Genomic DNA, 72,089 nt, shown 5'->3' with positions numbered 1-72,089 from the left:
AGTTGCACCAAATCCAACAATAGCCACATTCCATCCAATACTTACCTTATCCATAACCTTAATCCCTATTTGAGAGAAAACACCTTCCTTTTCCTCATAAAATAGCAGCTTCTTGCTATTGAAAAACTGTGACCAGGTTCGGTCTTCATAATGACATGTAATTGTGTTTTTATGTAAAGATATGAAAAGAAGAAAAATAAAATTATTGCAATGCTTGCATCATGGGTTTCATGAGCAAGAGATTTTAGTTTTGAGTCAAGGCTCCCATTAACATCATTTAGGAATTTTTTCATCTAGTCATAAAACAATAAAAGAATCAATGTCATGTAATGAGGTCATGTTACACATTGTAAAGAGACAAACTTATTTATGGAAAGTTATCCTCCAAGCCTTTGTCAGTAGCCCTCATGATGTCAGCCTACAACAAAGAGATGTATCTAGAAGAATAAGTTGGCATCCCTCCAAGAGATCATGTTGTTCTAGAGTTCATGATCAAACTTGTAGATATACCCTTACTCACCCTCATTTGGAGATAATGAATTTGGTGAAGCAAGTCAAGAAAAAAGTGTGAAATATACACCATAAGAAGTGTCCATATCAGCGAAGCAAAGAGGAAGGATTGATAAGATAGTCAAGCATTGTTTTTAGGTTAGTTTATCCTCCCACATGCAAAGATAGAAAAAGCAAAGGTATCCAGAATAATTCGAAGAAGATGCTGTCACTTTGAGGTCATTAATGTTTGGGTATAGAGCCTCAATAGGAGAAGCCAAGTCAAGGTGAAAGAGGTCTCTCTCTTTTAGAGAATACAAAGGAAGTGATGATATTATATGGTTTATGTGGTAGGATGACAAGCCTATAAGAAGAGACCGAGAATAAAAGGAAGTCGAGATCAAGAAGGGAAGGAGCTGAGATTGAGAATAGAAAGGAAGTCGAGAACAAGAAGAGGAAAAGCATCGTTGAAGAAGAAGGTAGTGACTTTGTCTTGGGAGGATACTAGATTCAAGGGTCTTTTTCATGGTCTTGGTATTATTCAATTGAAGATCTATAGGAATAATTTATGATTGGGTTTTCCTCTCCAAGAATGAGAGGTTTTGGCCCCTGACTGACTAGCCTACATACAATGTCTCTTGTCTTATATTGTTTATTCAGTAATTGTCTTGATGAAAATAACACAATCATAACATAATGAAGAGGAGATCATAATCCAAGTAGTAAAATTATATCACAAGAAATTAACAAGAAGAGAAATCTCCTAACTTTTGTGCCCTAGATTTCTCAACCTGGTATCATAACTTAGGTGTTAAAGTCACGAAGGGGTATCTAATCAAGTAGACACAGGAGAATCAAGCTTCAAAGAAGGATCAAATAAAGTCAAAGGACACCAAGCAAGATATAAATATATTCATCATACCCAAACCATAGATCGAAGAAACATACTCTAGCAAGAGTCTTGAAATCATCTTCAAGAAGGAAGTAGGAAGAAAGACCAAAACCCTATAAGTATTTCTAAGATCATCATTTGAGGAAGCTCTTCAAGGTCGAAGGTAGACTAGAACATTCAAGAAGGATCGTGAAGCAAGCTCTCTCTCATCAATCCTTCAAGGAGTATTCCTTTATCAACATCAAGATTAAGGAGGAAGAAAGCAAAAAATACTCAAGTAAGTTTATGACTTCATCTGATACTATCAAAATTTATTTTTGCAACGAAAGCAACAAATTGGTTGGGGCTACAAACTTCCTTGCATGGAAGAAAAAAAAAGACCTAAATCTCATTGAGAATGAAGTCATGGACCATATCATAGGGTCAATAACTAAAACTCCCAAATAAGATACTCAAACACATGCTAGATTCATGAAGGGAGAAGTGAGAGCCTAGAGGATTCTCATAGAATCCATCAAAGACTCTCTCATCCCATATGTATCAAAATTAGATATTGCAAAAGATATATACGACAAATTGGTACAGTTGTTTTCCGTAAGTATTGTTAGAGAAATAATATCTCTAAGGCAAGGACTCTACAAATTAAATATCTCAAGGGAATAAGGAATAGCCTCATATTTTATGAGGATTTCTGAAATAAGAGATCAACTTCAAGATCTGGGAGATATAATGTCTAACAAATAAATGGCCATTGTAGTACTAAATGCACTACCGGAGGATTGGGTAAAATTCACTTCAAGTATATATGGTAAGAAAGAAGCCACTCCTTTTCAATATCTGTGGTCATTGTATAAAATCAAAGAAACTAGGCTAAATGAAAAATTGGATGTAGGAACAAACGAGCAAAATCAAGCATATGCTGCTATGTCAAGAAGAAAAGGAAAGTTTGGAAAATTTTGTCCTCAAAGCAAGAAGAAGAACATGGCCAAATTACAACGCTATGGATGTTAATAATATGGGCATTATCGAAAAGATTTTCCTAAACTTAAAAGGGACAATAACAAGAAGAATAAGGAAGAAGTCCATATTACCAAAGAAGTAGAAGAGCCTGAGACAAATAAGCATAAGGAGGAAGTGAAATATCTCTACTATGACTAAGATAATCTCCCTCATGAAAAGGTACTCTCCTATTGTGTAAAAAATAGACAGGAAGCATTGAAAATAAGATAGGATGCATCATATTAGAGAATGGCATCATGGTGGAAGCATTAGAAGTAAGATCTTGTGACATATGTAATATGATGGATGTCTCGAATGAAACCTACGAAATTCAACTATGTAGGATATAGCTCTTGGAAACCCTCATTAAAGCTCAAGTGATACTTATGAAAAAGGAAGAATTCATATAGAAAAAGTATTATCATACATGTGTCAAAAGGTAACATTTGTAGGATAGGATATGCAAGATCCTCAAGATTCTCTGATGGAATCTTCATTGAAAGATTCACCGATCAAGAGGAAAAGAAAATGTTTCTTCAAGAATTCCAATCTTATGGAATTCATAGGTTGATGGTATGATAACATAACAGTGAAGCGGGTCAAGGGGTGAAATTCCTTCACTCAAAGGAAGCTGCTACAGGAAGTCTAGATGACCCAAAAGGAAAGATGAGGTATGTATGCTCACATTCAATATCATAGAAGTCATGTCATATGGTTGCAGGCAACATCAATCACTGCTCTATCTTAAGAAGCATGATCAAAGAAGAAATTTCCTCCCTTAAAATAGATGCAAGAATGCATGGGTCACATATTTATTAGATGAAATCAACATAATATGTCCTCATATGGAATATGAGGTGGTTGACTACAACTAAGGAACTCTGAAGCTCCTAGGAATGAAATGTGTGAAGAAAGGAATTAAGAGATCATATGAAACAATGGTAAAGGAATTCAAAATCCAAAAAACCAAGAATATTTGAATTTGATACCTTCGAGAAAGATATGGAGAGTCTGATGGAAGTTGGAAAAAGATGGAGACACTTGACAATGCATATCTTTAGGAGATGTGTCAACATATATGTAGGATGTTGATGGCTACAGGAAGATGCCATTAGGTAATTATGATTTAAGTATTCATTATTTATGAACTAGTATCTAGATGGGCTTGTGCAAGGCTACCAAAGGGAAGAACTATGGATGTCTTCCAAGAGAACCATGAAGAAGGATGCAAGAACCTTCCGAAGAAGAAATCATGATGAACGTAGCATAACATGAAGCAATGCTAGATGTAGACTAATAGATCACTTTATCACAAGAGTAATGATGACATAACTCACTCATGGATAAAACTGATGGATGGTTTGTTCCCTATGAAGAAGTCCCAAAAGATGAAGACTCCATGACAAAGGAAATTCATGACATAGAAGGAAGGAGCTCTTCAAGCAGCTAGTTATCCCATCATCTCGACTTCAGGAGCTATTGTATGTCCCTATTTAAGAGAGAGCTTGGAAACAAGTTTCTTACTTGGAAAAGACTTGAAAATTCCCAAGCCAAGAGGGAGCTTAGGTACATTCTATGTGTAGGAATGAGTAAATTCCTTTATTGGAATAGATTTGTCCTCCCTAATTAAGAGGGAGAGATAGACACATCATTATAGCCTTCACTTTGGAAGATAGAATGAGAGGATTGGGTAACCATTTGGCATGCGATACTCTATGAGGATGAGATTGGGCATCCAAGATAAGAGTAGTCGTGGAGCACCAATATTATTTGAGGATTGGGAATCCAAGATAAGAATAGACCTAATCGAACACACCTTGAGAACCCGGGTGGGGTATGTTCTAAGAGAGACAATGATGAGAGTTCCTATAAATCATTGTTGTCGCCAGCCTTGAGCTCAGATCTTGTGGAGAGATAGAGTTATTACTCAAGGCCTTGCTATGTGACAATGCTAGTTGATATGATGCTAAACAAATGGGTTACAAATCTGGTTCTTCTTATGAGAAATTATTCAGATTGAGAATGACCAAGTACTATTATGAATACCTCCCTAGTTAAGAGGGAGTGATGATGTAATATTCCTAATGGAATATTTGTAGTGATAACAAAGACATGAAATAATTTTGAAACACAAATTTGCTCAGTAAACACACATATAACAAAAATTCTACCTCAAACACCAAATTGGCCAATTTTTATTAAGTATAATGGCTAGAATACAATAGAATATGGAAGAAGTGCACCTGGGCTTGCACAAGGCAAGCTAGAAGCCTCAGGTTATCAGTACAAAAATTCCCAACTACTGTAGAAGTGCTTCTCTCTAGAAAAATGCATTGGCCCTATGTTTCTACATTGCTATATGACTTCAGGCCATGCTTTTCCCGCTCAAAACTACCCATAAAATTATGTAAAATTAGGGGTGTACTCCTTGCCAGAAACCCAAAAAAACCCATAAATAGTTTTCCCTTGTTTTGACCCTCCAAATTCAGCCTCCCATAGCTTGGCCCTCCTCCAAAACCAGAAATTTGCACCTATAGTTGAGATTGCTATTTCATGCTCCCATAATGCTAGAAAACCCCTCATGGTAAGCCTCCAATCAAAACCCCAGTAACCCAACTCCTCAATCCTCCAGCCAAGGCTCCCTCTAAACAACCCACACCAAAGACTGCACTATCCTGTAGGAGATGACACAACCTATTAAGCCCAGAAATCGATCTGACTCTTAGGCTCCCTTTCCTATTGAAGATTCACTCCTCTAGGCTGGAATTTGTTCAAGGATTACTCTGGAAACACTTCACACCCAATTCCTGACAACTATGCTCCTCGAAGACATCGTGGCTTCCTCTACTGCGTCCTTGTTGAACCAAGGTAGCATAATTCCTTGTGGAATATGTCTCTCTCTGTCTCCAAATAAAAAGGAAGACCTTCCTAGGGTGGCACTCAAGGTCCACCGAGGAAAGGGTGAGCTTCACTCCTTGGGAATCTCTTATACTAAGCAGCATGTTGTAACTCAGCTAAACAACCAAAGCAACAATGAATTCTCAATTATCAAGAGGCCCCAAATGTTTCTCCTCTCCTGCTATTTATGCATGTTAGCCTTCAGTCTTGTGTGGGTCCCATCTCCTAATTTCGACTAACATAGGAAAATTAAATTGCCTTCTATAGGGTGCATATTATTTGTGGGTGAGTGGCCCCAACATTCCACTAAGATTCACATCAATCCACTTTTCCTAACATCTTCACCAAAATTTTCATTAAGCCAAAAATGTCAAAATTGACAAAATTGTTCCCCTCACCTTAAGGAAATTAATTAGGAAGGGAAATTACAGTCCTCCCCTCCCAGTTGTTTCTTGACCTCAAGAAACTGCAAAGCTGGATGCTGCAATATCTGTTCACTCTCCCATGTAGCATCCTCCTCCAGAAAATCCTTCCATTTGACCAAGTGCTCCCTGATCACACTGTTCCTCAATCTCCTCTCTTTGATCTCCAATATGAACTCAATTGTCAAAACCAAGTGCCCCTCATCATCCAAGGGAGGGAACTTAGTTTCCGCTGTAACCTGCTCCCTCGACACATTTTCAGGCATGAGACATGGAACACGTTGTGGATCTGGCTCTTCGAAGGTAGCTCCAACTCGTAAGCCACCTCTCCAACCCTTCTGACTACCTTCTACGGCCCATAAAACCAAGGTCGAAGTTTTTCTACCCCCTTCTACTTAAGTAAAGACTGTCTATATGGCTGCAGGTGTAGGTAGACCATGCCCCCTACCTCAAACTGTCTCTCCACTCTGTGCTTATCAACATACATCTTTTGTTGATTTTGAGCCACTTGTAATTTGTTCTTGAGAGCTCGGAGAATCTCCTTGCTCTTTTTGAACCTAATCCTTTTCCCCTACGGCCCTGCTATCTCCAAACATCACGTCAGAAAAAAGGAGTTCATCATATCCATAAAATGCTCAGAAAGGAGACATATCGATCGACATATGGTAAGTGGTATTGTAGTATAACTCTCCTAGATGAAGCCACTTGACCCACGCTCTCTGTTGACCCATCACATAGTTGCGTAGGTATCCATCCAACCACTTGTTCACGATCATGGTTTTCCCATATGTTTGGGGGTGATAGCTAGTGCTGGGTGTAACCTCTGTCCCCACCAACTAGAACAACTCCTACTAGAAATCCCCCATATATCTGTTGTCCTTGTTGCTAATAATGGTCTTGGGTAGACCATGTAGTCGAAAGACATCCCAAAAGAATAACTCAACCACCTGAGAGGTTGAATACCTCGATGATATGCCAAAGAAATGGGTAAACTTGGTCAATTTGTCAGTCACCACATAAATGGCATCTCGCCCCCGCGTAGCTGGGAGCCCTGTGATAAAGTCCTTGGACACACTCTCCCACTTCGTCTCTAGAATGGGAAGTGATTGTAATAAACTGGTGGGATGTGACAACTCCACCTTATTCCTTTGATAGTCTACGCAATCTTGCACATGCCTTAACACATCTCCCTTGAGCCCCCGCCATGAAAACCTCTCTCTAATAGCACGATATGTCTTGAGGAAGCCCAAGTGTCCTGCTAGGGGGGAATTGTTAGCTTCCTGCATAATCCTCTCCTTAAAATGAGATTCTGGCACCAAATATATCCTGTCTTTGTAGTAGATAATGTCATCCATCACGTAGAATATATCATCCCTATGGGTGTCATCCAAAATATCGCAAGCCTGCCTGTCTTTAGAGATCTCAACCAAGAGTTGAGCCTTCCAGTCATGCGTAAGGTCCATCAGAGATAGTATTGTGGGCCTCCTAGAGAGGGCATATGCCACCATGTTATGCTTTCCTTTCACATACTTAATCTAAAAATCGTAAGCTTGGAGCTTACTCACCCATTTATGTTGTCTCTCCTCTAATGGCTACTGCTCCAAGAAAAATTGGAGACTGTTATGACCAATCTTTTCCTTGAAACATAGTTACTGATCAAACGAGAAAATTACCGAGTACATATTTTTTTGAGGTAACAAAAAATCACATGATTTTGAAAAGTGATGATGTAGAATACACTTTTTTTTTTGGAGCATATTTTTTGAACTTTAAATTTTCTCAAGCATATTTTAACATTTTAAATTTTTCTGTAGCATATTTTGAACACTTCAATTTTTTTTATATATCAAGTATGAACATTTTTTTTAAATGTTAGTGACTTTCATACTGATTTTGAAAAGTGTTGATGCAACATCAACCCCGTTTTTTAGAGGGCTTATTTTTTACACTTTAAATTTTCTAATGTATTGAATGTGAATAATTTTTTTAAGTGTTTGTGATTTTGATGCGAATTTTGACAATAATCTTTTTTTTTAAGACATATTTTTTACAATTAAAGTTTTCTGATGTTCTAAGTATGCACAATATATATATATTTTTAAATGTTGATTATTTAACAATTGTTCAAGTTATCTTATTCCTCTTCTCTTTTTCATTCTAAGATGTTCGTTTTTTTTAAGGGATTTCCAAATATGTGTTTTTTTTTTTTTTTTGCAATGTTTTTTATAATAAAATTTTTAATTATTTTTGCAAAATTAAAAAAAATGACATTAATATTTTGAGGTTAAGATTTTCTTTTTCATAAATTTATATATAATTGATTAATATTTTAATACACAATGGTTACTAAAATTTACTAATTTTAAAAAACACAATATATATATACATATAAATAAATAAATAAAAAAAACAAAAAAAAACAAAAAGCAATAAATACTATTAAAAAAAAACACTCAAAAAAGAAAATTCTAAAAGAAAAACCAGAAAAAGCAAAAAAAAAAAAAAAAATTTAAAAATATAGAGATTAGTGAAAATATTTAATTAAACACAAACCAAAAAACATTTTTTAAATAAATAAAAAAAATTTAAAAATATATTTAAAAACATTAAAAAAAAACTTCAATAAAATAAAACATAAAAAAATAATTATATATATCTATATCTATATAGATATAGATATGAGATAAAAAAAAATATAATATATAAACTTTATAAAAAAAATAATTAAAAAATAGAAATAAATTAAAATTAAAAAAAAAAATACAAATTAGTATATTTTTTTTAAGTTGAAATATTTAAACAAAATTAAACTATATATATATATATATATTTGAAATATCACCCGTTGTAATGAGTGCTAAGTGGACTATTCAAGTATCAGGAGAAATTAGTCAATTACGATTATCTCTCACGGAAATGGTCATAGATGAATGACTTAGCTAATGCACATGAATCCAAAAAAACGATATCTAATATTTAAACAAAAATAAATTGAAAAAAAAAATAAAATATTTTTTTTTGTTAAATAAATTTAAATAAATAAATTAAAATTTATTTTTAAAAGTTATTTAAATAAAATAATATAAATTAAATTAAAAAATATATATTTAAAATTTTTATAAAATTGATATTTTAAAAAATTATAATTTATAAATTTATATATTAAAAATTTATATTTTTAAAACATTGTAATTTAAAAGTTATTTTTTTTATTTTACTTTATTAAAATTTGAAAAAGATTTGGCACCTAGCCCCTTCCTAGCCGAGGGCTGATACTCGTAATTGGCCCTCATACAGGCGGGTGCCTAAGGGTTGCCCACGGCCAGCCAAGTCTGCTTTGAGGTCGCTTGGCCGACCCTGGGGCAGCCCTAAGGCCCCCACCTGTTCGAAGGCCGATTTCAACAATCAACCCTCGGCTAGGTGAAGGTCGGGTCCAATTTTGTTTTTAGTTTTTAATAAATTTTTTTTTTTAAAGATTAATTAATAATTATAATTTTTTGAAATATAAAATTATATATAATATTTTATAATTTTAATTTTATATAACTATATTAAATATATTTTAAAATAATTTTTAATAATAAAATTTCAATTATTTAATTTAGTTTATTTATTTTTTAAATTTATTTTTTTTAAATTTAATTTTGCTTAAAGATTTCAACTTAATTTTTTTATTAATTTTGTTATATTTTTTAAAATTTTAACTTATTTTTATTTTTGGATTGTTTTATTCTTTTATAAAGTTTATATTTTATAATTTTTATATCATGTCTTTTATTTTTATTTTTATTTTTAATATTTTTTATTTTTTAAGTTTTCATATCTTTGAAATTTGAAAAAACAAAAAATTAAATAATCTTTTTAATGTTTCTATTTTATATTTTTTTACATTGTTTCTTTAAATATATGTATTTTTAATTTTTTTCTTGATTGATTTTCTTTTCAAAAAATTCTTAATGGTTTTGTAATTTTTTAAATCTCCTTTAATATATTTTTAAATTTTTCTTTGTTTATTACAAAAAAAAATATAGTTTGTTTTTTTTTTCCTTTTTTTCTTTTTTTTTATATCTAATTCAGTTTATTTATTTGTATTTTTTATATTTTATTAGTTATTTTAATTAATTTTTTAAATATTTTCCTTAATTTATATTTTAACATTTTTCTTTTCTCTCTTTTTTGCTTTTTTTTTTAAAGAATTTTTGTCTTTATTGGAATCAATTTTAATAATTTTTTTATATAATTTTTAATTATAAAATTTTAATTAATTTTAATTGTTTTATTTTATATTTATTTTAAATTTTAATCCTTTTTACTATGTGTGTATTTTTTTATTTTTTTTAATAATTTTTATTTAAATTTTAAATTTTATTTTTGATTTTTTATTTTAACTTTTGTTCTTTCTAAATGTTATTTTAATATTATTTCTTAATTTTTATTTATTTATTTTTAACTTTATTTAAATATTTTTTTATTTTTTATTTTTCAAATTGTTTTTAGTTTGTATTTTTTTTATCTAATTCATTTTTATTTATTCGTTTTTTTGGTATTAAATTTTAATTTTTTTCCTTAAATTATTAATTTTTTTCCTTTTATTTTTTATTTTTTATATTTCTAACTTCATTTTGTTTTGTGTTGAAATTTTATGTTTGATATTTTTGTGTTATATATATATATATATATATATATATATATGGTTTATTATTTTTGTTCTGATGATGAATCATAGTAAGTGGTTCGAAGCATGTGGACTCTAAAACCTACTTTATGATTACTCTGAAAAATATTTTATATTTACTTTTTTATATTTGATTTTTTTCATTTTTTATCTTTTTAATTTTTATCTTTTTATGTTTAATATATTGTTTTATTTATTAGTTGTTATTTTTTTAAAACTTTTCGTTTTTTTTTGTTTTACTTTTAATTTTTTCTTTGTTTTGTATTTTCATTTTTATTTATTTATCTACTTATTTATTATTTTGTTTTATTTTATTTTATTTGTAGGGTTCATGTTGATCATCGACTAGAAACCCGACCTCGTTATGTGTCAATTTGATAGTTTATTTTAAATTTATGGTTATTATGGACAACTCTACCCCACAACGTATCAATTTCATGGTTGTGTTTTAGAATTTCATTGCAATAGGTTGAGTTTGCCTACACCACATGTCAATTTGATTGTTGATTTTTAAATTTTTGTTGCAATGTGTCAAGTTTTCTTAGGCTAAGATTTTAAAATAACTATACTTTTAACTTTTAAAAAAGAAATTACTCTTGGTATAATGAATCTTTTATTCAGGTGTTCATTTTTAAAGATCTTTTAGTCATATAATTTTTCGATAATGCCATGGTTGAAATATATTCAAAACTTAAGGTTTTTTGCAACCGTGATATTTGGTTTTAATTTCATGGTTCAAGAATTTTCCAAATTTTAAGGTTTTTCTAAGTCACGATATTTTATCTTTAATGCTATGGTTGAAAACAATTATAAGTGTTTTATGTTTAATGTCATGACTAAAAATTGTTTGAATTTTAAGGCTTTTCAAAAATATTATATTTTATCTTTAATGTCATTCTTGAAAATTGTTGTAATTTTAAGGTTTTTAAGAGTCTTGATATTTTATCTTTAACACCATTGCTAAAAAAATTAAAAATTTACCCAAAAAAAAAAAATGTTATTCCAGCATCAACACTTTTCGATTTCAAGGTGTTCTTTGCACCAAAAAAATGGCTTTTATTGTTTTTTACTTTTATTTTTAAAAAAATATTGAAAATTTACTCCAAAAAAAAGCAGTGATTCAGAATCAACACCTTTTGTTTTCAGTTTGTTTTTTCATGTTTTTTTGGGGTTTTTTTGCTAGAGTTCTTGTTTTGAGGTAACAGTTCTCATTTGATAAGTAACTATGTTTGAACCGATTGCCCACCAAAAACTACTTGAATTGGGTTAGAACATGCATCACAAATAACATCTCCTTGTCATACACCTATTACAACCGCTCATGTGGTAGCAACTTCCTAATCTTGAATATAATAGGATGGCCTCCCTGTGTCACCACTACACCAAATCCTTCACCTGAAGCATAACACTCCATCACAAAGGACTTCGTGAAGTTCAGTAAAGCTAAGACAGGACAACTTCTCATAACCCTCTTGAGGTGCTCAAAGGCCTCCTGCACCACCTGTGTTGAATCAAAAGGTCCCCCTTTTGTCAATTCGGTGACGGGTGCTGCAAGCTATCAGAATCCCCTCACGAATCTCCTATAGTATGTGCAAATGCCTAGGAACCCCCTCAACTCTATCACATTCCTAGGTGTAGGCCAAACCAGTATGGCTCTGATCTTCTCCTGGTGTACCTTTACTCTATCCTCCCCAATCCCATGCGCAAGGTACAACATCTCTGTTAGCCAAAATTCACATTTGGACATCTTCGCATACAACTACTGCTCCTCAAATATGTGAAGTACTACCTCCAAGTGTTGAAGGTGCTCCTCCCACGTCCGACTGTAAATGAGTATGTCATCAAAGAAAACAATGAAAAAACACCTCAACTACCCATGAAACATGTTGTTCATGTGGGACTAGAATGTAGTCAGAGCATTGGTTATCCCAAAGGGAATTACCAAGAACTTGAAAGTTCCACAGTGGCAATGGAAGATAGACTTTGGGATGTCCTTCTCCATTACATGGATCTGATGATATCTCAAATGCAGATCTATCATAGAGAAGTATTTTTCCCCTCTAAGTTCATCCGTCAACTCGTCAATGCATGGAATGGGATATCTATTTTTCAATGTTTTCTTGTTGAGGGCCCTGTAGTCAATACACATGCGTAGTGTCCCATCCTTCTTTTTCACGAGCATCATGGAAGAAGAGAAGGGACTTGAGCTAGGCCTAACGTGACCCAACCTCAACAAATCCTAGATTACCCTCTCTATCTTGTCCTTATAGGCCTTTGGGTGGCTATACAGGGTGGCGATGACTGCATTCACTCCATCCTCCAACTTAGTGGTGTACTCAAACCCACAGTCTGGTTGTTTGCCCAGTGGGATCTCCCCAAAAATCCCTTGGTGCCTCTCCAACAAGGCCAATATGTCGGGATGCACAGGTTGTTTTGGAGCCAATGTGTCTGAGATCCTGAACTCAAATGCCCACTCCATATCTCCATGCCATAGATTTGACTCCATCCTATGAGTTGAAACTGCCTGCGGTGGATAAGGTTGCATTCCCCTCAATAAAACCAACCTCCTATCTGGCCCCATAAACTCCATCTCTAGCTTCTTCCAATCAGTGGTGACCCTCCCTAATGAGTATAACCATTGGACACCGAACACCACATTGGTGTCTGGGACATCAACTACATAAAAGTGATCAGTAAGTGAGTAGTTCCCCATATTCACAATCAGCCTGGGAACATACTTCATGCACTGCATGGTTCGGTCTCTTGGCAATAGCATGGAGAACCCCTCAAATGTCTCTGTCTAGATGCCCCTGTGCTCCACCATCTAAGTGTTAATAAAATTGTGGGTGGATCCACTGTCCACTAGGATTGATGCTGACTTTCCCTGTACTCTCCCCCTTATCCTAAGTGTCAAGTACTTTGGAACTCCCTAAAGTGAAGAGAGGACTCCCCCAGATGAGGCAAACTGTCCTCTTCTAGGTGGTGGCAGTGGTGGCCATCCTGATGTCTATCCTTCCTCATCTCCCTGCTTGGCTCCCATCTCACACTCCTCACCTAGATCATTGTCTGAATAAACATCGATGAAATGGGCATTGCCCTTCGTGCACTTGTGCCGAGGTTCCCAAGGTTCTTGGCATGTGAAGCACAACCTCCTCCTCCTAAGGTCTCTCTAGGTCTCATCATCCAGTTGGCCATGTCCTTCATCCCTCTATGGTGGCCTAGTGTCTTAGTTCCCTTGTGGGGATGTGGGCCTAGTAGGAATGAAATCTTGGGTCTTGGGAAGTACGTCAATCATATCCTAAGTCCTAAATATATCATCCAGAAGTGATGTGGGTTTGTAAGCCCTCACCCAACCATGCAAAGGCTCAACAAGCCCCTCCTCAAATAACATGATCAACCAGGACTCTAAGATGTTTGTCACTGTCACTGCAAGTCTCTAGAGCTATGTAATGTAAGCCTCTACACTGTCAGTCTGCCTCAAATGGGCTAACTCCCTAAAATACAACTCCGGGTGTTTCCCCTCAAACCTCTCTAGCAGCCTCAGCATGAAATTTTTGTAAGTGGTGATATGAATGTGTCCCAATGTGATTATCCCATGATACCACCACTCCTAGGCATCCCCCTCCAAGTGAAGAGTATAAAATCTCATAGCATCGACTTCCCGCATGGGGTTCAGGTGGAAATATGTGTCTAGATTTTGGATCCATGCCCTGGTCAAACTCTTTGCCGACCCATCAAAGTTTGGAAGTGTAACCTTCCCTGCTAACTTTTTCACATCCTGTTTGGATGTTCCCCCTCTATAGTGGGCTCCAGCCCTTGTAGTGAACCTCGCCTTGAGGTGAATGTACTCCCCAAAAGACATCACCCACTTAATTTTGGCAACCAACCCTTCATACTCATCAATACCATACACAACTGAGTGGACCAAATCTGCAACTAGGTCTGGCTCCCTCTTTGGCTCGACCTCCTCCACAAAATGAGGTAAAATAGGATGGGAAACCTGCCCATGCTGGGGAGTATGTGGGGACTGATAAGTACAACTTCCCCCTCCTGCTCTAGAACCCTCTTCATCTTGAGGCTCTCTCTCTGGCTTTCCACCCATCTACAACCCCATCACCTACTGCATCATGTCCATCATGAGTTGCCCTTGCCTCAACATCTACTGATTATTCCTTAGTAGCTCCTCCAATACTTGTTTTTGACCCATTGGTCCGGGCTGCTCATTGTCGTCTTGATTTTTCATCCCTCTATGGTTCTACACCTCGATGTTTGAAAACAGGTCTGCAGCTTTGTCTCTACCTCGACCCCTACCTCTGCCTCTACGACGACCTCTCTAGAAGACTACCCCTTGGTATCTAGGTGGCATCACCTACTCCTGTTCCCCACCTTGGCCAAGAACATGCTCTAATACCACTGTAATATTCTTAATGGAAAATTTGCAGTGATAACAAAGACATGCAATAATTACAAAACACAAATTTGCTTAGTAAACACACATATAACAAAAAAATTGCCTCAAACACAAAATTGGCCTATTTTTATTAAGTATAATGGCTGGAGTACAGTAGAAGATGGAAGGAGTGCACCTGGGCTTGCACAAGGCAAGATACAAGCCTTAGGTGATTAGTAGAAAAATTCCCAACTGTTGTAGAAGTGTTGTTCTCTAGAAAATTGCGCTGGCCCTATGTTTCTACACTCCTAGCTAACTTCAAGCCTTGGTTCTCCCCCTCAAAACTATCCAAAAAATTCTTTAAATTTAGCGGTGTACTCCTTTCCAAAAACCTAGAAAAACCTAGAAATGGTTTTCCCTAGTTTTGACCCTCCACATTCGGCCTGCCACAGCTTGGCCCTCCTCCAAAACTAAAAATATACACATGTAGCTGAGATTGTTGTTTCTCACTCCAAAAATGCTATAAAACTCCTGTAAGTAAGCCTCCAATCAAAATACTAGCAACCCAACTCCTCAATCCTCTAGCCAAGGCTCCCTCTAAACAACCCACACCAAGGAGTGTGCAATCCTGTAGGAGATGATAGAGTCCCTTGAGCCCAGAAATTGATTTCAGTGTTAGACTCCCTTTCCTACTGAATATTCACTCCTCTGGGCTGGAAATTGGTCAAGGATTACTCTCACAATGCTTCACACCCAATTCCCAACACCTATGATCCACCAAGACAACGTGGCTTCCTCTACTACATCCCTGTTAAACCAAGGCATTGTAATTCCATGTGGAATATGTCTCTCATTGTCTCCAAGTGAAAAGGAAGACCTTCCTAGGGTGGCCCTTAAAGTCCACCAAAGAAAGGGTGAGCTTCACTCGGGAATTTCTTGTGCTAATAAAAACATTGTAGCTTAGCTGAACAACCAAAGAAACAATGAGTTCTCAAATTATCAAAAGGCCCCAAAGGCTGCTCCTCTCTGTTGGCATTATGATACAGGTGTTGTCCTTGATGGCAACTCACTTAGATGAAAGATCACAATATAGCAGGTAAATAGCAAAGAATTACAGTTCAGACTACAAAGAATGAAGAAAGAGAGGTATACGTAGGTTCACCTTGACCAAGCTGCATGTACACGGAGGTTAACAGAATAAAAGGAGTGTATAACATACACACACACTTTCATACAAGGAAAAGCATGTATACCTTGGAAAACTAAGTTTTTGGTCCATGGTATCTGGTATGAGGTGTTGACCCTAAGTATTTGGTCTAAGGTATTGGTCCTAAGTGGTTTTGGTTCACGGTATTGAGAAAGGCCTAAAACTATAGAAGGAGGAGAAGATCATTAGGCCAAGGTGTACAAGTATTGAATATCTGATGAAGTGTGAGATCAAGTATGCAGGTTATGGGTTTGTGATGCTTTGCTTGATCTGAACTAAGGGTGCACCTATGTGGATGATGATGGATGATGGATCGGGATCTTAAGGCTTGGAATGTATTATCATTATGTGGTTTGAGCATGGATAGACTAGATGTGAATACTGACACATGTTTTATTCTGCAAATGTTATGATCTGGGTATGATTGAATTCTGAAATAGTTGTGAGTTTTTTTTTATGTTAGTATTTGCATATTTGTATGCAGGTTCACTTTGGTAAAAGCATGTATACACATTGGTTCATCTCATCAGAGTTGTGTATACATTATGAAATATGATATCTAAATTTGCAGTTAGTTTTAGTGGTTGTTGCAGAGTTCCGGGTTCTGCTCTGTGTTCTGGTGACTATGTTTTGATGACAGGCCTTCAGTGATTCAGTTGTGGGTGATTCAAAGATTGATGATGCAGATATAGTTGATGGTTGTATTGCAGTGGTGATTGATTTTGAGATTCAATGTTGTTGATTGGCACCTACGTATTGGTAAACATATCGGCCAGTACAAGAGCCAGCGGGTTCAAGCTCCCTTCTAGTAGCAGCTAGAAAATAAGTGAAGGTTGGAGCCTTTAGTAGGTTGGTGCCTACGTACTAGTAAACGGATCAACTAGTACAAGAGCTAGGGGGTTGTAGCTCCCTTCCAGTAGAAGCTGGAGAATGAGAGAAGTTTGTAGCCTTCTGCAGGTGGGTTCCTACGTACTGGTATGAGTCTGCACCAGTACAAGATTATAAATAGGTTTTTCTTATATTAAAAAGAAGACAGCAGCGGGTGGTTTTTTACCCACATTGGGTTTCCACCTTACATCTTGGTTTTCATGTGTGTTTCTTATGTGTGATGGTTCTTTATGTTATTAACTGCACATGGTTATTGTTTAATGTTTAATAAAGTATTGATGCATAGATTAAAGATCAACATAGGATGAATTAACTGAATCATTAGTTTGCTGGATATACGCTTCTTTCCTTAAACACAGTTGTGTGCACATGCGGGTTACCTTCATTGAAGTAGTGTATATGAAATTGAGTATGAAAAAGAAAAAGATTATTGACTTGACTGACACTGATTCACCCCCCCTCTCAGTATTATTTCCAACACTCTCCTCCTATATATGCTTGATGTCCTTGAGTCTCACATGGGTCCCATCTCCTAATTTTGACTTACTTAGGAAAATCGAGTTTCCTTCTATGGGGTGTGTATTATTTGTGGGTGAGTGGCCCCCACATTCCACTAAGATTCACATTAACCCACTGATGAGCCTCATCATTGGGTAATTATATGGGCCTGAACTCACCTCCTAGATTAGTCAAATCAGCTCTTCTCACAACTTAATACATGTTTTGATTATATTTTGTTTAATGAGATGAGTTAAAGTGAGGTATTATGCTTAGTGGACTAATATGCATTGAATGCAGGTTTGGAAGAGAAAATCAAGGAATTTTGGCAAGACTAAGGTTTGAAACTCAAATGGGACAAGGGAGAGAGATTGTAGGAGATAAATCCTCCTCATTTACTCCTCCCCCACTCGAATATTCCTCCATTAATCACACCAACTCAGAGTGCAAGCAACCAAGTCATGACGATCAAAAGTGAGTCGTGCAAGTGATAGAAAAAGAGTTAGTTCTTCTCGAGTTTGGGAGGCGAGCCTCCCAATATTTAAGGAAGTCATTGGAGACTTCAGTTGTATAAGTAGAGAGGTCTAGAGCCTCATTAGGATTCCAATTTTTGTTGCAAAAACACTAGTTATTTTCGAGCTCCAAACTTGTGGAAGAGATTGATGTAATTTTCTGTTTTGACAATGAAAATGATTTTTTTCTTGATTCAACACTGATTTGACTCAGACGGCTGAAGCTCTTGGGTTAGGGCCCAACCCTAATAGTGAAGGCTCCTCTTCTTGTATCTGTATGCTTAGCTTAGTTTCATAGGTTCATGGTTAAATTTTCTCTAGAAGTATTTCACTGCAAGTATTGTGGATTTGATTAGTTGTTTATTAGGTTGCTTCCATTTGTGCTTTACTTTAGTAGAAGGGTAGAAGAGATAAAAGGAGCACCACAAAGCTGTCAGTGGGTGTCTTGGCCTCACCTCTTCCCTTAGGGATCATGATTGGAGGAAATGAGAGTTAAGTAGCCCCAAAAACACAGATTTCCATTTCTTCATAACATTTAGAGTTTACTATACTTAAACTAGCATTTGATCATTTGTGCAAGTGTAGGATTTAGTTGCCATCTATTCCATCTTCAGTCTTTCAGTATATCTCATCCATGATTCCATTTTTTTCAACAATTTTATTCATGCATGAAGTAGACAGCTAGTTCATTAAATTTCGGTTTTCTAGCTTGTTAGAATTCTTCTTGTTTACATGACTTTGTGGAAATTATAAATGTTTGATGTAGAGCAGGTGCTTCAAAAATCTAAATGGATCTCATATCAGGCAACCACCTCCCAACTTCATCCATTCATAATCATCCCTTTCTTTCACCAAGCTCTTCACCAATCTCATCATTTTGGATAGAAATTCCTCCAAGCATGTTGAGCAAATCCAACCATCTCCTAACCTTAGTATTGAGTTCTGAGTGATCCTGGGCATTTTCTCACTCCATTCCACCCGTCCACCACCTTCCCTAAGCCTTCCATCACCTCTAGCAACCATTGTTTTTCTCTCAGCTATATCCTGTATAAATACAAAGAATCCTGTAGGTTTCTAGTATATCCTGTAGATTTTCCTGTAGTGGCCTGTTTTGAGGCCAAATTGAGGGAAAACCTCTTGGAAGCCACACCAAGTGACCCAAGGGTATCCCAAACCTTCCAATCATCTCCTAAACCTCCTAACCATCCACCATCATCGCTAAACTACCTGCCAGATCACCAAAAGAGATTAGGGTTTACACTTGACTTTCTAGGAAAAGAATAAAAAGATCAAAACATATTTATTTCAATCCTTTAAATGCACAGTAGTGATGTTTGATGTCCTGAACTTCCATGCTTTATATAGTAGCATTTCATACATGTTGGTTTAGCATTTTTCTAAAGCATAGTTTCTCACCAGTTAGTTAGAGAAGAGTGTGTTTTTAGCATAGGATTTCAGTCATTCTCCTCATTTGCAGTAGATACGCTTTCTCCTAGAGTAGATCTCTCTTTCTTTCATCAGCAATCAAGCTTATTCTAAATCCATAGAGGTCTTGCTTGAAAACCATAGTGGTCTCTTGCCAGTTGAATAGTGAAAAAAGGAAGAACCATCACTTGCTCTTGTCTATACAACACTGTCACCTCCAAGTTTGTATGAACCTCGGGTTGATAAAGTAATGCTGGTAGTTCTAGGAGTTGCAACATTCTTGTTGCAATACTGGTGCTCATCAATTTTTTGCACCATTGCCGAGGAGTTGTCTGAGTACTATGTGATTAGTGCTTTCTTTCTTCTATTTCTTGTTTCTAATATTCTACTCTTAGTTTCATTTCTGCAAAAGTAATTTAGTTTTCTTCCTTTTCATTCTTCATTCTTTGCTTTCCTTTCCATTCTGCAAGTTAGATTTCAATCAAGTAGTTAATCTTTTCATTCAGTCGGTAGTTTTCCTTCAGTCTACAATTTCGATTTTGCAATCACTTTCAAAGTTTGAAAAAATCACAAAACCAAACAAGAACATTTCTTTTCATGCCTCGTAGGAATAGGGATAACTTAGGGAAATTTTTGCCAAATACCCCCATTGCTTCCAACAACCAACCTTCCCTCTTCTTCGGTGGCTGTGAACTGGAGGAACCCTTAGGTGAGCAACCAGACATATTTGAAGAACCTGCAAGGGAAGAAGAAGGAGAACCCATTCCTACTGAACCTATGGCTGAAAACAAAAATGACAAGGGAAATAGAGAAAAAGTTGAGGTTTCCTTCCTCATTAGGGAGACCAATGGGGATACTAAGATGAAAAACATAAGCCCTTCTTCCCTTCCTCATTTCCATGGCCTAACCATAGAAGACCTAGACACTTTCTTACCTGAGTTTGTTGTCATATGTCGAACCTATGACTATAAAAATGATGAGCAGAAGTTGAAACTGTTTGCATCCACTCTCAAGGATGCATCTTTATGTTGGTTCATGGGTTTACCTGGAGATAGAATTACAACTTGGGCTCATATGCAGCAAGCCTTCAACAACAAGTATCGGACTACTGTAGGTCTAAAGGCAGTAAAGAGGAAATTTTTAGGATGACCTTAGATAATGATGAATCCCTTGAGGATTATGAAGAAAGATTCCATCTTAGCTACAAAAGGGCTAGGTGCACAATTGACCCTAAGTCACTGAAGCTAGTCCTGCTTAGAGGAGTAAGGGAAGATCTCTGTATACCCTACGCTTGTTAGTAGGAGGGGATATCTACCAGTTACCCTATGAGGATATCAAGACTTTCTTTAGAAACCATTCTAGGGAATCCAGGAAAAAGGTTAGGGGTAGTTAACCTATGGTTAGTCCATTCTCTTCCAATTCATCCATCAAGGTTGAAATTGGAAATATGCTGGAAGATTTCAAATGTGAGATGTTGCAAAACCTTACCCTGCAGATGCACACTATGCACATTAAGAGAAAGTAGGAGGAATTAGAGAGAGCCTTGGCCATTTCTTGTCCTATATGCACCAAGAGGCGTCCTAGGAATGAATGTCCATTGAATTCTATTGAAATTTTCCCAGTCTTTGAAGAAAACCACTCCACAGAGAAGTGCCCCTCTTTACCTGGAATTAAAGATGTATATCAAGGAGCTGAAGGGGTCACTGAGCCGCTCTGCTACATTAACCAAAGGTGACCTCATGGGCCTAGGCCATACCAGTAGGGCATGTAAGGGTCATCCCATGCATATTACAACCCCAACTAGACCACATCCATACCTTCTTGGGAACTCCTTGCTCATCCTTACTGGTCTACACCTCCTCCTACATCCTTTGCACCTCAGTATCATTCCCAGCGAGCCAACAAATCATTTCAACCATATGCTTTGCCACAACCTCAGTGGAATGCACTGCCCCAGGGGTGGAGGCCCCAATACAACAATGTCCCAGCTTTATTGCCTTCACCACCTCCCAACCAAAACTTTTACACTCTGCTCCACCTAAACAACCCCAGATGCCTTGTAAGCCAAATCCGAACCTGAACAATAAGTAGGCACAACAAGTATACAGTGGAGAGACATCATATCCAGCTTATGATGTGGAGATTTATGAAATAAACCTGAGATCTGGGAGAGTACTCCAGGACAACCAACCTCTACCTCCACCCAGGGAGGTTGAGGAAGAAAGAGAGGAAAGTGTGCTTAAAGTAAATCCAGCACCCTTTCCTAAGAGATTAACCCAACCACCCCAATCTACCCCATAAGAGACTAAACTTCTAGGAGAATTGAAAAACCTATGTTTCAAAGTTTGACTTCTCCAAGCTATCAAGGATGTACCTGTTAGGTGTAGGAATTACACTTAAGAAAACTCCTCAACACTTCAATTGTCAACCCGGGGGATTCATAAACTTAGAGACGAAGCATAGGCAATGCCAGAGATGGTATGAATATTTCTAATGTCAATCCCTACTTTCTTTAAAGGAAATATTGCATAATCAAACTAAAGAGAGAAAAAGGCAACTTGAACCATCAAAATAATCTAAGACTGGAACAAGGAAAAATGCATTCGAAAAATAGATTTAGAAATAAAGGGGGAAATCACTTTAGCTAACTATTGATTAACTATTGAGTGTGTGTTTCTCTTTAGTAGAGACACTTTAGCAGTCTCATTAGATGGGCTCTTCAAACCTACTTATAAGATTTCCTTCTTGCACTAATCTATCTTGCACTAGTGCAGGAACAAAGATTTATGTCGAGGGTATAAATGGTGTCTGTATTAAAAGAGTTTTACTTTGTGCAAGGGCTTGAACTTTTTTAGGTTCAGAGCACTCAGATCCCATAGCAAGAAACTAGTTCTTGCACCAAATCAGAGCTTCTTGCATTTAAAATTTAATTCTTGAAATAAGTGTTTAGTTACTGCAAGTGTTAATATACTGTGAAATCAAATTGCACATATAAAAAATGAATGTTTCTGATTTTAACAGAGTGTAGAAATAAAGAAACAATCCATATCATTTATCCTATGACGAAGAAAATTAATAAAAGCAAGAAAACTATTTGAAGTAAACTAAAAAGGTTTGTTGCATCACACCAACGTGCACTAGTGCAGGGTCATTTCTCCTGCTTGGACCAGGCGGGAAAATGAAATCAAACAGAACTGTAGAAAGTGAATAGCACACCAACATGCACTGGTGCAGGTTTATTTCTCCTACTTGGACCAGGCGGGGAAAACCAAATCAAACAAAACTACAAGAAATGAATAGCACAACAACGTGCACTAGTGAAGGGTTATTTCTCCTACTTGGACCAGGTGGGAAATCCAATCAAACAAAACTGCAGAAAATGAATAGCACACCAACGTGCACTAGAGCAGGTTTGTTTCTCCTGCTTGGACCAGGTATGAAATCCAATCAAACAAAACTATAAAAAATGAATAGCACACCAACATGCACTGGTGCAGGGTTATTTCTCCTACTTGGACCAGGCGAGAAAAGTAATCTAAAATTAGATGAAAAAAATAAAATTTAACTACTTCACACTGCAGATCCGCTTTCACTCAACAGGAATACATATGTTGTAAATTAAATCACACTTGGAAGTATAAACATAAATTACAAGAACAAGAAATAGGGTAAATGTACTGGGTTTGCTGGGCCCCACCCAACCAGCGCGTTTCCCTTTCAAATAGAAACACTACTTAGTACTTTATCAATTCATCATCTTTCAAACCCAGAAATAGGAGTCATGAAACATAAGGCGGACCTCCCTTTCTTATTAATTCATAGAGTCAAATGCATGTGTGAATACATAGTCCAGCCCAGATTTTGGCTATAACAAAACACAAGCATGTTACCACCTCCTTGGTTATATCTATGTTCTATAAAAACTCTATCGAAAACTATCTCGTCCTATTCACATTCCTCGTTATATAGATCTTTGGCTGAAGGCCAAAAAGATTGTTTAACCAAATACATAACCAATATGCAGAATTTATCTTTCGGCCTTCAAAATTAGGCATTTTAACAAAACTGGCTGTAGCTAATCCCCAGTTGTTCATTCTTCATAAATCTGATCTCAGCTACTATTTCCTTGTTGTCATAGCTGGAGCTCAGCTGCCTTTAGATCTATCCTACTGTTGTGGCTGAAGCGGCGCAAAACGAGGTGGTGATCGAGGAGGTCCGGATCTGTTGCAGAGATTCGTTGTGCTGGCACTCGTGCAAGATATCGAAACATTGGAGATATCGATAAGTTACAAGAGTGATCATAAGCAAGAAATCACATAATAAATAATTAATTAATGCTATGTTAAGTTTAAAATATGAAATATAAATTTCATGCGAAATATGTCATCATTCTTGGATCAGTGCGAGATGAGGGTGTATAAGAGAGGTAAAACAACGGTAAATGGCTATGATTTAAGAAGGGAAAAATTGCCAAAAGAGAGAAATTTAGGGGGCTAACATCCTCCCATCCCTAAAATGTTGTGTGTCCTCACATAACTCTTTACCTCTGCAAAAAAATTAAAAACTTTAAGCAATCTGGCTCAATCATGCTCTGGCATATTGTCATCACCCTGCAATGTTTCAGAATTCTTCTTTCTGATATTCTTTAACTTCTTTACGACCTTTTTAAGTCGCCGGAAACATTGCATAGTTCGGTACTTCCAGACTTTAACTTCTCTTTTCCTCTTCTGGATTTCTACTGTCAACTCTCCTCTGCTCTATTCTTTATCCTCCTACACTTTGGCTACAAGCTGCTCTAAGTTCTGCACTTGAAGCTCTAACTCAATTACCCGAGCAGCAGGAGTTACCAACTCTTTTTCTTTTTCTGTTTCGACAGGGGCTGTATCTTCCTCGGGGACCTCAATATCCGCCATAGTTACATCAGGAAATTCTTCTCCCTCTGGTCCCTCTTCTTTCGACTCTTCCTCCTCTGGTTCTTCTTCTTCTGGTTCTTCCTCCTCTAGTTCTTCTTCTCCTGCCTCTCCTTCTTCTGCTTCTTCTTCTGTGGGTTCTGCCTCTTCTTTGTCAGATTCCCCCTCTTCTTCTTCAGATTCTTCTCCTCATGCTTCTTCTTCTTCTATTTCTTCATCGTCTGGTTCTTCTCCTCCTGTCTCTTCTTCTTCTTCTTCTGCTTCTATTTTTTCTTCTTCTTTCTCTGGTTCTTCTTCTCGCACTGGTGCTTCTTCTTGTACTAGCGCAGGAGGGGATTCCACACCCTATGGGGACTGTGTTTCTTTGCCTCCATAAAAAACTTTGTTATTTTTCAGGGGCATTTTGATAAAATCGGTCAACAGCATCATCCTTGACCTCTACAAACTTTGCTGCATCTGCAAGGACTGACAGGTTGTCATTTTCTGGGGTTGAATGGGTCTCTTCAGCTAGTACACTAGTTGCCTTCTTATTTGAAGATGAGGCCTTTTTTGCCTTTTCAAATCGTTTCCTTTTTTCACTAGTGCAAGAAGGACTTCCATTTTCATTTTTGTTCGGGCCCTTGCTTGTGCTGGTGGGGTCCTCTATCTCCTTTTCGGTGGCTATCCTTTTGTGCAGCTATTTTAACAGTGCCTCCCATATCATACCTTTCACTTCCAACTGTTTCAGGACTAAGATTTTTATCAGGTCGTGATGATATAACCTTATGTCAGCCTAGTCTGCCCTTCTGTCCTGTACTCTTTTAGCCATTTTCTCCAAGATCCTAAGCAGGAAATAGGGGAAATTCATCCTCCACCGGATGTGTCGGTCGGCTTGAAAATGTTGCAACATTCTAAAATGGTATACCAAGGTGCGGGTGGATCTTCCCTTGCAAGTCACAAACTTCTGTAGAATGAAAAGGAGGTCTTTCCATTGATCCAAGAGGGCATTGCATGGAACTACTACCTTCCACTCTACCTCTATCTTCTTATCAACGAAAAATGCTACCACCATTTCGTTTCTAGCTTTTGATTCTTAAGCCATTGTTATCCAGTGTTCTCTAAGCCCATCGCTGCTGCTATGAATTCTTCTGTAACTTTGAATTTGAGAGGCCCAATCTTCACTCGGCCATTGCTAAAACTCCTTGCAAAATGTAAAGCCACTTCTTTATCATGCCCATCAAACTTCTACAGAAATGGAAGAAACCCTGAGTCTCACAATAGTGCAAGACTATTGCGATACTCGGAGGTCTGCTCTATTTTGCTGAGAGACGAGGGTTCATTCCGAACAGGCGGCATCGCTGCTTAATAGCTATGAACAGTCGAGTTCTGCATTTCTACATGCAATACTGGGGAAATCGGTCCTTATAAATAGAAATCCTATTGTCCACCATCCTTTCCATCATATCACCGATTCATTCACCGTAGATGCACGACATCTTTGAGGTCAGGCCAGATTGGTACTTGCGGCGACGTTTTAACAGCTAGATGAGGTAATAATTATGAGTGAAGGACGTTTAGGATTATGGAAATGAGGGGTAATTATGTCCAAGCAATGGTTAAAACATTTCCACATTGCTTCATAATTCAAAAAAGAAATTAGCATTCATTAAAAAGATCATGATTTCTAACTTAAAAAACACCTTGTACTTTAAATAATTTTGTCCTAGTTAGCATAAGTACTCGTCGATGAAATGGAAGGACTTCATCTAAATTTTCATGATAACCACTTTCCTATGTCGTATGCTATAAAAATAACTTGTACTATGTTGCTGACGAGGTGCATGCTTGCACTGATTTGCTTGCACCGCTTAAATTATGTTATTCTGTTGGTACCATTCTGCTTGCTTTATCATATAGGGTAACATGCTTGTACTAGTGCAAGCATAATATCTAAAAACAGAGAATTTAAATAAAATATAGGCTAGATTTTCACATGACTTCCTCAACTTATACTAAAAATTTGCTTCGCCCTTTTTTGATGCTTTAGAGCATATCCTTTTGCTCTTTGTGTGCAAGATCCTGCAACAAATTCATGAAGGAATAAAGAAGTGGGAAAAGGGAATTTTCAGAATGGGAAGGAATTTTTTTATAGGGATTCTAGGAATAGTACCAAAAGAGGGAATAAATATAAGTGGGATAGGGAATAAAATTCAAGGGTAAAGTGGGATTTCTTCGAAGTGGACAGGGTAAATTTAGAAGAATGTGGGAAGGTTAATCATTCTGGGATTGAAGAAGAAAACTGAGGGAATATTACGAAAGTGGAATATGAAGAAAGGCAGAAAATTTTCTGGAAGGTCTGCCTGCACTGGTGCAAGAAAAAATAACTGCAGCAAAAATTAAGCGTTACTTGAGTAAAAATATCCATGCTAATTACCCCAATTGTATAAAGGTTGGTTTTGTTGAACCTGCTTTTACTTGGTGGTAGCTAGCATATCTAAAGATCAAGCAACATTTTCTTTTTATTAGAAATTTTTGATCTTCCTGCCAACAAGCTGGTTTTCAGGTTGATCCTTCTGCAATCATGTCAGCGAACTGATTTTCATAATTACAGGAAAATATTTTTTCTTTACTTTTTTTCTTATTTTTTTATTTTTTATTTTTATTTTTAAGAAGAAAGAGAATTCATGTTTTCAAAAGGTTGGTATTACCATTCACCACTACCATCCCAAATTGTTGTTGGACTTGTTGTGTAAAATATTTCCTGGTAGGTGGTCGAAAATACTTCTTTAACTTGTGTCCATTTACCAAGAATACTGAATTTTGTCCATCAATAGTTTTAACTTCTACTGCTCCATTATCAAATACTCGGATCACTTCATAAGGTCCCATTTAACGTGTATGGAATTTCACTTTAAGTATTTTAAATTTGGAATCATAAAGGAGCACCCAATCACCTGGTTGGAATTGCTTTTTCTGAATAGACTTATCATGCAACCTTTTACGTCGATGCTGAACTAGTATGTTTTGTTGAACATCATCCCTATGAAATTCATATAACTCATTTAACTGGAGAAGACATTGTTGTTGTGCCTTAGAAAGATCTAGTCCGAACTGAACTGCAGTTCTGAAAGTTTTGATCTAGAATTCAATTGGTAACAGAACCTGTTTGCCATATACTAGCTCATATGGTGTATGTCCCGTGCTATTTATCTAAGTGGTTATATATGCCCACAAATCCTTTGGTAATCATTTAGCCCAGTCCTTCTGAGGCATATTGGCTATCTTTGTAGGAATGGACTCGATGACTTTGTTCGTGGATTCCACTAGGCCATTTGCTTGCGGGTGATATGGCATGGATTTCCTATGCCAAATCTTATATTACTCCATCACACCCTTTACCAGATTGGAAATAAACTGCAGACCATTGTCAAAAACAATTTCTCTAGGCACACCAAATCTAGTAAAGATTTCAGTAAAAGGAAAATCAACAACAACTTTTTCTGTAGCAAAAGAAACAAATTTAGCTTCTACCCATTTTGTAACAAAATCTGTACAAACCAAGATATGCTTTTTACTTAATGATGTTGGATTTATTGGCCCTATAAAATCAATAGCCCATTTTTGAAATGGCTCAATCATAACATGGGGGCATAGAGGCATTTCATTGGTTTGATTAGGCTGGCCCATTCACTGACAGCTATCACAATGCTTGACATACTGTTTGGCATCCTTAAACAAGGAAGGTCAAAAGTAACCAACACGGAATACTTTATATGCAGTCCGCTTATCAATGAAGTGGCCTCCACAAGGTTCATCATGAGCAGATTTCAATATGTCAAACACTTACTCCTCTCTTACACACCTACAGATAATCAAATCTGGACCAGTGTAAAAGAGATCTCCTTGAATCCAGGAATATGCAGCACTTTTCTGAACAATTCTCCGCTTTTCACGAGCAGACAAGTGAGGTGGTGTTTTCCAAGTAACCAAGTAATTAGTAATGTCAGCAAACCATGGGGAATCTATTGACATAGAAAAAGGATGTTCATCCGGAAACTCATCATTAACAGGAGTTGCTTCACTAGGATTATCTAATCTAGAAAGAAAATTTGCTACAACATTAGATTTTCCTAGTCTATCAACAATAGTAATATTAAATTCCTGCAACAATAGTAACCACCTAGTCACTCTACGACAAGTTAATGGTTGATTCATCAAATATTTAATCACAAAATGATCAGTATGTACAAATACTTCATATCCTGTAATATAGTGCTTGAACTTATTAATTGCAAAAATTACAGCTAAACACTCTTTCTCTGTAACTGTATAATTTAATTTAGTAGAAGAAAAATTCTTACTAATATAATAAATAGCATAGGATTGTTTATTTTCCTCTTGTCCTAAAGCTCCACCAATAGCCAAATTTGAAGCATCAGATGAAATATGAAAAGGCAGAGACCAGTTAGGACCTCTCAAAACTGGTGCATGTCTAACTTTTCCTTCAATGTTTCAAAACACTGTTGGCAAGCTGTGGTCCATGAAAATTCACTATCTTTATCTAGAAGTCGAAAAAGAGGAGCATCTATCTTAGAAAAATTTTCCAATGAATCTCCTATAGTAACTAACATGTCCTAAAAAGCCTCTTACTTCCCTTTGAGTTTTGGGTGCAGGAAGATGCAGAATGATTTCGATCTTTGTTGGATCAACCTGGACACCTTTACTAAAAATCAAGTGGCCAAGTACCACTCTCGATTTGCACATGAAACTACATTTCTTGTCACTCCAGGTTAGATGGGCTTCCTAACAATGAAGAACTACTTTTTCTATATTTTTGAGAGCTTCCTGAAAAGAATCACCAAACACAGAAAAGTCATCCATATAAATTTCTACAAATTCTAGATCAACAAAAGTGGCTAGGATTACCCTTTGAAAGGTAGACGAGGCATTACATAAACCAAAGAGAAGCACTCTATAAGAAAATGTACCCCATGGACATGTAAAAGTAGTTTTATCCTGATCTCCGGGTGCAATCTGTATCTGTTTATAACCACTGAAGCCATCTAAAAAGGAAAAATATTTTTTCCTGCAAGGGCATGAAGCACCAGGTCAATGAAAGGGAGAGGTAAGTAACCTTCAAGAGTGGCTTTGTTTAATTCTCGATAATCAATACAAATAAGCCATCTTCCATCTTTCTTAGGTACTAGCACTAATGGACAGACCCACTAACTATTGGAAATAGGATAAATAAAACTAGCATCCAAGAGTTTTTGTACTTCTTCCTTCACAATATCTCTTAGATCTGAATTCATTCGCCTTTGGGATTATCAGACAGGTCGGGCTCCTTCCTAAATATAGATAGGATGTGTACAAGTTTCAGGGGGGACACCTTTCATATCTTCATAGCTTGATGCAAAGGCACTAAGATGGTTTTTCAACAAATTCACAAGCTCCTCTCGCTGAGATGAGTCCAAATCTAAACTAATATACAAGGATTTACCAGGCTAATCCCAACAAGAGTAGTATCAGGCTCAGGAGTACTTAAGGGTGTGGTCAAATGCAGTGGTGCAGAAGAATGAGAATCATGGTTATCTTGAAAATCTAGGCTGAAAATCTGGCTCAATAGCTCAAAATTAGGCATAGTGTCTAGAATATTCAGGAAATCTTGAATCTCATCCTCTTGTGAGGACCGAGTATGCTAATGGATAAAGGAAATGGGCTAAGTCTCCTCATCACTGCTCTGATCTAACCATAAAGTATCTCGAAGGTCCTGAATGGATTTGGCAGGGGGTATAAGGTAGCTTTCTTCCTAGAATCTCCATGCGAAATATACATATCACCGGAACAACATCCAATATATGCATTGGCTGTAGCAAGCCATGGTCGACCCAAGATCAAGGGATGTCCTCCTATTGGGTTCTTTGGCTGAGGCACAATGAAATCAACAAGATATTCCCAAGAATCTAATGAGATGATCACATCGTCCAATACTCCTTTTGGCTTAATTTTAGATCTATCTGCTAATTCAAGCATAGTGGGAGTAGGGCGAAGATGAGATAACCAAAGTTGATCCACGGTTTGCTTAGTCATGACATCAATGGCTGCCCCCAGGTCTATAAGAACATTAGAGACAAGGACATTACCAATCTGAACTGAGAGAACAGGGTTTCCGAGATCAGTATATTTTTCCAGAGACACACATCCCGTCATCAACTCTGCTGCCCTACTAACAAATTGAATGGTTTGGGGTTCCAATCTCTTCCTCCTAGGCTTCTTGAGACATAGTTCCTTAATAATCTTGGTACAAATAGGGATCTCTTTGATGGCTTGGAGCAAAGCTATCTTAATGAAAATATTCTAAAGCTCCGATGCCAAGCTAGTCTCAGAGACAAGCTCACTTCTTTCCATTACTAGCCTCTATAGGAAGGGAGGCTAGTTGGAAGAAGGTGCCAAGGATTCAGAGGGTAAGGGCTGCTTAGTGACAACTTTCAGAGAATGATTAAGAGTTTCCTCTTCTTCCTTCTCTTCAAAAATCACTCTAGGTTGCTTTTGGTTTTCTGTTGTTATAGTCCTTCCCGGTTTTAGTTGAATATCAAGAAGCCCAACTAGAATAGACTGGTACTTGAATAAAGGTGGGTTTGTTACATAGATCATTTGCACTTCTTTATTATTGTTAGGATTGGGCATAGGCTAAGCAGGAAACTGAGGAGGTCGAAAAGGTGGAGGTAAAGGTAATGGTGGAGTAGACTAACTTGGAGGTTGAGGCATTGAATAAGGTGTATGTGTAGATGGATATGACTGCATCGGTGGCTAGTAGGAATATGGAGAATGATTTGGCCCTCTCCAAAATTGTTGCCATGGTTGAGAAGGTTTCCCATGCTGATATTGGTTTCCATACTGCCACTGCTGATTAGCGTTAGGATAAGAATATGCATGTCAGTTATAACCAAAATAGTGTGGAGAAAATTCAGGAGCCATACCTGCACCTGCCTGAGGCCAATCTTTTTTTGCTCTCATAGCATACAAGTATTCAGCTTCAGGCTATCCCCCTATAAATACAACTTTAAGTCCTAGTATAGAGGGACATTTTTCTGTGATATGGTCTTCTGCACAAATAGCAAACTTATTAGTTTCTTTCAAATTAAGAGGACATTCTTTAGGAGGATGCTTGTCTCTACATATAGGACAAAAAATACTTAATGATTGTTGTTCCTTTATGAGTTTTTGCTGAAATTTTAAAGAGTCCAATTGTTTAGTAACAGTATTCATTATGTCAATTTTCATGTTTTCCATTTTATTTTCTAGTCCAATAATCATAGCATTAGTAAATTCGGTTTTTCTACTTCTATTTCAAGTTCCTCTACTGGATCTATACTGATTTCTTGAAAATTTCCTGCATAATTCACATATTCGTTCAAAATTTTGCTGAGAAATATCACCTTGTCCTAACAGATTTAAATTATTTCTAGCATTATCAGTAAGTCCTCTTAAGAACAAGGTTCTAATAGTACTGGAATCAAGCTTAAGTTTCGACCTTTGTAAAATATACATAAATCTTTCTAGGTAATCTTCAAGAGTTTCATCATCATCCTGTATGATTGTAAAAATCTCATCCTGCATGTCCCAAGTTTTGCAATATTCTTGATATTTAGATAAAAACACTCTCTTCATCTGTTCCCAAGAGGCTATAGTGTTTCCTCCTAATCCCATAAACCAGCATAAAGCTAAGTCCTTGAGAGTAACAGGAAATAATCTTAGCTTCTGAGCATCAGTTGAATAATCATAACTTCTACACAAAATATCAAACTTGAATAAAAAAGAGTCAAGATCTTCATGAACTTTACCAGGGAAATGAGGGAGAGCTGATGGTGGAATATTATTCATTTGTGCCACAATATTGGGGTCCATAATTGGAAACACAAAAGTGGATTGTTCCCCACCTACTTGGTTTTCACCAGTCCCTTCCATATGATCTTCATGGTCTGCCATTGTTTCCCTTTTGCTCCGAACAGACTGAACCACACCTGAGCTGTTGTCACCAAAATCTAGGTGGATTGTTTCTGCGTGATCGGTTTGAATTGGATTGGGCTTCCTCCTCACAAAAGGAGACCCAAAATGAGAATTGTTTTTACAATTCTTTCAGCCCTTAGTGGGCTCTGAACCCCTACCTTTTTTAGTCATTCATTTCAAAAAGAAAGAAAAATAACAAAACAATTTCTAATAAAAAATGTTGTTAGAAATCAATCAACACCAGTAAAATTCCTTCAAAGAAGTTTTTCCTGCAAAAAAATAAATGAAAAATTACCTCTATTGTATAATCAAAAAATTCTTACCAAATCAAATTGCTTCCCCAGCAACGGCGCCAAAATGTTGGGTGTAGGAATTACACTTAAGCAAACTCCTCAACACTTAAATTGTCAACCCGGGGGATTCGTAAACTTAGAGATGAAGCATAGGCAATGCCAGAGATGGTATGAATATTTCTAATGTCAATCCCTACTTCTTTTAAAGGAAAGATTGCAGAATCAAACTAAAGAGAGAAAAAGGCAACTTTGTTGTGGGGAAAAATGCCTATGCAGGACGGTCCTATCCACCTAAGGTGTGACAGTGCCTTAGCAACAAACAGACACAGCTATTCTAGTATTCTTCCTTTATGAATTAAGAATGAAGAGAGACGGATGGACTAACCGGTGTCTTCCGTTTGTCCCTCGATCCGGTTTCTCTTCTCTTTGAGAGTTCCTAGCTACTTGCCTTCTTGCTCGCCCAGCTTCAACAAGTTCCTGCAAGATCACAAGAAGAGAACACTACACAAAGACATAGATTCATATTCATAACTAGTTCAGGATTAGAAATAAACTAAACATACTAATGCAATCATACATCAAAGATACATCAGTATATAGGAGAAACCAAGATAGCTTTATTGATGAATAACAAGGTTCAGGAGGAGATACAACCAAGAGAGTTCCAATCCAGCATCTACCTCCCAGCGAATGAAATCCTTTCTTCACCTCCCTTCAAAGCATTAAGCACCCAATGATTCCAATCTCAAACCAACAAAAATTCTTTGCAATAACAAAATTCCAGCCTCCGGATCTCATGGAGGAGAGATCCATATATAGATGTTTGGAGAGAGGATGAGTCAGCTTGAGATCTGATTAGTGTCCTCTCCCTCTGTCAGTTCTTGCTTCCACTTGGAGACTAAGAGCCTCTTACTCATCACTAGTCGAATTCATTGAGGCAAGTGTCATTGGAGAAGATTCTGGAAGCTTCCAGGGTCTTTCCACCTCGTTGAATGAACTTGCCATTTGTCATTTCCCGCTCAACGCACCTTGGTAGTGCTTCTACCTGCATTGCAGTGCACCTAGCCAGTGTAATCTCTACATTTCAACGCAGACAGCTAGTGGAGCCTCTGAATTGATCCTGAATTGACTGTTTCTGAGTGGTTTTTGGTGGAGAACTTCTGTGAATTGCTGTGGTTTGTTAGCCTTGTTCCTCTAGGGGTAGGAACAACATGTTTAGGGACTTTGGATCCCTTGGATTTTGGACATTTCATGCTTATAGCTGTAAGGCACAAAAATGTCTATAACAGTTGCCCCCTCAAGTATGAGGCCGTTTATCGGGTGAAATGATTTATAAGGAGGATCCGAAGTTCTTTCAATGCTGGGAGGAGACCTGTAATACAATACAATACAATACATTATTTTCATACTTTTTTCACGATCTGGCTGAGGTGGGCATTCCCATGCTCAGCTTTATAAATTCATTTTCATGTACATATAATAGACAATCCTCTGATGATAGACTGATGATTCTGATAGAGCGATCATCCTTTTGGAAGGATGATTATCTGTGCTGTAAAGTTGTACATTTCTATGTCTTTATTTTCTGAATATATATCGCAGCCCGGATGGATGAAACTAGATCCAGGGTCTTCAATCTCGTCAGATCTTCACTCTAAGTACAAGTCGATCCATGTGAGAATTGCTCTGAAGTCGAACATGGAAAGACATCGCTTGATTACCAGTCAATGATGTAAACTGTTAACAAGCGCGAGAGGAATCACCGATAATGAAGATGACCCTCAAGGTACTGCAGTACAATTCACGTGGTGTGAATAGAGGACTTGGCGTCGAACACCACGCAAAATATTTCAGTCGAAGGTCATTGATGTGTACCTGTTGCCGGAAGTGAGAAAATTGCCATTGAGGCATGCAAGCTTCAAAGTACTGAAGGGGGTGTTCCTAGATCAACTCCTTGGATAATGAGCTGATGTCGACAAGAAGTGATCCGTCAAAGGAGGGCCTTAATGAATCCCACATCAATGACACGGAACGGAGCTAATGATTTTGATGGAGGTGAAAACGATCTGATGACATATGATTCAGGGCGGCGGTCATGAAAGAGTATAATGTATGGTAGTGGATGGGACACAGGTAACTTCTCTGAATGACTTCTCTTGAACATATGGCGACACTTATGCGATGGATCGGTAGCATTACCCAAAATATGAATGGTATGGCGAGACCATGGTGATGTGACCGGTGAATGAAACAACCCAACCCGACTCAGGCACGGAGTGGAAGTGTCATGTTCAAGAGCGACTTGCTACCATCAAAGTTTTCTTGAGTTTCTCCCAATTTTTCCCCATTCATTGCTGACCAATACCTCTTTATTTTTGTCAAGCTTGAGGAGGATAACATATGCTTGTTCTATAACTTTCCCTTCGGGCAAGCCCATCGCTATGTTTTAACGAGCCTAGCGATAGTGAAACTCGTTCTCGTCTAAAGACAAGTTTGTCGCTATTTAATGCTTTTAACGAGTCTAATGACAAAGATAACTCGGTCCTTTTCATTTTTAGAGAGTCTAAAAAGGTACGTAAAGTCAACTCCGAAAGTCCTTTTTCTTCATCTAATCCCTTAAGTCTGAAAAAGTATAAAACAATACAAAAGGGATGAATTTTCGATATCTTTAACGAGCCGAATAAAACAAGCGCTCAATCTTTTTGTACAATAATCCCTCAGGTCCAAAAAGATTAAAATCTAGAGGAGGGATAGCTCTTCCGGTCACTTTATCGAGCTGGAAGGCCAAAACTCGGCAATCTTTTCATATTTCATGAGTCAGATGAAAAGATCTTAAAGAAGACTCGTCTTTTGAGGAACGAGTGATAAAACGGGTTAGCAGCTGATTCCAGGTACGGGTTGGAATTTTCCAATCATGGCAGTGTCACAAGGATGGCTAGTGAAATCACTCTTTGTAGCTGTTCCTCAAAATGGGTAAACAATCATATGGAGGTGAATGATCGGCCAATGGAAAAGTGGAGGTGATGGGCAAACACGACCAAGGCTTTAATGGCTGATGATATTACATTCACGGTGGTTATTTACCGGAATAGTTCATTTTTTAACGAGCTTAAACGCGGGTGGAAACATTTGCTCGATCTTATGTTTATTTTTTAACGAGCATGAACTATGCGCTAAAACTGCTCGGATCTTGCGTTTATTTTTTAACGAGCATGAACTGCGTGCTAAAACTGCTCGATTAATATGGTCTAATTTTGATTTTTTACCATAACTAGCTTTGCCCTTTTCAAAGATAGTACTGTACCTTCAATTGCTGCATCAAACTAGTTAGAAATGAATAACATTTGCTTGAAAATGAGATTAAAACCCTAATATTTTGCTTTGAACTACGTAAAAAGCAATTAAAAAGTGTTTTTACCTCTCATTTTACCATTTCATTTGAACTTGGTTCGTTGGAGCTTTGGAGGTGCCTCTTCCCCCTTGATTTTCACCAGCTGATTCCGGGAGATTCTGTGGACAATTTTCGGCGCCGTCTGGACCAGGTAGGAGCTAAACTTGAGCTCTTTCATTTCATGGTTTCCTTTCTACATTCTGTGCTTGTTTTCCTGTTTTCCTGAGCCCCTGGGGTTTGATTGGGTCGCTCTGCCATCAACGCACCTGGTTCACTCGAAACCTGCGCTGAATGTCAAGCTGTATGAAGGCAGTTTGACCTTCAACGCAGGTGGAACACTGGCTAGGTGCGCTGGGCGCAGAAAAAGAGTTTTGTTGCACAGTTTTTGATGAAAATTTTGCCAGTTTCTCATCAAATCCAGGATCTAACTCCTCTCATGTTTGTTTTTCAGAGATTATTGGAGCAAAATGACCCTTACATGGCGAGAACGAGAACATGAAGAAGAGGACATGATTTCCCTACATGATCCTGTCACGGTGAACGCGCTGCGGAACTGTGGCCTGCTGAAGTTCTTCCGTATCTCTAGCATGAGACAACAGATCTCCCTACTGCAGTATTTGCTCGACGCTTGGGATCCTATCAACCAAGTATTTCAGATTAGGGGAAAATCTATCCCCTTGACCGTAGTAGACATTTACTTCTTGACTGGCTTGTCGAGGCGGGGTGCCCCCATTTCTTTGTCAGGTTCGGCCCGAGGGAGTGACTCTGTGAGAGATTACGTCCGCCAGTATTGCAGGGAAGGATCTCAGCTGAGCAAAGACAGCAAGATCGTTATCCGTGAGATTGCTGACAGGTCTCTCAGGTCTATCTTGTATACTATTGGTAGGATGGCCGGTAGCGCGTCTCTTCACGTAGCCAACAGATCCTATGTGCAGCATGCCTTGGAGTGCCTCCAACCGAAAATATTCAACTGGTGTGATGCAGTACTTCTTCAGATGAAAAGTCAGTTAACCAAGGTAAAGGACGGGAAGTTGAAGAACTTTGGGTTTGGTTCTATTTTGACCGCCTTTGCTTTGGAGAAGATACCACTGATGCAGCCACAGTACATTGCACTCGACTTGCCTTCTCCTACTGAACCACGCATGCAGAGATGGGTTGATCACATGTCTAGGCATGCCGGTCAATCTCAGATTTCTTTCACTGATACCTTCTTCAGGTGGTTCGAGCGTTAGGAGATGGTCTATTCCGAGTATCCATATGTTGGCATGGACTTCCGGGGTGATCCGGATTTGGTATTGCCGGATGGCGAGCAGTGGGGCGCTATTGGTAAAATCTTCAACCATTTCACTGTTTACTATTTTTATTTATAATGTCCTTGTGCTTTATTCTATCAAGACTTTAATCAAACTCATGTGTGCATGCAGATGTTGGTCGTGTTCGTCCAACAGTTCGCTCGAGAGCGCCAGCCGCTGCCCCAGCAGGGGAAACTGCTGGGAGGGTTATTCTTCGTGACCTTGATGTGGCCGAGATCCGTACAGCTGTGCAGGAGTAGGTTGAGAGCCTTACTCTCGGCATTCCAGATGTGAGGATCGACGAGTTACCTTTACAGTTGCAGCGGCATACTACTGGTGTGCCTAGACGATGGACTCGTCTCTTATGCATGATCGCACAAGCCGTGACGTGCTATCATAAGCATCACTAGACTAGGGTGCCCCCTAGCACTTTTGAGTTTTTGGGTCATGTGACAGATTTTGTCTTGGTTTCAGAACATTATATGTAAACCATAAACAGCTTATATATATATATATATTGATTTTCGGGGTTTTATTCTGGTTGAGTTATGTGATCCACATGTACAATATTGATGATGTGTTTCTTTTTTATAAATGTCGCAAATGTCTATCTAACACATAGTTTGCTAATGAGTTGGTTAATGTGTTTAAGTTTCTGGAAATATGCTGGTATTGAATTAAATCAAACTGTCTTTCCAAAATCTTAACCCTTAGAAACATGCGATAAATGGCTGGATTTCGGACGGAATATATACCATTGAGTTGTAGTATTACGAGTTGTGAGTCTAGCCTGACGATTAGTCGGCGTATACCATGGGTGATGGCATCAGAGAGCAGTTCTATCAACGCGCTATACTCAGCGATGTTATTCGTTGATTGCCCAATACATACACCTCTGAAACTTACTAACTCGCTGCTTGGATAAAAAATGGCCCAGGCTGCGGAGGACATGTTCCGCGAACTACGACTCACTCCATCGGCATATCCAACACATGTCTCCAAAAGGTTTGAAATCTGCAATAAATGTAAAAAGGTGGATTACTCGACCAAAACAAACACTTTAGTGAAAACAAAATACAACAAAAGCATATTGGTTACTATTTAAGCATAGTAACGCTTGAGGTACAACCCATTACGGGGTTGTGCCAGTGGAATTCCGTCATAATCCATTAACTCGTAGGCTCCTTTTGCTAACACTCGTTTAACAATATAGGGGCCCATCCATAAAGAATTAAATTTACCTGCTCCCAGCTTATCGGATTCTTGGTCGTAAAGCAAGATCAAGTCACCTTCTGAGAAGACACGGGGTTTGACATTTTTGTCGAACTACACCTTGACTCGTTTCTTATGGGCTTCGTTAGCCAACGCGGCATCACGACGGGTTTCATCCAATTGGATTAATTCCAAGAAACGGGCCTCTTCTTCTGAAGTTCCGGGGAGGAGATCAATTGCGAGTTTAAGAGACGAGATTTCACACTGGACTGGCAAGACTGCTTCCAGGCCATAGACCAGTTGGAAAGGTGTGAACCCAGTCGCATTCCTTACCGATGTTCGGTAAGCCCACAAAGCTGAGTACAGGATTAGGTGCCATCTTCTTTTGTGAACCCCAATCATCCTTTGCAGCATGCGCTTAAGGACTTTGTTGATTGTTTCAACTTGTCTGTTATCTTGTGGATAATATGGGGTAGAGCTGTCGTGAGACAACCCTAGTTTGGCAGCTAATTCGACCATCATGTGATTGCGAAAATGCGATCCATGATCTGTGACTATAGCCTGTGGTATGCCGAATCTGGCGACTACATGATTGAAAAAGAAAAGGGCAGCTGTTTCACCAGTGTTATCTAATGTAGGCATCGCCTCGGCCCATTTGGTAAAATAGTCAACAACGACTATAATATACCCATGCCCCCCGGTCGAGGTGGGGTTACATGTCATGAAATCGATGCCCCATTTGGCGAAAGGCCCAACAGCTACTATTGGCTGTAGCGGAGCGGGTGGTCTTCTGGTTTTGCTATCAAAAATCTGACAAGCATGGCAACTTCTGACTGCGGTTATGCAATATTTGAACATGGTTGGCCAGAAGTATCCTGCTCGTAAGATTTTTTGTGCTGTAGCATATCCAGATTGATGCCCCCCACAGGCGCCTGAATGACACTCATTCAGGGCTTTTTCGTCTTCCTCATGGGTGAGGCACCTTCTCAGAACCGTATCGACACCACGATGGTAAAGCGTATCACCGAAGATCATGTAGTCTTTGGCCTGGTATCGTATACGTTTTTGTTCTGAGTGAGAGGTGTTAGGCCTGAACTTTTGGGTTTGGAGATAAATTATTATATCTCCATACCACTCATTGCTTGTAGATATCAGAAACAAATTTTCGTCCACGATTGATTCTTCGGATGTTTCATCGTTGGACGACGATGGGAGATCGCACAATAATTCTGCGAAAACTAGAGCTTTCTTTGATTTGGATTTTACGAATTCCAGATCAAACTCTTGAAGGATTGCTATCCATTTTGAATATTTTCCCCCCAACAACTGTCGCGACAATATATAAGTCATGGGGTTGCAATCAGACAAAATGGTAGTTTTCCGAAAGAGGACATAGTGTCGAAACCTTTGTATCGCTTGAACAGCTGCAAGCGCTAGTTTTTCGACATAAGAATATTTACTTTCTGTATCATTTAAGTTTCTACTTAAATAATATATAGGGTGTTCGATTCCATCGACTTCTTGAACTAAAACCATCGCAATGGTCATATCCGCTGCAGCCAGATACAGGTTAAAATCTCTTTGGTAGTCCGGGGCATACATTAATGATGCTTTTAATAGAGAATCTTTCAAAGCGTCAAAGGAAGCTTGCGCCACCTGATCCCAGACAAAAGGTACATCCTTTTTCAAAAGACGAGTATAACCTTTAGCAAGTTCTGCGTAATTTGGAATGAACTTCCTCAGAAAGTTTGCTTTCCCTTGGAGTTTCTGAATCTGAAGCAAATTTGAAGGTGGAGGCAAATTGATGATTGCCTGAACCTTGCAAGGGTCGAGACGAATCCCATCCTTGGAGACTACAAAGCTGAGTAAATGACCAGAACTGACGCAAAATACACATTTGTGTGGATTGAGTCGTATCTTGTAGTGTCGGCAACGTAGAAATATCGCTCTTAAATGCTGTGGATGATCAGTCCACTTTCGCGAATGAGCCGGAAGGTCGTCGAGGTAAGGTTGAACGATGTTCTTGATGTCATGGAAGGCATAATTCATTGCCCTCTGAAACGTCGCCCCTGCGTTCTTTAAACCAAAGGGTAATTTTCGATATGCGAATGTGCCCCATGGACAAATGAATGCAGTCTTTGACTGGTCCTGTGGGCGGATATTTATTTGATTATACCCAGAGAATCCATCCATGAATGAAAAGATTTCACATCTGGCGCATTCATCAATTATCTGGTCAATGAAGGGTGTAGGGTAGTTGTCTTTTGGACAAGCTTGATTTACATCCCTATAATCGACACACACTCTAATTGTCCCTTGTTTCTTCATAACATGGACAATATTCGATACCCAATCGGTTAGAGGAACCGGGTAGATGAAACCAGCATGGAGAAGTTTTTCAACTTCTGCCTTAATTGCAGCGGCTTTCTTGGGGTGCACCTACCGAAGCCGTTGTCTTACTGGTTTGACATCAGGATACATCTTAATTTCATGTTCAACGATACTCGAGTCGATGCCTGGCATTTCATCATATGACCAAGCAAAGACATCTCTGAATTCGCGAAAAAGAGCGTTATATATTTCCAGTTCTGAAGGAGAACAACCTTTGCCGACATAAATATTCTCTACAACATTTGTTTTAGTCGAGATATTTATGGCTATAGTCTCTTCAATATTGGATAAGTTTCGCTCGGAATCCACCGTGTTTACAGTATTTGATAGAAATTCAAAAACTGAAGGGTGATAAAGGTCGTCTTGAGTATCTTCTTCATAATCTGGAAGAAGGGAACGATGGTGGCAATCATTCCATGGTGCCCCTTCAATCAACATTGATTGTAGAATTCCTTCGTCGGTTCCATGCACTCGCGACCAAGGATCTAAAGGGGTACCATATTCTCTAGACCTATCTACCCAAATGCTTGATGAGCGTTGATTTGGGTTCGCTTCCCATGCCAGAAACATTGATCGCTACAATACTTCTATTGGGCTTGGGGGCAAAACCATTTCATGATCCATGTCGATATCGTCTTCTGACATCTTCGTGGAAGATATCATATTGCAGGTACCTATCGACGCTACTTCCGCCAAATCGATTGGAGGTGGAAAAGCGAAAGTTCCCATTAGTATAGGATCTTTTAGTAGGCCTACTCCGATATTCTAAAGCGAATGGGGGCTTCCATGGATCATGGGAATGCTTCCTGTAACTTGTGAACCATTAGGGAGGAAGTTTTGTTGGTCGACGATCGTAATCCCCCCTTGAAAGGGGAACGCAATCTTTCTAAAATAGGTCGATACAACAGCTACCATGGCATAGATCCACAGTCTTCCTAGTAGGATTTTGTAATCAAGATTCCCATCGATGACTTCAACATCTATTTCTACTGTTTTTCCCCCTAGTTCAACCTTCAAGTTATTTAGGATACCATACGGGGTATATGTCCTTCCGTCGAATGCTTTTAATGTTGTCGAGGATCGCGACAAGGTTGGAGATCCTAAAGTTTTCCAGCAACTCATCGACATAATACATGTAGATGCCCCCTCATCAATAATTGTTCTGTGAACAGTTTTGTTGAGGGCTTTCACTTGGATAAGGAAAGCTAGTTGAGCTGGTAACTGAGGATCGTATCCTTTGTGGTCAAAGGATACAATATTGGAATCCTTAGGATCAACCCCACCAATGGCTGATAACAAAGCCTGCCTTTGGGATGGGAAATTTTGTAGTACTTCAAGAGTCGACATAGCGGATGGCGATTGGGCCAAATCTTCCACTATGTTATAATGCTACACTGCTCTGGCGCGAGGATTAAATGTCGACTTGTGTACTACTCCCTTTGGCGGTTTTATTGTTAATTCAGGAATGATGGGTGGTACAACTTCTGTCGAAGTTGTTGTCGAACTGCTTGGTTGATATTTTTCCTTGCCGTTCGACAGCTGCGGATTCCCGTAATCTTTGTTCCTTGTCGAAATCAAAGCATCATTTTGTTGCTTGGAAACTGACAACATAAGCACTTGTGACGAGGAAGCATTTCCACTATCAACCATATTTTGACCTGGATTTGGAAACGGATCAATTAACACAGCTGAGGTTTGCGAACTCTTAAAGAACCTTTTAAGCTCAGCTTTGTATGGACATTCTTTCGTCCAATGATCCTCATCACATATCTGACACCCCGAGGGGGGAGGTTTCCTATTTCCAGGAGGGTTTGAAGAAGTTTTTTCAGGGGATGACTCTCCTTGTTTCTTCTTCTTCCCTTTGCTTTGCTTCTTCTTTCTTCCTGGTTGTTTGGTTTCTCTGCCTTTATCTGCTAATACGACATTTACTTCTGAAGCAAGAATTTCGTCTTTTGCATTTTGATCCGAAATCTTACGGGCCTTCTTGGAGTTGGCCTTTGTCGATTTCGCGTTTGTCGTGCCAATCACGCCATCACCGGCATGAGAGTCATTGTTTGATTTAGGAGGAGGAGGAATTGAGAATTACGGTCTAGGGGCGTCAGGTATTTTGTCGTAGAGCGTGCCAGACTGAGTATAGACTAAGTCTAGATACTGCGCACGAGCGATAACTTGCTCTTCCATTACGACTCCCCCCTTTGCCACATCTTCCATTATAGCAGGAAGTAACGACTTGATAAACCATTCAGCTAATAGCTGATCGGGAATGTACATTTTTACCATCCTACGACGACGTCGCCACTCATGTATATGATCAGATATGTGAGTGGCTGTTGTCTGTTTGAAGTTGGTTAAGATTTCCGTTCCTGTTTCATACCTTATCGGTAATTGAAAATGGGTTAAGAAAGTCGTGGCTAAGGTGCTGAAATTGTCGAACGAAGCTCTAGGCAATTCAATATACCATTTTGCCGCTGAACCCGTTAACGTCCTCTGAAAAAGGCGAAGCCTTATCGAATCATCGTTTACGGTGTTTGATGAACACCATAGATGAAATGTCATCACGTGATTCGATGGGTCTTCACCTGGATTTCCATTAAATTTAGGAATGTCTGAAGGAAGTTTGTGAGGAATCGCTGGCCACCAAGGGGCGTAAGCAATTGGATCGTTTGTTAACCGGTGTAAATCGGGTAACTCTAACGTTGCCACGAATGGTAACTGTTGATTCAGGTTAGGTGAAGCATACCCAGGATACGATGGGATTGCCTGAGCAGTTGGCCTTTGCATACCAGCATAATGTAATTGATGCTGGTATGACTGATACGGTTGGTGGACATGACCACCGTAAAGTGGTTGATTTTGACCGTTTTGAATGTACGGTTGTCCACTGTTCGCAAAGATCTGCTGCTCAGAACCTTGGTATACTTGTTGGAATTGTGGTTGTTGATATTGCACCAGCCACGGTTGCGAAGCCATGTTCTGTTGCGCTATACTAACCGTTGGACCAAGGTGTGGGGTAATTGTACCCGTTTGGACCTGTGTCATCCCACCAGTTGGTGATTGTGGTTGAGTCACAGGGTCAAGGGGCTGTTGCATTACAACCTGGGAAATCTGAGGTTGACATACAACAGGCAACGTTTGAACTTGCGACACTGTCACAATAGACGGTGTGGTCGGGATGTTCGACATAGGTACACATTGTTGCATAGAATACACAACCCTTGGTTGTTGAGGTAGCATAGGTACCCAACCACTTGATGTAACTCCAGTATAACCTGAATACTGTTGTGAACTCCCGTATGGATATCCTCCCGGAGGGGGTAATGAAAGGGCATACTGCCCCCCATACGGTGGCAATCTGGAACTCAAGGGGATCGTCTGCCCTTGGGGACTGGATTGCCCAAATTGACCTCCAAATGGATCAATTTGGCGAGTCTCAACATAAGAGTTGCCGGATATTATTCCATAGGAACAAACAGGAACGGACCACACTGTCGAAATAGTCCCTGGGTGGACTCCTTCTAGCGGTTGTGAGCTAGTCGAGATAGATGGTATGCCGGCAAACATTGTCGGAGTGACGGCAGGGAGTTCTGTTGTCGCTGTGTCATTCGACACAGTCCTAGATGTTGACGGTTGTTCAGACATTTTGAGTCTATCCAAGAGATTACCTAGCGATTCTACAGGAACTTCCACTAGTGGTAGACTAACTTCTGATGTCGAAGGAAAAAGAGTGACCCCGACTCCAAAATGTGTTCGAGTACTTGCTTGCGGATCTTCTACAATTTCCTCTATCGCAATCAAACCAGGTGGAAGGGGAAGACCGTCAGGTCCGTAAAATATTTCTGGTGCCGAAGAAGGGGTTGAATCAATAGCGACAGATGTTTGAAGAACAAGACTCTCTGAACCGGTTACAGATGGAACTGGTTCAGTAACACAAGTGTTTGTTCTCAGACTAGGATCAGTATCACTGTCCCTCTATGGCTGTTGAACTTCTTCTGTAGAGGCAGGGTTTCCAAAAATGTTTGGAGTAACCGGAATCTCAGATGTTGTTGGAACACTTGTTCTAACTTTGATAGGAGATTTCGAACCGGTTAAACGCGTTCGCTTTGTCCGTACTGTTTTCGATTCCGGAGACAAAGACGGTTGACTCGTAAGCCTCCGCGAACGACGGGGTTTCAATTGACTTTCTTCCACGATTGCGGATTACTCGATCAACCAAAATACAAAAGGGGAAAGTGTGTTTCCGAATTAAATGAATTTTTTTTAGACGCTTTAGACACAACTTGCTTTTTCAATTTTAAAGAGTCGAGAAAAAGCTAAAGATGACTCTAGTCTCCTTCGATGTTTTAACGAGCCCGAAGTGACAAATGCTCGGCTGGACTTTTTCCGTTATAGAGTCTGAAAAAGGCCAAAAGGAACCGCTCTGGATTTCTAGGTAGAGGGTGTGCCAAACTTTTCGCAAAACCGCAGAATACTTTTTAAGGTACGGGCGGTCAATCTTCCTGAATGTTGTGTTCAGTGCATTGCGATCAGTAGGGCGGCCGACACGGCTTCCTAAGGATAAAGGTTTTATGCCTATAGGGGTCTCCCAATATATACTCGACTGTACGTGGGAGCACAATCCATACTAGCGCTATCGTCCCTCAGGAGGAATCACCCACCATCAGCGAGATCAACAGTCACCAGGCTTTACGACGCCGGAACACGTCTCTAGCCTAGACCTCTATGTTGTGCGTTAAGTTACAAAGCATTGTTAAGTTCATTCAATTTATTTTAGGTTGATCTTTCTTAGAAGTTTTCCTTTTGAGGTTCACCACGAGATGTAGATACAACTCCTAAATGCAATCTAAAAGATGATAAACAAATTTTATCTATTTTTCAACAATGAAAATCCTAGCTACAAAGGGAAAAGAAAGACACCATCTTTTCTCAAAGAGCAATCAGCACACTCTAAAAGAACTTTTCCTAAATCAAGCATGCAAACTATCAAGATGCAAATGCACAATGCAGGTGTTTGTTTTCTGCTCTCTTAATATTGATGCCTAAAAAGAAAGCTTTTTGTACAACTTTGTATTTGCTTTTAAATGACAAATACAAACAAGTTTACTTTTTCGAAATCAGAAAGGGTAGAAGATAATACAACACTTTATGACTTTCGAAATGAACACTTGTTTCGACACTTAAAAGAGACAAACTCAAACCAAAAGCAAAAGTAAACATATAATCAACTGTCAATCAGCCAATGAACTCTCTCCTAAGATCAAAATCAACAGATCTGAATCAAGGGATACAGGTCGACTATTTCAATCTGGAAAAGGAAAACTGTAAATGACGCCACAAACACATAAAAACACTCACAGTCTTTTTGTACAAAAGGAGGCGGAATTAAAGCAGAGAAAAGGAGTTTCAGTTAGGTATACTGACTGATAACAGGCTGCAAAAAACAGAGATAAAACTGAGCTAAAAGAAACAGAGAGCCACAGCTGCACAAGGCAAAGACTGATCAGCGCACTCCTAACACAGAGGTTTTGACATTCAACGTAGGTAGCCTTCACGGGACCTGCGTTGAAATTCAGAACCTCTTCACAGAGTCTGCGCTGAAGCAGAAACGAGAGTTGTTTCTGGGTTCTGGGTTATGGTTTGCAGTTAAATCAATAGTTTTTGGCCGGATCAAAGCTATCAATTAGGTACAATCAAAGGGATGATTTGAAGGAGGGCTAAGATCTATCACAAAGGATCATCAAATCATTTGTGAGTCCATTGTTCAGATCATAGATAAATCCAGTGATTGGATCAAAGCAGCAGCTGTCTACTTTGCATCTGAAAATAACAGATGCAGTTCGATTGCTGCTCTTGAGTCTATGAAACAAACAATGACAGAGACACAAATAAAATGATTAAACAGATCTCCCCAGCGGAGTCGCCAATTTGTTGTGGGGAAAAATGCCTATGCAGGACGATCCTATCCACCTAAGGTGTGACAGTGCCTTAGCAACAAATAGACACAGCTATTCTAGTATTCTTCCTTTATGAATTAAGAATGAAGAGAGATGGATGGACTAACCGGTGTCTTCCGTTTGTCCCTCGATCCGGTTTCTCTTCTCTTTGAGAGTTCCCAGCTACTTGCCTTCTTTCTCGCCCAGCTTCAATAGGTTCCTGCAAGATCACAAGAAGAGAACACTACACAAAGACATAGATTTATATTCATAACTAGTTCAGGATTAGAAATAAACTAAACATACTAATGCAATCATACATCAAAGACACATCAGTATATAGGAGAAACCAAGATAGCTTTATTGATGAATAACAAGGTTCAGGAGGAGATACAACCAAGAGAGTTCCAATCCAGCATCTACCTCCCAGCGAATGAAATCCTTTCTTCACCTCCCTTCAAAGCATTAAGCACCCAATGATTCCAATCTCAAACCAACAGCAATTCTTTGCAATAACAAAATTCCAGCCTCCGGATCTCATGGAGGAGAGATCCATATATAGATGTTTGGAGAGAGGATGAGTCAGCTTGAGATCTGACTAGTGTCCTCTCCCTCTGTCAGTTCTTGCTTCCACTTGGAGACTAAGAGCCTCTTACTCATCACTAGTCGAATTCATTGAGGCAAGTGTCATTGGAGAAGATTCTGGAAGCTTCCAGGGTCTTTCCACCTCGTTGAATGAACTTGCCATTTGTCATTTCCCGCTCAGCGCACCCTGGTAGTGCTTCTACCTGCATTGCAGTGCACCTAGCCAGTGTAATCTCTGCATTTCAGCGCAGACAGCTAGTGGAGCCTCTGAATTGATCCTGAATTGACTGTTTCTGAGTGGTTTTTGGTGGAGAACTTCTGTGAATTGCTGTGGTTTGTTAGCCTTGTTCCTCTAGGGGTAGGAACAACATGTTTAGGGACTTTGGATCCCTTGGATTATGGACATTTCATGCTTATAGCTGTAAGGCACAAAAATGTCTATAACAAACTTGAACCATCAAAATAATCTAAGAATGGAACAAGGAAAAATGCATTTGCGAAAGAGATTTAGAAATAAAGGGGGCAATCACTCTAGCTAACTATTGATTAACTACCGAGTGTGTGTTTTTCTTTAGCAGAGACACTTTAGCAGTCTCATCAGATGGGCCCTTCAAGCCATCTTATGTAAAGATTTCCTTCTTGCAGTAATCTGTCTTGCACTAGTGCAGGAAAATAGATTTATGTAGAGGGTATAAATTGTGTCTGTACTAAAAGCATTTTACTTCGTGCAAGGGCTTGAAATTTCTCAGATTCAAAGCACTCAGATCCTGTGGCAAGAAACTAGTTCTTGCACTAGATCAGAGCTTCTTGCATTTAGCATTTAATTATTGAAATAAGTATTTAATTACTGCAAGTGTTAATATACTATGAAATCAAATTGAACATATAAAAAATGAATGTTCTTGATTTTAACAGAGTGCAAAAATAAAGAAAAAATCCATATCATTTATCTTTTCATGAAGTATTAATAAAAGCAAGAAAAATGATGGAAGTAAACTAAAAACGCTTGTTGCATCACACCAATGTGCACTAGTGCAGGGTCATTTCTCTTACTTGGACAGGGCGGGAAAACCAAATCAAACAGAACTGTAGAAAGTGAATATCACACCAACGTGCAATGGTGTAGGTTTATTTCTCCTGCTTGGACCAAGTGGGGAAAACCAAATAATAAAAAAAAACTGCAAGAAATGAATAGCATACCAACATGCACTAGTGCAGGGTTATTTCCCCTGCTTGGACCAGGAAAGAAAGCCAATCAAACAAAATTGCAGAAAATGAATAGCACACCAACGTGCACTGGTGCAGGTTTATTTCTCCTGCTTGGACTAGGTAGGGAAGCCAATCAAACAAAATTGCAAAAAATGAATAGCACACCAACGTGCACTAGTGCAGGGTTGTTTCTCCTGCTTGGATCGGGTGAGAAAACCAATCCAAAATCAGATGCAAAAAAGGAAATTTAACTACTTCACGCTGCAGATCCACTTTCACTCAATAGGAATACATGTGTTGTAAATTAAATCACACTTGGCAGTATAAACATAAATTACAAGAACAGAAAATAGGGTAAACATGTTGGGTTGGATGGGCTCTAGCCAACCAGCGCATTTCCCTTTCAAATAGAAACGCTATTCAGTACTTTATCAATTCATCAGCTTTCAAACATAGAAATACGTTTTATGAAACATAAGGTGGAGCTCCCTTTCTTATTAATTCATAGAGGCAAATACATCCGTGAATACATAGTCTAGCCTAGATTTGGGTGATAACAAAATACATGCCTGTTACCGCCTCCCTAGTTATATCTCTGTTCTATACAAACTCTATCGAAAACTATCTTGTCCTATTTACATTCCTGGTTATATAGATATTTTGCCAAAGGCCAAAAAGATTGTTTAACCAATTACATAACCGATATGCAGAATTTAGCTTTCGGCCTTCAAAATTAGGCATTTTAACAAAACTAGCTGGAGCCAATCTCCAGTTGTTCGTTCTTCATAAATCCGATCTCAACTACTATTGCCTTGCTGTCATAGCTGGAGCTCGACTACCTTCATATCTATCCTACTGTCGTGGTTGAAGCGGTGCAAAACGAGGTGGTGATCAAGGGATCAACGGTCATGGTAAGAACTTGACTACCAAACAATCACTGGAGATATCGATAAGTTACAAGAGTGATTATAAGCAAGAAATCACATAATAAGTAATTAATTAATGCTAAGTTAAGTTAAAAATATGAAATATAAAGTTCATGTGAAATATGTCATCATTCTTGGACTAGTGCAAGATGAGGGTGTATAAGAGAGGTAAAACAACGGTAAATGGTTATGATTTAGGAAGGGAAAAATGGCCAAAATAGAGCAATTAGGGGGCTAACAGTACCTATTTACAACAAGTTTATTAAGGAGAAGTGTTTCAAGCATCCATGGAGATGAAAAATAGATACGCCTACCATTGATATCATTGGACAACTATCCGACTCAATGTTGGGGAAGGTAATCTATCCAAAGTATTTGGACCCTGTAAGTCTTGTAGTAGTTGTGCACATAAATGGCACCATCTTTCCACACACTTTGATTGATCTTGGAGCTACCATTAATGTGATGACCAAGGACACCATGCTCAAACTCAACCTCCAAGGTTCATTGAGGAAGACCACAACAGTTCTGCAGCTTGCAGATCGCTCCACAGTGACCCCTGAGGGGATTGTGGAGGATGTGATGGTCTCGATTGATTCTTGGGATTACCCTATAGATTTACTAGTTCTCCAGTCTAAGGCTAAGGTTACTAGTTACCCTCTCATCCTTGGGAGGACCTGGTTAGCCACTGTCGATGCTTACATTAGCTACAGAGATGGAAATATGACAATAAAGAATGGGCATATGTCCAAGTAGTTAGTCCTATACCCTTCTACTCAGCCATCTCTAGAACATGACTTACCTTTGCGGCTAGAGGAGGAGGAAGATGAAGTTTATTCCGCCCAAATCTATACATTAGAAATAACCATGGGAGGAGGACAACATGATGAAGATTATTTTATCAAACACATACTCCAAAGTCCAACCCCTAGTACAATGTCCTTAGAGGAATTAGTAAAGGAAACCAAAAACAACCATCAAGTGGATCTATGTTTAGACAATTCCAACCCTATCTGTGTCAAAACCATAGAATTCGGTCCCGAGAGAACTTTGAAAATCAATCCATCTCTTTTTGTTCTCCAAGAAGAAAAGTTGTGCAACATGCTAAAGGAAGACCTGGATGACTTCGCTTGGAGCTACTGAGAAATGAAGGGAGTGCACTCCTCGGTGTGTACTCACCATATTTATATCAAGTGTTATCGAGAAATCTAGTGTCTATGCAGAGCTGCTAGTCCCACTAAGACTGGTATCTATCTTAGAAACAAACAAACTAAAACTATTTTCACTTTCCTTTATGAGAAGTAGATAAGAGGGGAACAAAGGAGACCAACCTCTGTATTGCGCTTGGTTCCTTGCTTGATTCCTCTCCCTTCTAATAGATCTTCACCACTCGCTTCCTCATCTACCTAGCTTCAAAGACCACCTATGGAATCAAAGCAGCATAACATTATCCAAGAACAGAGATCTACTATCATAAACAATATAGGAGTAGATATATATTGACCACACAAATGCATATATCATCAATCATACAAGAATGTGGAGGAAAAATTGAATAGCTTTATTAACATCAAGAATATCAAAGAGGATTAAAACCAATTGTTCTAACCCAGCATCATCCTGTCAGCAAGAAAGCCCTTCTTCACCTCATGAAAAGCTTCGATCACCCAACACTATGATGTTACACCATGAAACCAGCAGCACTTCCTTACAAGATACAAAATTCCAGCCTTTGGATCTCTGGGATGAGGGATCCATATATATATATGTTTGCAAGGGGGTGAGTCAGCTTCTGAGATTTGATTAGTGTCCTCTATTTGATAGTTCTTGATTCCACTTGGAGATTGATGATCTCTTACTCATCCCTGGGTGAATGCGAAGAGGCAAGTGTCATAGGAGAAGTTTCTGGAAGATTCCATGATCATCCACCTCGCAAATTGACTCTGCCATTTGTCCACTCTTGCCCATCGCACCCCATAGAAGGGCTTTTTAATATGCATCGCACCTCCCGTGTGCATTTAGGTGGGATGCAGTGCACTTTGACCATGGAGTAGGTGAGATGGTCCAGTTTTGACCAGTTCTGAGTAGTTTTTCATGGAGAACTTCTGGGAGATGATGTAATCAGCTGACCTTGTTCTTTTAGGGGATGGAACAACACTTTTAGGGACTTAGGAGCCCTTGTTTTATGGACATGTTTGATTGGGGTTGCAGTGCCCAAAAATGTCTATAACAGTTGCCCCCTAAAGCATGAGGTCGTTAATCTTTTGATGTCGGGTGAAATGCTTTATCATGAGGATCCAAAGTTTTTTCGAGCTGGAAGGCGACCTATAATAAGATACAATACAATGCATTATCTTCATAATATTTTCATGATCTAGCTGAGGTGGGAATTCCCATGCTCAGCTTTATAAATTCATTTTCATGTACATAAGATAGACAATCGTCTGAGTGCAGACTGATGATTCTGGTATAGCCATCATCCCTTTGATTGGATGATTATCGGTGCAGCAATGATGTACATTTTATGTCTTTATTTTCCTGAATATATATCACAGCCCGGATGGATGAAACTAGATATAGGGTCTTCAATCTCATTCGATATTCACTCAAAGTACAAGTCGATCCATGTGAGAGATGTTCTCGAGTCGAACATAGAAAGACATCGCATGATTACCAACCAATGATGTAAGCTATTAACAGGTGCGAGAGGAATCCTCGATAATGATGATGACCCTCAAGGTACTACAGTACAATTCACGTGGTGTGAATAAGGGACTTGGCATCGAACACCACGCAAAATCTTTCAGTCGAAGGCCATTGATGTAAACCTATCGCCGGAAGTGAGAAACTTGCCATTGAGGCATGCAAGCTTCAAAGTACGGAAAGGGTTGTTCCTAGATCGACTTCCTGGATAATGAGCTGATGTCGACAAGAAGCAATCCGTCATAGGAGGGCCTTAGTGAATCCCACATCTATGACATGGAACGGAGCAAATGATTTTAATGGAGGTGAAAACGACCTGATGATATAAGGTTCAGGGTGGCGGTCATGAAAGAATGGAGCGTAAATGTATTGCAGTGGATGAGACACAGGTGAAATATCTGAGCGACTTCTCTTGAACATATCGGCGACATTGACATGATGGATTGGTAGCATTAACCCCAAATGTGGATGGTGTGATGGACCAATGGTGATATGACCGGTGAATGGAACAACGCAACCCAACTCAGATGCGGAGCGAAAGTGTCATCACTACAACAAAACCAGCGATTTGCGCCAGATTTAGCGCCAGATTTTAGTGCATTTTTTTTGTAATTGTGATGAGCAACCTGGCTCTATTGTACGATTTTTAAAGCGTCCTTTTTTGCACCTGATTTTGCATCCTTTTTCACGCTAGATTTTGCATCATTTTTTACACCAAACTATGCATCATTTTTTGCGTCAAATTTTGAACCAAGATTTGCATCTTATTTTATGACAGGTTTTGCTTCTAGTTTTGTGTCATTTTTTGCATCTATTTTTCATTCTCTTTTGCTTCCTATTTTGTGTCATTCTTTGCTTCCATTTTTTCACCATCATTTGCATCAAGTTTACACTGTATTTTGAATCCAATTTAACGTCTTTTTATGCATCCATTTTGTGTCAGTTTTTGCATCTAGTCTTACGCCAGGTTTTGTATCTAGTCTTACACTAGTTTTTACTTCTATTTTTGCACTAGCTTTGGTGCCTATCTTTGCACCATCTGTTGAATTTGATTTAGCACCAAATTTTGCATCCATTTTTGTGCCCATTTTTGCATCTTTTTTTGGACCATTTTTTACATCCACATTTACGTTTGATTTGTCTCCATTTTTCCCATCTCATTTTCCACCATATTTTGCGTCATTTGTTTCATCTAATTTTGCATCATTTTTAACACCATCTCTTGCATCTAATGTTACATCATTTTGAGCATCCAAATTTGCATTTATATTTGCATCTTATGTTGAGTCATGTGTTGTGTCCACCTTTGCATCTTATTTTGTGTCTAATGGTACATTCAATTTAGAGCCATTTTTTACGTCTACTTTTGTATTTGTTTTTGCACCAAGTTTTGCATCAAATTTTAAGCTATTTTATGCCCCTTTTTGCACCATTTTTTGTGTCTACTTGTGTCCAATGTTGCACCATTATTTACACCGACTTTTTCATCCAATTTTGCATTTTTTTGGTGTCTAGTTTTACATCGTTTTCACCATCCAAATTTGCATCTTTTTTTGCTTCATTTTGTGTCCACATTTGCATATAATTTTGTGTCTGAGTTCGAGCCTAAATTTGCATGTGATTAGGAATCATTTTTTACATCCAATATGGCATCTTTGGTTTCACTTTTTTCAGCCCCATTTTGCATCTTGTTTTATGTCTTTCTTACATCTTTTTTTTTTCCTTTTTTGCACCCAAGTTTGCATCCCAAATTTACACCATTATTTGCATCATCATTTGGCATATTAATTTGTAACGTTTTTTGCTTCTTTTTAACGCTCAACTTTGCATCTTATTTTACATCTAGTTGTCTTTTTTTGCATTTAATTTGGTGCCCATTTATGTGTCCTTGTTATTGCCCAATTTGATATCCTTTTGTATGCCATGTTTTGTTCCCTTCTTTGTGTCAACTATTGCACAATTTTTCGCTTCTAATTTAAAACACTTTGTATGTCAATTGTTTGCATTTTGTATTAATTCCTAGTTTAACATCCAATTTTACTTTCAATTTTGCATCCATGGTTACATCCGCATTTGACTTCTTATATAGAGTATATTTTTCTTTACATATATGACCCCCTTTATAGATTCATAGTGAAATATATGATAGTTTCTAAATATCATTAAAGCGGATATCACAATTCAAAATCATTTGTAAAGAAATTTAAGAGAAATTGACAACATCCATCCAAAAAAATAACAATGTTTCATTAACAATTTTCAAAACATGTATAAAATAGCAACATAATACTAATAAAATCAGTATTATTTTTAATCAAAACAAGTAAAATTCAAATATGATTAACAAATCAAAATATTTCATGAATATCGTTATTCTACGATAAATTAACAACATACATAAATCAAACTCATCGTATGATTGCAAAATCAAAATGTCTCATTGATATAGGGTAAATTCACAACACCCATCTAAACATAACAATGTCATTCTACACAATAATTTCTTCATAAAAAACAATGCATGTGCATGCCTAGCTACCACCACCAAGATCATCCTCATGATCATCTTGACCATCCTCATTACTCTGATCCACATCATAACCAACACCGCAACTATCATCATCATCTCCTCCTTCACCACCATCATCCTCATCCTCATCCTCATCATCTCCTGATATATGTTGAACATAATTTGGATCATCGTCTTGGCAATCATTACCTATAGCATTCTGACAAAAAAAAATCAATATTACATGTTAGTATTAATTACATAACACAATGCATGTTTTTGTTATACAATGTTAACCATAAAATGAGGTAAGATATACTAGCATTTGCACCAGATGTTGCAAAGGAAACGTCGTAAGGCATAAATTGAAAAATACAAATACAACAAAAGAATACTTTGATAAAGAATAAAAATATATTGAATGCTCAAATCAATGCCCCATTAACTGGAAGCATTTAGTAGACATATCTAATGCAGAGACAAGAAAAAATATATAATTCTTCAAATTCTAGAGGGATGCAATCACTTAGTAATGCCATGTTGAGAACCTTCCTCTACTTGTAATATCCTCTATCAGGGGCAACCTTCACGCCTCTACCTTATATCAACATTGACGAAGTTAGCAATCCCATTGGCCCATCCTATTTATCTGTCAAGTTTGAAGCATAAGGCAAGTGACTGGACACTGGTATTATACAATAAGCTGAAACCTAAACTGAACTTCCCCCATGGGCATGACGGACAAGAGATGGGGCTTTTCTTAAATAGAAGAGATAGGGCAATCTTTACATCCCTACCTCATCAACACTGATGAAGTTAGCAATCCCATTGGCCTATCCTATTTACCTGTCAAGTTTGAAACATACGGCAAGAGACTGGACACTGGCCAATCCTATCAGATATCCCTCTATCAAAGCAACATTGTAATGGCCCCTGCTACAATTATACAATATCTAGAGAGCATCATTAGAAACATCCTTTGGAGAGATAAAAATGAAAACAAGTGGCCTCTACTCCATTGGAAATGGGTGGCATTTCTTAAATAAGGTACGAGGGATAGAATGCAAGATCTTTTTAGCAAGGTCCCCTATACGAAAATCTATTGATACTATCGATGGAAACACACTTTGGAATAAATCAATTAGAAGTATCTGGTGTGAGGCAAAAAATAGAAGAGATAATCAAGAAAATATGTATGCCTAAAGGTTGTATAATCTACAACGATGTGCTTCAAAGTAAAATTTTATCTAAGGAAAACACAGAAGTTTCAATTCATACAAAATTAACTATCAAATTGTTTTGTTTAGACTCTTAGAGCTAACTTTAAGTTTTAACAGCAGAAGATCGGACAGACCAGTAGTTTAGGAACTCTGCACTCCTCACCATTTTTGTATACTTATGGAGAAATTATAGATTTGTCAGATGGATGAAGATGTTTTTGAAAGCATCATTTTGCAAACATGCAAATTCTCCTCTGCGTAAACAAATAAAAGTTGAAAAAAGAGAAGAAACCAAAAAAGGGGTAGAAGTATAGGCCAACCCAATGTGAAATTTCAATATAACCTTCTCTAACCTTGTCTAATTTCTAAACAACACATTTAACTAGTCATTGATGTCATGTTTCCTCTTTGATGCTTTACATCAAATTAACTTCATCTAACCCCAGCAAGGTAGATGTACCCACCACACCACTTCATGAGAATGTGTACACAGTTGTACGTCCCTTCATTATCTCAGATGATGCTTTTACTCTCCACCAAACTCCTCGCATGAGAAAAGAAATCTTTGCAAGGTCTCAGTTCAGATTTGGGAAGCTTTGCAAAGGCACATTGTGTTGTTTCATGATGGTAAATGTTATTCATGAATGGCAATTTCTATCTGATTATGCTAAATCCAGGGCATCCTCTGTTATTCCTTGCTGCTTTATGGTTTTTCTGGTTTTGTTTATGGTGGTGTGAGGCTTTGTCGAGGTGTGGTGTGAGAGAGGGACCAGACCATCTTGGGCTACCCTCCTCTTGGGATCAGCTCCTACTCAGGTCTCTTTATTTTCTTCCTCTCGTCAAGTCCTTACTCCTCAGTTGGCCGGGGCACGCACTTCTGAGGTGGATTCTATCTGCAGCAGGGCCTCCTCAGGGCATACATAACCCCGAAAGCACATCAATTGCCGTGTGAGTTGGAACTAGCATTTGAGGGTGGGAAAATGGCAATGGAAATTTGAGAGGTATCACTGCTTCATTGCTGAAAGGTCATCTATCAAGAGTAGATGTACCAGTCCCATTACAACTAGACAGCTGCAGGGAAGGGTACTCCTTTCCAAAAATGACACTAAAAACAAAATTCTAATGATGATGAACATGATGCAGTTGGAATTTAAAGCCATGGACAAGCATTTGACAAGGATAAAAGCAGTCTTACTACATGGCAAAGGCCCAACTCATCTAGACAGTCCAGGTGATCAAGCACCCATAGATGTGGAGGTTTCCACCTCCTAGTCTCCTCATGAAAATTTATGTTTTCTATCTTTCCTATTATAGTAGGATTATGTGTTATATTTTTTGGCTGTTAAGCCAAGGCACTGTAGGCTTTTTTAGAACTCAGTATATTTTTTTAAAATGTATATTTTTGGACAGCAGACCTCCTGTATTTCCAATGGTCCGGTTTCCCTAGTGGCAGACCAGAGACATACAGAAGGTTGGATCATATGTGATCATCAACAGTTAATAAAAGGCCTTTAAATTACCTCCCCACCCCCTCCCAAAAATAAAAAATAAAAATCATCTATAAAGTTTAGAAACTCAATTATTGAGAAGATTTTTTGGCATAAATCACATCATAAATCATTTGTCGACGCGTTCCAAACCAACAAGTGTGGTTCATCGTCAGGACAAGTTGAAGATCCAGACCATGGCAGATTATTTTCCAACTAGCAAAATTAAATCACAACTAGGTTATTATCCAGCTAAGATTAATCAGAAATCAATTTTTTAAAAATATGTTCTTATCAAGCCCAAATTTAATCAAACTTCAAAAGTATGTTCTTATCAAGCCCAAATTTAATAAAACTTCAATTATACCCTGAAGATGAGCTCTGCAGTGTGGTCAAAAAATTGAGGAATAATCTACTCCAACACAGCTCTCCTCTTGAATAAAATAATGTCCAGCTACCTGAGCTTTAAAGTCATTCTAACCTTTTGTATGGAAGATTTATAGAATTCATTTCCATTTTAGTTATAGAAAATCCCAATAAAGATAGTGATTGATTTCATGTTTGTAACTATGTAATGAACACTTAGCACAATAGTATAGCTCAGTTTGCCCAACCCTTTCTACAGAAGGCATAATACCCAGGGAGGTTACAGGATCTATTCCCAAGTAGTTCTGTCCAGTTACCAGCTGGTATTGCAACTAGAAGTCAATTCCATTCCTCACCCAGAAAAAAAAATACAGGGAAAGGAGGGAGAAAGGGGGATTCCATCACTCTGACAATGTACCAACTTCCTCACTTGGAACAGTTAATATGTGGGCAAGTTAAGGGAACATCTTTCTCTGGGAAAATTAATATAAACAATTACTGATGCAGTTACCTCCTTATAATGGCATAAATAAAATTTTTGTTGAATTAATGTTTGTAAGGAATTATCTTTGTAAGGTTCCAATTTTGATGTACGGGCAGAATAAATTATAAACCTATCCATCAACCAAATGAGTCTTGCAAAAAGAAAGAGATAAAGAGAAACTATTCACAAAACTTACCTTTAGCATTTGATGGCCTACACTATCACTGGTGCTGAAAAGTTGCAACATCGGTGTTTCTTTTTGCGAAGGAGAGTGAGTAATTTCACTGCCTTTCTCAAAATTTGATAAATCACCCTCCCAGCCCTGTAGTAGTCACAAAGAAACATCTTAATATAATGAGGCATTTTCCAAACAAAACCTTTTTAAAAATGGTGCATTGGATAAGGTAGCCTACGTCAAAAAACTATATAGGTCATAGAGGGAAGACCTGTAGCTGCTCTCGGATGGCAGGCACAACCTTATGCAAACTGTCAAAACAGCATGGCGAACTTCCTGAATTCACATCATTGTATGTCGAATCTATGCTTCGAATAAGACACAGTAGCTCTTTTGAAGATACCAAAACACTTAATACCTACAGATGAAAACAAAATATTACATTAGAATACAACAGACTTTAACAAATTATAAAACCGGTTTTCTGGAAAAGCAAAGAATAGAGGTAACACTGCAAAGGACACGTTCAAAAAAAGATGTTATTGCCATTACATATCTCAGTTCTAATGATACAATGAAATACGCATGGAAATTCAACTGTGAATAACCACAGTCCACCCTTTTGAATCCCATTTGATATACTTGTCAGAAAATACATTAACAAACAAAATTATACATGTACTATGAACTCCAATATAAACTGACATAAATCTCAGCCAAATACCAAACCTGTTGAAAATTAAAGTGATCATGAATATACAACGAAAATGCACGAATGTAAATTGGATTTCAAGTATTGTTTCTATTTGGATAAAAGAAACAAATTAGAAATAATAACCACCAACTACTACTGTTATCAAAGAAGTGAACTTGTTAGAAGATCAAGCTAAAACAGTGAAATATTGAAATCCAGGAACATTTTCAATAAGACATTAAAAAACAATCATCAAACTTGGCAGGAAACACAAGGTTTCAGGCAAGACCACTGCCCACCCAACCATGATCCACCTAAGTAACATTGAGTTGCACTCACTTCTTATGTGACTTGAGAATGGATTACGAATGCCCACTATTGGCATATCAACATTATCCAGACAGTTATAGGGAAAGATTTGAGAAACTTAGGACTTCAATTTTCTTTGAAAGCAACAGACTTACTACACACATTCAAGACATTTTTTGGTCAGAAAATCATTATGATTTACCAGCATGGATCCATCTTAAGCACGGATTCACATAAGTTGATATTCACATAAGTTATTGATATAGATCTTCAAGTCTTACTACACACATTCAGGACATTTTTTGGTCAGAAAAGCATTATGATTTACCAGCATGGATCCATCTTAAGCACGGATTCACATAAGTTGATATTCACACAAGTTATTAATATAGATCTTCAAGTAATTTATTTATATAAAGTGTTAACTTATTTTTTGAAAAGTATAAGGTTTAAACATCTTACTCGCATAATTTTTTTTACTTCTAATTACTTTACATGAAATTATATTATAGGTCAAATGGATAACTAATTAAACATGTATAACATATTCTTTTTTTCTTTTTTATTATAGCCAACATTACTTTTCTATTTAGAGAATATTTTATTTTTATTTTAAGAGGGACACATGTCAACTCTAGAGTCCAAGTTGAGCACGGACATACTTACACATCACGTTCACACTGGGCTGTAAAATGAGCCTCCTAGCCCAATTATACTATAAAGATAGCAAACATGATCACTCCCAATTTGTGTTGAGAACCCTTGACAGTGCATAAGAATATACCAAAAAGCATTTTCTTCAAAATTGCATAGTCAAACCAGGTTTGGGTTGGGATCACAAGTTTGTCCATATCCATTCAATATCTATGCCCGTTATACAAAGTTAGCGAAGTACCTATCAGATGTAAAATGCAAAACTCAATCCTTCTTTGCAGAACTCGTCCAAAACATGAAGCATATAAATTGCTCGCTGAATTATCAAATAGAAGTAACTTCAGTGCAATGACATCAGGCTGAATTTACCCATTGTTTCTCGAGCAATAGACATGATAATTTATGGAAATGACCCTCCACAAAAGACTGTAAATAGATGGTGTGCTTAGCTATTTGATTGGAAATCTTGTCTACAACTATTTAAACTACAATGAATTTGTCAACATAAAATAATCAGTTGGATAGGTATTTTTCAGACACAAAGCATTTGAGATCCAAAAAATAGACGCTAATCTAAATGTCTCTAATTTAAACCATAGACAATTATTTGTTTGTTGAATTAACAACCAAATTAAGTTTCAATAACATGACGTAATTTTCACATACAAAGCATTTGAGTGCAAAATAAGAAAGATAGTTTAAACGCCTATAAAATAAACCAAGGACATTTTTTGTCTGTTAAACTAATAAACAATTATATCAAATTCAAGCCTACATTTACATGCATGAAGACTGCTCATAACTTAATCTATCAGGAATGGATCATTTGTTGTTAATGTTGAATTTTTTTGTTAATATAGCACTGACAGCAAGGCAAATTCAATATTTAAAAGGCAGCAATGTACATTCGGATCTGGACAACACTTTTTCTCCTTTCCTGCTATGTGATTATTCCCATGCAAGAGGAAGTTCCAACTAATTGATTTTCACACTTCCAAAAGTAAATTCCTCATGTCTGAATTTTCTAGATACAAAACCTAGGTATAATAATCCTAATTGTTGATCCTACCTTGAAATAAGTACCTTTAATCCACCATTGGATCTTGCTTTAAATAAACATGGGGTCTTGCTTGAAGTGTCAAAGTTTATTCATCTATTCCTTGCTATTATCAATAAGACATAATAGAATAAAGGAAAGAGCAATGCACCTTGTGAGTCATCTGAAGAACTGCCTTGGTATTGATGTGCACGAACTTGTGGGCAAATACAAGAAACTGAACAAAAAGAGAGCTATAAAAAGGATAATTAGCCAGAACATAGTTTTGCCAATGATCATTATATCCATAACAACTTTCTTTCGTGCTTCTTTTTACTAATGATCCCACAGAATCAGTACCAGTCTTTTGCTTTTGAAGCAAGCTACCTGAAAGTGGAGACAATCGTTGATCCCTATCCCTAAGCATCTTATTCTCTGCCTCCAAATAATGATCCTCTTCGAGAGCGGGCATCATTTTGCCTTCTTCACCAATATTCCAAGGCTGTAAATAATCCAACCATAGATCAATAATGTGTGTAGCCTTCTTCAGACAAGCACCTACTGGCCAATAACTGAAAGCTCATAATATAAACCTGTACAAAGGCCTCTGTAACAGAAGGTACCATGTAGCAGGCACAACCAAACTACTCCGTGGCAAGGAAAATGACCTCAATCTCAAGGTATCCATTTGTGATGCAGCTCTCCATCCAGAATTCAACTCTTCTTGAGGACAACACAAAGTACTGCTTACATAATTGACCAGTATTTTCACAGCCTCTGTGATTTCTACACTGGGGAGACCATAGCTATGATATCGATTATTAACAGGTAACAAAATACTAAAAGACTGGAAAACCCGTGAAGGTAAGGGCGAAAAATCGTCATTCACTAACCAAAACTGTACAAAGGTATGAACAACAAACTCGACGCGAGAAAATATCGATGGATTCTCCTCGAAAAAATGATGTACAGACACACTGGGAGCACAAAAATCAGATATAGGAACAAATTTGTGTAGATACAAATTCAGAAGATGCAAATAAGGGCTAGAATTGAACTTCACAGGCCTTCCATTGTCATGGCTACCATGCAAACTATGCAGAGAAGACGCCCATTTCTCGAAACGAGACCGGGAAGCCTTCTTAAACCCCAATTTCATTTCATCCGAATCCGAACGATGCATAATATCATTATCTTTGCATACAGCGTAATAAGCAAACCAAAACATAAAATACTCAAATGCATTCAACTGCACCTGAATCCTCCTCCATGGCCGTCCTCCTTCAATCGGTCTTTAAATAAAGCAGGGCAGACTTCAGATAAGATATACAAACCCCTCTCCGACTGAAGCATGTGACGAATCCACGCCGGAAGGCGCTCGGATGGAAACACATAGCGAACCACATTTTCCTCGTCTGTGGCAAAGATTGACGAAAAGAAAGCTCCAGACGGCGAGAGAAGATTTACGACCGCATTCGCGGAATGCTCAGAGGTCTGCGCGATCCATCCGCCAATGCCGGACGGCTGTAAGACCTCCTCGAAGCCAAAGATCTTGCGGAGCAGAACGGGGAAGCATGTTATGTAAAAATGCCTGGTCTGATCCCAGCTATGCCTATCGATGAAGGATTCCACGACCCGACATGAATTCAAAATATCAGACGATGATGAGGAAGCATTCAATAACAGCGAACTTAATTCTTGGGCTTCGAAAGAGAAATCTGTCGAAGGTGAAGAAGACACAGCCATTGCACCTCAATTTTACAGTCTCTCTATTGATCCGGTCGGAGGCTTAAATCCCGAGATAAACCCCTTGAATCTTCCTGAACCCTCATGCAGAACCACTAAACCCTACACTACATCGGATCGCAGCACTCACTGATCTAGTATTATAGGCATTCGAAGGTGGGGATACTCTTCTCTTTATTTCAAAATATTTTCACCGACTTAAGTAGCTTTTCAACTTTTGCCATTTCCCTTGAAAGACGTTAGTGTGGGGTGGGGAAATTATGTTGTTTTTGAGGAGTTTTTTGGTTTGTGGGGACAGGGCCACTCTTTATGTGACCATCCGGGCAAGCGAGGCGGTAATCTTAAGTTCTTGCAGGGATATCTTATCTCTTATGGATTAATATGATTATTGATACTCTCTTATGAATTACTTACATTAGTGATAAGGATAGGGGATTAAAAATTTAAATATAATAATAAATTATATAAAAATAAATAAAAATTTGATGGGGTGTTGAGATGTGTGTTAGGTTACTGAGCGGATTTGTTATTCCGTTGTCACCCCAAACATTAAAGAGAGGGATAGTGTCGCCCACATTTAATGATAATGCACTGTTTTAATTTGGAAATCTTTGAAACTTCCTCAATTTCCTACAATTGTTGGGGTCAAATTGATGATATTTGGTGTCAATGTCGTGTTGTCGGGTTATCTATGGGATATTTCCTCTGCGGCTTCTATAGTAGTTCCTTAAGCAACGTGGAAGGTCCAAGTTGTTCTTCCATGTTGGTTTGGCCTTCCATCCTTCACTCCATTTCATGAGCTAGACTATCTACATTTTCCAAGTATTGGCAAGGTTGCATGTGGCCCGCATACCCACTGCTGGGAGTACCTGCACTTAAACTCTTCTAGGTTTATCGGAGCTCAACTCCAACAAGTATACTAGTATTGTCTTTGCTCTTAATTTTTTCCATTGGGTCAGCTACATTTATATTACTTTGGTTTGCTTGGTTTAGGATTCTTTGGGGAAGGTTCAACGTGTTATCTAGGGGTGAGGTAGCCTTGTCCTCCTCCTGCCTACGACAATCTTCCTCACATTGTGTCTTGGTTTTACCATTCCTTTGCAACTCCTTTAGCCTTTGGTTTACCTTCCACCTTTATCCCTAAAATCCTTCATTTTGTACATTGTCCATTGGCCTCACTTTGGTTTTCAATCCCCTAAAATCCTTTTGTCTTTCGAGACTTCACCAATTAGGTTCACTCGCCTCATTATCACCGTGCCTCAACAATGGATGTGGTCGAGACGTGGCTCTGATGGTTAAGGCCCTTTTGGCAAACCCTGTGCTCAGTTGCAAGCCCTAATTGTTGTTTACCTCTTCAATGCAACTACCCCCCCCCGCCTTCCCACGAGAAGTCCAGGATGAAATTGTTAGAAAATCGATAATGGCAGCTTATTGTACTTATTTTCCTTTAACTTGATATTTGCTTGTGAATCTTATTTATCTTCTTTGTGTTCTTTAGTTAGATCTATTCATCAAACAATGTCAAGAACAATAATAACAACAATAGACACATATATTGGCTTTCTTCTTAAAATATGCTTCAAATGATATACAAAGACCCAAACCCTAGACCAATCCTTCTCCTAGTACCAAGTCATCCCTTCCTTAAATCCTTCCTTGATTCTACACCAAAATGTTAGACACTGCAACTTTGACCTGCCAGCTTCAATACTGCTACCCAACCTGCAACTTCGACCCTGCAATTTCGACCTTAAAGCTTCCAAGGAAACCCTAGAGCAGCCTCCTCTTGGGACCTTCCTAATAGCAAGACAACTCCTTATGAGTTCTAGATCAAGTATCCTTCCTTCTAGTTACAAGATGTTGCACTTCATCTTCCTACAACTCAGACCTGTAACTTCACTTCTTCCTGCAGCCCAGAAACCCTAGAATTTCGCACGTGTGAGAGAGATAGAGCCCAAAACAAAATATTTATGTCCTTCTTGTGCTTTCTTGGCCTTCACTCTTCTTTTCCTGCTCTTCCCAGCTATAGATCGAACTCTTTCTTGTAGATTGAACTTGTTGAGTGAGTTTTTCCAAATGAGGTTGAATTGCTTCCTTTTATATCCTTCTCAAGGGGTCGAATTCTCTCCTTTAGGCCGACTTGATTTTCCCAGGGTCGACTTGTACTTTAGGAGCTTCCAGGATTTTCTAAACTCAAAAATAATTATTTTTACAAATATATTTTTGCCCATAAGGGTCTTATAAACATGATGTTGACTCCTTTGACTCGAGACAGTAAATCCTAAGACCTAACAAACCCTATAAGCATGAAGAACATGCTTTACCTAAAACACAATCAATAATGAGCATGAAACCCATGCTTTAATAATAATATATTTTCTTTTCTTTTCTTGTTTGTTACATAGGATACATATTGAAATGAGTACAACAATTATGAAGACCGAAACTAGTTACATTTTCAATAATCCCTCTTAACTAGGGAGGTATTCATAATTGTACACTCAGTACAACATCATATCTCAAATTGAAGAGTTATCACAAAAAGAGTCGGATTGATAAGCCATATTGTAAGCATCATCATCATGACCAGCATTGTCTCTTAGGCCTAACTAGACAATCTCTTCTTTAATCAAGAGCATTATGTTGGGAGGCTTTATGTGTGATACCACACTACCTCTACAAGGCACATACCCCATCTGGATGTCTATAAGATATGTCCTATTAGGACTATTCTTATCTTGGATCTCGAATCTTGAGTCCTCAAAGAATATCAGTCCTCTTCGACCACTCTTCACTTGGATACTTATCACATCCTCAAACAGTGTTGGTCCCTTTCCTTTCTTGAATGTAATATCATCAAGGAAACCGCAAATTCTTATCCAATTCTCTGCCATTCTCTCTTCATCACTTGAAGAGGATAATGTACAAGTGATGTCCCACATCACTCCCTCTCAACCAAAGACAACATCCCTATTCTCCTTTAATCTTGAGAATAACCCCCTCTAAAAAATAGAGGAGATCTAGACTTCCCTTTTATTTGAGAAGTCATCATCACAAGCCTTACAATTTGCCTTCATAAGAGTATTAGCTACCAGTTCTTCATAGTTTTCTGGCTCCCTCTTTCCTCTACATCATCGAGCTTTCTTTCTTTCAAGATATCATGGAGCCACCTTCTCTCTTCAATCTTGTGACAAGTTTCAGGGTACCTTTCTTGCTTATCACTTTCATATTCAACATGAAGGCATTGCATTGAGCTTTCCCAAACTTGAAGCTTGATCATGGCTTCCTTATAAATGTGATATTCTTTAACCTTCAGGTTATCTTATCATACTTCTACCATCCCTTTCCAAATTAACATTTCTTGAACTTACAGCTTTCCAGTACCAAATATTGAGCTTCCCTCAATATTCTTCATCCATACAATTGCACTTGCCTCAACTGCCATCATATATTCCTGCGACATTCTTCCAGGTAGCAAAATAATATGTTAACCAAATAACCAACAATAATGAAAATTAGACTTGCCTCGTTATGATGACCTTCTCATTCCATCAACATCCTCATGATCCATCTCCATATGAATCTTCCTTCATGCATCAAAGTGCCGAAGGATCGAACTTTATTACCAAGTTACAATTTTTCTTCTAGGGACTAGACTAGATGTTAATCATCGTTATACATATATTTTAGAGAAAGTCTTAAATTATTTACACATCCTTAAGTAAGCCAAATCATATTCCTTTCAAGCATCATATATCCATATACATAAGCATATTTTATGACCAACTTTCTTTCACAAGATTCTATACACAAGAATCTTATCTAGAGTTTTAGATCCAACATGCATTCCTATGCTTTCATCCAATCATTTAGATATTCATATATCTCGCAAAGAGCCTACATCCTGACCATTGCATTCTTTCATCCCTTTACTAGTATTGGTTCCACATTACATGGAATGTCTACTTAACCTTGCCATGATGATTTTTCCAAAGACCTTCAAAAAACGATGGTCTTTCCTGAATCATGATGATTCAACTAAGCAGGATGATATCTTCTAATATAATGTTAGATAATGCTTGGATGGTCAATATGCAAAATGGTTTATCTATCCATCTATCTAGATGATCTCTACAAAGAAACTTAATCATGTAAATTCTATACATGCTACTATCATATGCTTCTTTCTAAGATGTTAAACAAAACATATTATCCTAAAATAAATATTAAACTTCACAGAGAGCCGGACAGTCAGTGAACCTTCTTTAGTAGTAAAGATCCTTCACTTCTTCCTTCTTTGCCTTCTTCTCAGGTTCTCCCATTGCTTCGGCCACATGAGCTTCATTCCTTTCCTTTATCTTATTGTTATGCTAGTTTGGAAAGTCCCTCCTAGAGTGTCCAAATTCGTTACATCCAAAACATTGCGCTTTGGATATGTCTTTCTTCTTGGCCTTGCCAAACTTTCCCTTCTTCAACTTCTTAACTCGGGCTAGAAAGGCTTGAGATTGCCCATCTGATCCAATATCATCCTTGACCTTGATCCTTGATTCTTCCAATATGCATTGCACCCACAACTTATCAAAGGGAGTTGAATCCTTCTTGGAGTAGATGCTTGTTGCAAAGTTGCTCCATTATGGTGGCAATGCATTTAGTATACAGATGGCTACTTCAGAATCAATGATTGGTTCCCCAAGTCCTTACAGATGGCCTCTTAGTTGAGAGATTGTCATGAGGAAGGATGCCACATCCTAATCCTTTGATTTCCTCATTATGTACAACTTGTTCCTTAACAACATATTTTGACCTGTTGTACTGATGTCATCGACGGCCATATGGTAAACCTCTACTCTAGAGGTTCTATTATTGTAAAATTTCACAACTATGGAAGTTGTGGCAAGGTCTCAAAGGAGGGACTTTCTTTTTGGGGCAAAACTAACCTTTTTTCAAAAGATAGTTTCTATAATTGAATCCATCTTCAATATCCATTTCTTCAACCCCACTCTGCCGGATTTGAATATTGAATCCCCCCTACTTATTTTGGGATGAGATGATCTTTCAAAAGCCAACATAAATATATTGGGGACTTACAACAATATACAAACTAAGCAAGGAAGGGTATACACACATGTGTTAGAATTTGAATTGAAGTTGACTTGAGCAAAGGTATAACAATGCATATTTAATTAAATATTGGTGATTTTAACAACCACGTCCATTAGATTAAAATAATGATACTTTATGTGTATCTATATGCAAAGACAAAATACTTGAAAGGCACCTTCCCAACAACAAAGGTCATTATAAGAAAAATGGAAAAATAACAAGTTGATGGGTGGTATGATTGAATGAAGAATCAAAGGGCAAGAAAGAAGAGACATCCAAGTTTAGTCCTAATAAAAGATTTTATGGCCCCTTCCAAGGAGTGCGTTATTAAGAGGGACACAAACATGATCATGGAGTCTGTGCTAAAGTCTTATGGGAGAAATAGGAAGCATGTGAATGAGATATTATGGATTTCAAAAGAGAAATCATGTTATTCAATCCAATAGAAGCAAGTGGATTGGTGCTACTTGAGACTCCATAAGCTCTAAATCAATTGGTGAAAGCAAGAAGTCTAAAAGATAAATGCAAAGAAAGGAATATCCATCTATGTACAAATCTACAATAAATAAATTCAAAACTATACAGTGTTTCCATATAGACAATGTTAGGTCCCTATAACACTAGTGATTCCCCCATTACTAGTGTCATTGTGGCCCTTACTGTTATTGTTGTGCCCTTATTGTCCCCATATTGTTATTATTGTGCCCCATAGAAGCCCACTATTGTTATTTTTGTGCCCTTATATTATTATTGTTATGTTGACTTTGATTATATTGTGACCCCTTAGACTCCTATATATAGAAATGAGGCTTTGTCATTTGTATCATCCAATAATTGTTCTTTTGTGTAATGTAAAGGAGGTTGCCCCCTCGAAGAGGCTGATTTCTAAGTTGTTGATCTATCTTTTCTATCTTTTTGTGAGTTGGTTTCATAACAGACAACCTAGGTTCGAACCCTAAAAAGTGTAGGGTCTTTGTGAGTGTTTGTGAGGGAATGTGTTTGACATCACATAATTGGATTCCCTTCATCATCAAAGAGACATGTGTCCCAAAAGTCAATTTGGTTTAAGTGGATGTTAATATGATACATTGTATATTTTCTTAGGGTAGTAGCACAATTGGAAAAAAGCATGTTGGCAAGCCCTTGTGTATCCAAGTGATCGAAAGTTCAATCCCCCAGACATATCTCACCAATTGAACTTAAAAAAAATATGATACATTGTATATTGCAAAGCCATTAAGTTAAGTAATGACCTTGGCTAACCCAAATATTTAATTAGAATTTAAGCTCAAACACAACATTAGAAATGAAACCTTCACTCTAGATCTAAGGATATAGGGGTCAACATTGGATATTGGATACAAGACAAGGTGATCAAATGTATCTCTTGGACTAGCATTTTTTACAAAGGAATACAAATTTTAATGCTATATTAACATGTATGTATAATATAATAATGAAATAGTCACTCTTTAGTTCATGGATAAAAGTGTTGGTGTGGAAGGAAATCTCGAGGGATGTGTCACTATAGTCATAAAAATTGCATTTATTGTGGCACATGGAGAACTTATTAATTGGGTGTAGCTTTAAAAATGGATAGGAGTGTTATCCTCCCCACCTAACTGCAATTCCTACAAATGACATATTTAGTGATTAATGAGTATATTGTTGTAATAATTTTGAACCCTGTGTTAAGAAATTGCCCACTTTTTCTAAGAGATCTAGATGGGTAAAGTGAATGGGAAAACTGGGAATCTTACCCATACTAGAGTAGTCATCGGCAACATAGTGAGAGGATTGAAGTTGGGAAACCATGGCTTCACTAGAAGACCAACTCATCCCCAAAACCATGGACCTTGGTCAAGGATTTTTTTCTTATCCTCAAGACATTTGAAGATCACCACAAAAAAACATGGGTCTACATCCACCCAAACCGGCGTTCATCCAATCCTATCATAATCGAACAGAAAAAACGCTACTTTTTCAATAGAAAATGGGGAATAAAAGTATCACCCAAGGATAATGACCATCGCATCAAGCGCTCAATCATAAGGGAGGAGCAATAATTTGACAATCGCACGTCCTTGATTTCTGTTGATTTAACTCTGAACACTCACGTAATATTCTCTTGCTTGGCGAATTAAACACCACTGCATGGGAATGGACGAGGATTGAGCCGAACCCTGGATGAAGCCCACTTCATTCTCATCTAAACACAAAACTATATATACGTCAAAGCTATTACAATAGATTCTGACTGTCAACACCTCGAGGTTCTGTTTATATGTGGCTACCTTTTATGGTTACTATTGAATGTGTGATTGGCAATAGTAATGGCAACTTAGGGCTGCCAAATTTCCTTCGATTCCCTCACTACATCCTAACGCAAATAGTTGTTCAATGCCTTGGGTGTCTTTCAAAACTGGTAGGCAGCGTCTTCTTTGATATTTCTCGATGGTTTTAATTCCACTACAATCACAACTTTCATTTACATAAACTTCGTGTTTTCGCACGAGCGACGATTGTTCCAAGGTGAAATGTCACTTGGATGGTTTCAATGTTGTTGACCCATCATAACTAACTAACGGATATGCCCATTACAATTTTATACCACCCCATTATCAATATCAATTATGCATGGGAACCAATTAAAGCAACTTTTCACATTAATTTTATATGAGCATGAGAACATGTGTTAACAAGCAGCCCATAAAGCCTCATTTTGAATGCCATAGTCACTTAGAAGGAATTCCTCTTGTAGTAGCATCCTCCCTACTAAACTTTGCTAGTGCTAACATTAGAACCACCATTACAACAAGATATCTTTCTAGTGTTGACAACACCATTATAGTAAGATACCTCAAGAGAGACAGAAAATTTAAAAAGTATGATAGTAATACTTATCCAGAAGATGGTATTGAAACTAGTAATTGTTCACGAATCCATAAGATTGTAAGGTCATTCTCATTATCATAATCATTGTCATCATCATCACCATCATCCTTGTCATTGTTATTGCCATCATTACATTATCATCATAATCACCATTCATGCCATCATCATCATCATTATGGACATTGTTTGCAATTGTTCATAATTGTAGATGTTGTAAGAAATATCATCAACCCAAAAAATGTGATCAGTGCTAGAAAAGGGTTGTTTAGGACACATTGATATACGTAAGAAATAACAACTCTATTTTTGACAGATGATCGATGATCATCATCATCACCACCATTATCATCGTCATTGTCATTTTTATCATCCCATCATCATCATTAATGTAATTTCTATCGACATTGTTGTAATCATGCATCATCATCATTCATGCCATTATTGTTTTTGATGATGACCTAGATGAAAATGATGATCATGACACCAAAGATAATGCTTATGATTATGACAATGACAACATCTAAAATTGGGAAGATTCGCCAACGTCATTAGCATCGTCATCATCATAATCATTGCCATCATCATCATTGTCATTGTAACCACTATCGTCTTTATCATCATAATCACAATTCATGTCATCGCCATCATCTTCATTTTCATCATTGTCAATATTATTGACATTGTCATCAATTGTTCATAATTGTCAATGCCATAAGGAATATCATCAATGCAGAAAATATGATGAGTGTTGGAAAAGGGATGCAAAAGCGAACATAGAAATGGGGGCAACAATAGAAGTAAAATTGGATGAAAAGTGGATACAACATAAGTAGATGCACAACAACATGAAAAACCTGACACAAAAGTGGATGCAAAAGTAGATGCAGTTGTCAATGCAAACTTGGATGCAAACATGAAGGCAAAAAGTGGAAGCAAACATGGGTCCAATGGTAGGTGTAAAACTTGGCACAAATTGTGGTGAAACAAATGTGGATGCAACAACGGAAACAAAAGTATATGCAAAAATGGATGAAACAAAAGTGGATGCAATAGGGGATGCAAACGTGGAAGCAAATGTGGTTGCAATGGTAGGCGCAAGATATGGTGCAACAAAAGTGGATGTAACAATAGACAAAAAATATGCAAAATAAGATGCAAAAATGGATGTAAAAGTGGAAGCAAACATTGATGCAACAGGCAAAACAAAATTGGATGCAAAAAATGGATATAATGTAAGTAGATGCAAAAGTAGATACAAAACGAGATGCAAAACCCAATGCCTAAA

General features: G+C 37.9%; 1 protein-coding gene across 1 annotated transcript; it reads right to left on the bottom strand.

The window, feature by feature from the left end:
* Nucleotides 1–25,288: 25,288 nt before the first annotated feature.
* LOC149151801 (uncharacterized) lies at nucleotides 25,289–62,243 on the bottom strand. The gene is made up of 5 exons (XM_089443273.1): nucleotides 61,812–62,243; nucleotides 61,233–61,562; nucleotides 58,639–58,785; nucleotides 58,389–58,514; nucleotides 25,289–25,429 (listed from the first exon to the last, which is right to left on the bottom strand). The coding sequence occupies exons 1-5, from the start codon at nucleotides 62,241–62,243 to the stop codon at nucleotides 25,289–25,291; spliced, it is 1,176 nt and encodes a 391-aa protein (XP_089299399.1).
* Nucleotides 62,244–72,089: the final 9,846 nt, after the last annotated feature.

Source organism: Pinus tabuliformis, chromosome 9, assembly GCF_031772625.1.
Source record: "Pinus tabuliformis cultivar Carrire ecotype Pingquan chromosome 9, CPIR1, whole genome shotgun sequence".
Classification (NCBI taxonomy): Eukaryota; Viridiplantae; Streptophyta; class Pinopsida; order Pinales; family Pinaceae; genus Pinus; species Pinus tabuliformis.
This window is presented reverse-complemented; position numbering and strand designations above follow the sequence as displayed.

What these genes read in the sequence shown, in the direction of transcription:
- LOC149151801 (XM_089443273.1), bottom strand. Translation starts at nt 62,243, where the DNA reads ATGCATCGTTCGGATTCGGATGAAATGAAATTGGGGTTTAAGAAGGCT. An exon ending in TGAAAATACTGGTCAATTAT is followed by an intron (nt 61,563 to 61,811) that starts GTAAGCAGTACT and finishes GATTATTTACAG; the next exon opens with CCTTGGAATATTGGTGAAGA. An exon ending in CCATCCGAGAGCAGCTACAG is followed by an intron (nt 58,515 to 58,638) that starts GTCTTCCCTCTA and finishes TGACTACTACAG; the next exon opens with GGCTGGGAGGGTGATTTATC.